Here is a 72,089-nt window from a genome sequence, read left to right as displayed (position 1 = left end):
ATAAAGATCATCGTCACTTCAACTAATAGAGATTTGCCTAGCTTAATCATAGTTCCAAGGCCGGTTTCCACAACCCAAATGCGGCCACCACAAGATCAACTCACAGGGTCAAAATTATTAACTAGAGAATATCATGTTTTCTCTATATCTCTATCTGTTTTTTCCTTTCCACTACAAGATCAACTCACAATGTCAAAATTACTAGCCAGAGAATATCATTAATTTGTTTTCTCTATATCTCTATCTTTTTGTCTTTTTTTATTTCCACCGTCCCTGATTTTATCTCTTTCACATGGTTATTTAATTAATTAGCTTCAGGATAATAGTTCCTTCTGATCATAGGAGACCAATCAGAGTGCATGAAATATAGGACCCAACACACCATTGCTTGATCGAGAATAAAATATTTGTTGTGTCTCTAAAAGAAGGAAGGGAAGCAAAAGGGGACGGCCAATCGAGTTGACAAGTTGCCAATTAAGAAGGCCCACATGGAAATTCCACCAGTTTCCAGCAGTGTCCTCACTGGAAAACCAGGTATCCGCCAGATGGGATACTTTGTTATTGGTCAAAGGTACCAAGATAGGGCCAAAGAGAACCCCCATGAATTAATACATTGAATGAGACCCACTCATCATTGAAAGGCAGCTGGAGGAAAGGAGGGTGTGCAGGGCTCCCTTGTATTCAAATAATGCGCGGTTAATGGCATGACCGTTGTACAACCAAGTGTCCGAGCAAACCGTTGGAAAGGTCACCTTGTCGACAGATCTCGCTCATTGCTAATCAACAGTACTACATGACTAATTACTACTCGAATCAATTAAAACAGGAAATTAAGGTTAAACGGTTAATGAAGCGCAGGTTGCAACTTCAGCTGCTAAAGAGTAAAACGGAAATTAAAAGACAGAAGCGTCTCCTATGTCCATTTGATGACTAATTACGGGAGTACGTGTTCGGTCGAGTGGCACAGGAAGAACCGTACGTTCACAGGTTTTCTTCCCTTCCGTATTTTTTCGTCCGCCTTCGGTCACGCCTCAAAAATGCGAAAACAAAAAACTTGGTAGAAGCACCAGCTTCTTCTAAGTTCTAGCGTATAAACTTTGACGCCTTAATTTCAGAGTGTTTGATTGTCAATTCGTGTACGAAGAGCCCTCGCGTCTCTTCCATCATCCATTTACCTACCTAACTTAACATTTAGGTTGCTTGAATGATTCCTTTATTATTTTATTTTTTTTTTACGTCTAGAAACATGAACGGTTAACTATGTTAACAGATGTTGCCGGCTGACGAAGTCACGGGCTAATCCCATTAAATAAGAACCACTATCCGGTTGCTTTTCCAGTTTCATAAAATTAAAAAGCCACTACTTGAAAAGGCAAGGTGGTGATTAAAAACACAGACATAGATATCGAGATATTCAGCACATGCTGTCTACCTTTGTCGCAGTAGTTGTTGAAGGCAATTGAAGCGACATATCTGCTCCAATGGTGCCACGGAATGCTATTATATTCGCTTAGCACGTGATGTGCGGGCCCACCATGTGGGACTGAACGGACTGAGTGATGTATCATCCAAGTCGCAGTCTAATCGCGGGGTCCATGTCCGCTTTCAGTGGAGCATAAATGATCTCATTATAACACGATGAAGGAGTCCACGCCAATTCGTTGGGTCGCCAAAATGGTATGTATAAACATAAAGATCATATGGTATTAGAACAATGGTATTGATCTTTTCTGTTTTTCTTCCTTTCCTCCTGTTTATAAAGAGTTAGTGTTTCTTAGAAACACTATTATAATTTTATTAGGAGTGATGAATTTACGGCAAATAACTTGTGCCCCTGATTGTATATAAAAACTAGAAAACGATGTACAAATTTTTTGAGAATGGAAATCATAAAATGCTAACATTTTGTTGTCGTTTCATTTAAAAGACCTAGATTTCTTCAGTTGAAGCTGCAACATGATGTTTCCAAGTCCAAGTTTGTATAAATTTGTATGTCGTTATTATCTATGTTAAATTGTAACCTCCATGACCTTTTTATTGTTTTGAATATTTTCTTATTTTTTTTTATTTTAGACATTTAATGATAAAATTTTATTTAAACTATTAAAAATATAATCAAACAAGTTAATTTGAACAAAAAGTATCTTTTTAAGATCACTAAGATGTACACATAAATGGCAGAGGAGAATTTGGCATTGTGTCCAGCGAAGTTCTGATTTTCAGTGTAGTTTCAATGGATCTCCAACAACGGGTTATAGACCCACTGAAAGGTAAGGTGCAGGACTTACTGGAGGAGCGTCTCAGCACGGCGGCAAAAGAATGTGACTCAACCCTTTGTTGGAGCTTCATTGAAACGCTGCTGAAAACCATAACTTCCATGGACAAAGATCCAAATTCTACTCTACCATAGCTGCATGTTGACGAGCACAGGCCTCTCAACCAGCACAGCAGGACGACTCCTCTCTACCTCATGTCTCTAATTAAATTCTCAAGCGTTGTGTTGCTTGATTTTCAAAGATGTCCATTCTCTCATAAAAAAAATGTATACATACATAGAGAATCAAAATGACTATCACGGTCGTGGGTATGTATGTCATAATGAACTGCTTAGAAATAATGTAAGTCTTTCATATCATTAAGGTCATTAAGGTTGGATTTAGCCAATAATTCCAACGTTAACATGGAATGTGGATTTTAATTGATGACACCCAGCTTTTTGTGCCAAAACATTTGCATCCGCACCTGCATGTATATGTGTGTGCATGTGTGTGTGTGTGACAGAGAGAGAGAGAGAGAGATTAATCAAGACTAATGAAGTTTTTCTTTTCTGTAAAAACTTACTAAAACGCTGATGCATTTTCTAAAGATTTTATATGCATGTATGCTATGTGCTCCACATCTTTAATGGCCCAATTGCCTCCATATAGCACTAAACCTATCAAAACTGTAACAGAATTTATGTCATTTTAAAAAAGGACCTAAAATGACAGTAATTTTCTTGTGGGGCTTTTTGCTCACTCATATTTAAATGAATCAAAACGGAAATGCTTTTCTTTTGTGAATATCACTTGATCAGCTTCCGCAAATGTCATAACAAGAATTTGATAGCCTATTTGAAAATATGTGTTGTGTTGGAGCAAGAATGAGCATGTAGCTCAACCAGGCTCCCAAGTCAGAGGCAGACGATAGCCAAGTTGGAGCAGAGCTAGGCCAACTCGAGTTCTAAGCTCTGTTTTAAGTGGGGATTGAACTGAGTGCAGCACCCGTTAGGAGGGGCAGAGCTAGGATTTTTTTGTGAGGAGGATCAAATTATAGTTTCAAAATTTTAAGAGAAGCCAATAATTTTTTAAAATTTTTATATAGGATAAATAAAATTTTGTAAAATTACATGTAAATTTAAAAAAAAAAAAAAAGAGGGGGAGGTGGGGAGGGCCCCTACCGCTCAGCCTTGCTCAAAAAACTAGAGCTCGGCTCCACTAATAAGCTCGAGCAGATGTAAATTTTTTTGTTTTAAATAACTTACTTCAAAGAGAAACAGTAGATTTTGTTCACAAAGGTGTCCCGCTGCATCAGAGGTACGTTTAGATTGATCAGAGCACACTACATATATGGGCAAATTAGCTTAAACAAGATGAGCTCACAGAGCTGGATCCACGTTGTAACTAGTGGGGAACTTTTGACAACTCTCCAGATATGGACCAACCACTAGCAAAGACTCAACAAAGCAGCTAGAGTGGGACTAAAACAAAATAAAAAATGGCGAGTCATGAGATTTAATGGTTGGCTTCATTGGGGGATCATGCTATTGGTCTCTACACTACAATTATTGCAATGGGAGATACTTATGCCAATAAAGACAATGCAATCACTGATGAAGTTTATATCTTTTTCTTGATAAATGACAGACCAGCCTCCACAGTGTCTACGAGTGCTAGTACTACAAAAAATAAAAGGAGGTTAGGTGCAAAATCACTAGTATAGTTAACTTCATGTACTGGTGAAGAAAATCGTCTACAGCGGTCATAGCAATTGCTGCCAAATAGACGATAGCAAATGCCTCCTTTATTGAGTATCTTTAAGAAAAATAAGGCATCATAAATGCATTTACTTTTCATTTCTCGGTTTTTTTTAGAGATGTCAATGGATCATATTTGAATTGGATATACTTTTAACCATATCCACTTTTTTAGATACTTACATACTCGAATTAGAATTCAAAGTCAAATATGAATAAAAAAGTTATAATCCAAATTCGAATCCAAAAATCCAATTTTACAATCTGAATCAATTTTTACATTCATATCTAAATCTGAATGTGAATGTTAAACCATATCCGCCCGATTTTCAAAAAGTAAGAGCATTAGATATCTGATGTTTATTTAAAAGTAAATCTTTTCTAAATCTGAATCTGTACCCAATCAGATACTTATATACATCCGATCTGATGTCATTTTTTAAATCCAAGTCCCATCTGAATTCTTAATCAGATATTATTTTGTTTTTTCATGTCCAATTATTTCAGAATGATTCATTCGGATATCTGATATATGTAGGATATGTTGACATCCTTAGTCTCTCCTTTCAACTTCTTTTTCAGTCCAAGAATCCCGTAGCTGTTTTCAGCTAGTGACTAATGATTCTGGCCATTGGCGCACCACCACAACAGCATGGTGCAAGTGAGTTCTCTCCCTGTTTCTTTTCATTTTGTTTTCATCTTACTCTTCTTGCCTTAATGGTTTGAAACTGAATGGGAAATTGCAGCGGCTGGGTCTGGCAACCACCAACTTGTAGGAGCAACAACAACATTAGTTGACAAGTCTTCAAAATTGTCTAAAAACAAACCCAAAGCAAAAAAAAAAAAAAAGGATAGCTGAGAAATGATCTAATGAATTCCGACGAGGCTTTTGCCAAAAAATGAGGTCATTCTTGATCCCTATCTTCTCTTTCACCAAGTTTATTGTTGTTAATTTTTTATTATTCATGTCTAAATATACATGAGTGCAAATAACACATTTTTATGGCTTCATTTTGGTGTTTTTTGAATATCAACTTGTCATGAACATGTTAGTATGTGGTTTTCCATTTTTACAATCGGTTTTCTTGTTTTGGATTTATGTGTGTTTCTCATCAATGAAAACACTTTCAAAAACATCATTTTGTCACAAAATAGTTTAGAAAACACACCAATAATAAAAATTATTGGGCTCAACCTTTATGGTGAGTACAAATCGATCCAGTAATAAGCAGAGTTTACGAATATAACTTCTACAAATTTAACTTAAATATAGAACAAATAAGTGTCCCAGTGTACATATCCATATCAATGAATAAGAACACTCAATCAATCCACACAAAGACAAACAACATGAAACCAAGCCCTAATCTTTATGAAGCTCCTAAATTAACACTCCACACCTGTGCTCCACGTGATTTGTCTATAGTTGATCACTTAAGACAGGTTAAAGATCACAAACCCTGAAACTACACAAAAATAGAATTAGTTTGTATATTTAAGATAAATGTAAGTAAGAGAACACTTTAAATCAACCAATAAACACAATCAACCACCACATCACTCCTATCCCAATAAAAAGAAAACACACAATATACATTAAATGCAGTGAGAGACACATAATTAATGATATTGAAGGTTATGGAAGGGAAAGCACAAGATAAGATGCTGAATTTTGATGTTAGGAAACTAATACTTAATTACATTGAGTTGATAGAATAGGAAGTTCATGAATATGGTTTTAATGTCTCAAATATTTTGGAGGAACAAAACAGTTTGAGTCCAAATGAGAATCTTGTCTTGAAACATCTTGCAAACTATTTAGAAAATCTATTCAATGGGAGGTTCACATTTGTCTCCAGTATAAACCCGAAGTGATGCATTTCTTGGACACCACATTGACTGATGTTAATTATGAAAAATGGAAGCATAGTTATGATAATTATGCTTTCATTTCCTATGTTAGTGCTGACAAGGACCACGCCAGAATTATTTGTGGTTGGAGTTCAGATGATTTGTCAATTTTAGTGGATTCTATTAACAATTTTGAATTAAAGTAGACTATGAATTGAGACAAATTGATTTTATATTTTTTGTCTTTGACATTTACTTATATCCAAACAAGTTACTCAGAAGAATATCTTCGAAAAAGTTGGCTACGGTAATACTATATAATAATGTTGTAGTTGTTTTGTTATGGGACTTTAGTGTGGTTAGAGAAACACAATATATAATTGGGAAATCCCTTGACTTGGCCTTGCATAGGAACTTTAATAATTTTTCTCACACTTTCTTTCTAATGTGGTAGAAAATCCCAAGTTTCATTCCACACGGTCTACAATAAAGGGGACTCTAAGAACATATGTTGCAGGTTGGATTGTGTGCCATCATGAACCATAAATGGGAGAACATTCATTGCAGCTTATGTACCTTGCCTAGAATGATGTCAAACCACTTTGTGTTGATTCTTAATATGAATAAGAATGACAAGGTAAGCTATGGTAAGGTTTTGCTTCGGGTTTTCATTGCTTGGTTTCTCTATACTGATTGTGAGAAGGAAGTCAAGGATGCATGGAGTATTAAAACTTGGGGTTTTAGTTGATTCGACTATTAAACAAGCTTGAAGCAACTAGAAAGCATCTCTCTAGTTGGAATACTAGTTGTTTTGGCTAGATTGGAGCAAGGGTAAAGTTTTCAACGATGAAATTGGATAAAATTCGAACAGACATTACTCAAGCAGACGGTAACTCAGTAGGTTATGAATGTAATGTGTGATGTGAACTAGAAATAGCTCCAAGGAAAGAGGAATCATTTTATTTCCAAAAAGCCCGAATTAATTGGCTCACTGGAGTGGCAGGAATGCAAGATTTATGAAGTTATGTTAAGATTAGGTGAAACAAAAATAAAATCCATGTGATCAAACTTAATGGCATCATCCTCACAAGATTCATGAAGTATGCAAGTAGTATTTTGAGGGTTTCTTTGCTTTTCCCTCTTTTTCTATAGATATTTTAGACTATATATAGGAAAACTCTTATGTAAGATGAGTTCTTTATGAGTCCAGCTTGTAAAGATGAAGTTGATAAGGCTATTTTTAGCATGAGCAATGGTAAGGTCCGAGGCCTAATGGGTTTGGTGTGGGATTTTACAAATTATATTGGCACCTCATTGAAAACAATGTTGCTAGTTTCATTGTTCATTTCTTGAAATCAGATCAATTGGTTAGGATTGTCAATTGCTCTCATATCACATTGATTTTGAAGTTCAAGGGGACAATAGATATCAAATATTTCTAGCCTATTGCTCTCATTTACTTGCCTATACAAGATCATGTCAAAAATTATGATAGAGAGAATAAGGAAAATACTGGCCGGAGCAATTAGAGATGACCAAGGCACTTTCTTACCTAGAAAATATATTCATGACAAGATTGTCTTAATTCATGAGATGGTCAACACTCTTGGCAAACGGAGAGGAGAGGCCATGATGCTAAAGTTGGATACAACTAAGATTTATGACTGTGTATCTTGTGATTTTCTAAACCTTGTCATCATTGAAATTTTTTCTAGAAGGTTGAGAAGAGAAGTGTTTATGTGGAGAATAAAAATCCCTAAATAACTGAATTTGGTCTCTCCTTAAGGATGCCAATTTTTTGCAGGTGATGTCATCTTAGTATGTAAATCTTATATTTAGGCTGTTTATCACATAAAAGATATCTTAGATGAATTAGAAATCAATGCTAATTTAAAAATTAACTCCTTAAATCATTTGTCATTACTTTAAATGTTAGCGACAATTTGGGCATGATTGTGACAAACTACTTGGGCTAGAATAAAAGTTCCTTACCTGTTCAATATCTAGCGTTGCCTTTTTTAATGGAAAGCTTTATATAGCAAATTGTTAATCACTTATAAAGAAGATCTACATGCAACTAGCTACTTGGAAGGGTCACCTATTATATATATATATATATATATATATATATATATATATATATATATATATATAAGTTATCTTTAATCAAACAAGTTATTAATCAAACCGTAAGTTTCTAGATGATGGCCTTCAAGTTACCTAAATACTGAGAAAGAATCATGTGCTTTTTATAAGAAAACTCTTCTTTTAACCTTCATAGGCTACATTTAGTCAATTGTGATACTTTAAATTTTCCACCATAAAGGAGGTAGTGTAGGTATCTTTGATTTATGGAACTATAAACAAAACTCAAATGAGATTCTTATTGTTTAGAATATTGTTGGGTAGCTCCATCTAGGCTGTTTTTATGAATAAGCATACTTGACCACTGAATGTGTCGTTGTACAAACCAAAACCTAAGGACTCTTTGGGCATGGAAGGACTAATAGAGGGATAAGAGAAGACCAGTCATATGGTGGCATGGAAACTTGAAAATGGTCGCTAAGCAAGGTTTTGGTTATACAATTGGGGTTAGGGTTTCTTAAAATTCTTTCTAAAAAATGAAGACAATATGCTATGTAAGAACGAGTTGCAACAAACAGTCATGTATAAGCTTCAAAACCAGAGGGACAATCTATTGCTTCCCTTCAATCTCCTTGACTCAAACAGGTGTTAACATCTTCTATTTTAATTCAAAGAAATATTTTGTTAACAAGGAAAGACAAGGATATTTCCATGATGCACATATCAAAAATTTATTACATAATTAGACATAAGAAAGCTAGTGATGACTGGAAAGAGAAACTACAGAGAAATATGGCTATCTAGATGACACAATGCTGCCTTTATTTAATGTCTATGGGTAAATTGTTACCTTGGACAAATTGCAATCATTTGGCATAAGTCTTCCTAATATGTGTGAGATTGAGACTTCACAGTATCTTTTTCTTAAATGTAGATATCTGGGAAGATGTGGAATTACATTGGTAAAAATGAAAAATTAACGTGCAGCTGAAGTTGTTTGAATATAGCTGAAGTTGTTTGAATATGTTATAAAAACTTGGATATGGTAGTGGCATAGGAAATTTAAGTCAAAATGGAAGTTCAAAGTGTGGAGGATGGCTTTTCCTATGATCATTTGATATATTCGGAAATATAGAAAATTTTTAACCTATGATGGAAGTTGTATCTCACCTTCAATCATCAACGCCAACATTTGGGAGGATATCAAAAAAATGTGGTTGTGCATGTCCAATGGTCTAACTAGCGTAGAGCTGAAATATCTCCTGAACTCAAGTGGGGAGTTCTCCCAATCCTTAGTTCCCCTTTGGGGATGCTGGAGTCATGATCAAATCAATCATTTGGGAGGATGCCACACTCAAAAGATAGCTTTTGTGCTCAAAGGCAGATCTGAAATCTTTCTAAAAGCTGGATAGCATGCCAAACCATATACACTATAAGCTAGTGACATTGCTTGGGAGCTTTTATATTTAGGTAGACATGCACAGGCTGATGCTAGAGCTATGTTGGGCCCTATGCAGTGACATCTACAATTGAAGAAAGCTTTTTCTCGGTTATATAGATGGGTTGGGTTTCATGTTTTGATAAAAATACCATGTCTATTTTGGTTTTAAATTGTTATCTTGCTGTTGAAACCATAACTTTGTTGAATTTTGTTGATAGGGAGGACAAGGCAGCTGAGTGAGATTACTTTCCCAAACACTTAAGTCTTCTACTTCCTCAGTGTTGTAGTTGTTGAAGTTTTTTATTTCCTGGCTCTTTCATTCACATGAAATCGTATATAATTCTTCATTTTTTTTTGTAATATAAGGTTATGAGAACCCTCTCTCCTTGCAGTTTGCATCACAATAGACACATAAATAATTTAATTTAATTTAATCTTAATTGTAAGTAAAACTAATCACACTCAAATTAGAGAGCTATCTCTCTAGTCTATAAGTTAGAATTATGAAAATTGTAAAAAAAATGACTATGATACCCTTATATTATGCAATAGACAATTTTAAGACAGATTACTATAGTTCAGCTAGGGCAGAGGTGAACAATGTCAAAAGTTCATGAAACATATGTGATTAAAAAACTTACAACCCTTTCTAAGAATGGAAACATCATTTATATGTGGAAGGTATAGTCATTTTAATGCAAAGGAAATGGTCTATTCCTAGTTTGTCTTAAACTTGTGATTTTCTATAAACCAAGAGCAGATGTGGTCACAACAATTTTATCGAATGAAATGTAATTTTCAGGAAAATTGGTTTAAGAACTCAAAACACATTGACCAAGACATGGTTAAAATTTGAATAAAAAATATATTTGTTTGTCTCTTGAAACTCATTCTATTAATGAGCTTAAATTGTGGTCTAGCAGAAAATTAGTGAATCATAATACACTATATAGTGTATGTAATATTAGAGATAAAACTCTAAGTATGACTTCAAGATCTAATGAGCCCTATCCATAAATAAACTAGCCAATTCTAATTCTAATCACGCTAAAACACATAAATTAACAAGACGAACCAAAATCAAATGGCAATAATCTTACCCGACGCAGCCCTAAAAAAATTTGTGTAACCCAATATGATGATATAATGCATGTAGATGCATAAATGAGCAACATGAATGGATGCATACCATGAGATGATAACCAATAAAACATGTATGATGGGTGTGTTTATGCCTAAAATGACATGCATGCATGACACATGACATGAGATGATATTCTATGTATGTCTACGTATGTATGTACATGCATATGAGTGATGGTGATTGATGTATGAATAAAGACATGCATGTCACATGATGTATATGCATGATGTACGTCTGCACATCTTGATGTGACATAATGTTGTGATCATGTATGTATGATCTACGAATTATAGGATGTGTGGGACATATATAGATGTGTCCTATCTCTAACATGGATGCGTGTACCTTTGCACACTATATTATGATATGATGACATGATAAATGGAATGCATGCTGACATGGTGCATGGCTTGACAACATGAGGATGCATAAATAAAGTAATATAACTATTCAAATATGATGTCAATGCGTAACTTGACTATAGTGCATGTGATATATGAGATACTAGAATGCAAACGTTACTCTTTAAATGGTATAGGAGAAACCTAACCAAGATTTTACATAAAAGAATTACATAAATGAAAGCCCACTTCCTTATTCAAGCGCCAGTGGATTGCTTCACCATGTGCCATGTTCACTTCGGTGGGAACCACTAGATGCATCATTTATCTAATCTCAGATGCAAGATAAATGATAAACGGCCATAAATTCATTAAAATACAACCTAGGTAAATATTGCATAAATGTTTGCTAACTATTCACTGACCTATATGTAAAAGGTGACCCAAAAATGATGCATCAAGGAACTCTCTCTAAATTCACATAAAACAAAAGGAATCATTCCCTAAATTATCGTCAAGTAGAAGAAAATAAATGTCTCCTATTTTTTAGGAGAGTTTCCTAAATTCTAGACTTGACCATTTGACTCTCACCCTCTAAACTGATTATCCTACCTAATTTTCAAAATGTCATTATTTGACTTCCTTAAAAACCCTTCCAAAATTTCAAGGGAAGGGCTTTCCTAAATGATGACCATCTTTGACGTGCTCTAGAAAGAAATATAGAACTCATCATCATCATCATCATCTAAGACCTTAGTCAAACACAAAAGAATGCAATTACAAAGACAACTCAAACCAAGATTTTCTCTGTTTTCTCTTTTCACAACGCAAATGCATGACTGCGTATAAAAGAAACAGATATCCATCACCCATGACATATAATCTACCTGATATCAACGTTGTTAAATATGATAAGGCAAAGTGAAGCACTGTGCCTCTCATGAAGTGAGTATTAGGCCTTGAGACATTGAAATGTAAACATGAAGACCAAAATTGTGAAGAATATAATAAAACAATGTTGAATGAAAAACCAGCTAAAATAATAAGTATGTAAGCACTAAAAAACATACTATTGGCAATGGCTCCTGTGGTTGCAAACAAGTCCAAAGTCTTGCTAATAAGCTTTTCACAAGACCAGAAGTTGGTCTTATTAGTGTTGAGAAAAACTTTTTGCAGGGGCACACGCTATTGCCACTAAGATCATTGGCAATAGTCATTTTGTTAGTGGCAATAGAAGTAGTTGTTGCCAAAAGATGTATGGTGGTGAAAAGCTTCAACAGTACAGGTCTATATTGGTGAGCATAGCCTAATGATGTCGCTGTCTGGTGTATCTTTGTAGTAATAACAAAAATCACTGGATGAGAAAGCGAGAGAGTAAGTGACATTGAAAGAAGGCATGGACCGGGTGGTGAAAAGCTTCAACAGTACAGGTCTATATTGGTGAGCATAGCCTAATGATGTCACTCTCTGGTGTATCTTTGTAGTAATGACAAAAATGACTCGATGAGAAAAAGGGAGAGAGTAAGTGACATTGCAAGAAGACATGGACTGGGGTAAAAGAACAGGCGAAGCACCCACAACATGCAATGAATCCTAGAGGTGGGGTAGGCAGCTAAATGATTGCCCTGAAGGACAAGGAAGATGTGTTCTAGCTAGAAGGCAGATCCAAGTGTCCTAGCTAGAACCAATATGAATACCCTTAGAAGAAAGGGATCTGGCTAATGTTGGGAAAAACTAGATAGATCCATCAAATGAGTGTATCATACGAGCAAATTGTTGACTGAGAGAAGAAAGATGAAATGACCTTGGGAGTTGTGCTATTTACTATAATAACATCCAAATGACCTAGTAGTGTGAGGCTAGCACAATGCAGGCACAATCAGTCACCTAAATCTAGATGAATGAGCAATGCCATGAATCAGGATGCCCTATAATCAAGAAATCCAACTAGGCCACTACAAGAAGCTAGGATCAAGAGAGGCCCTATGCAAAGGTCAAAGAAAAGTGCTGGTCTAACTCGGTAGCATGTTGTTCATAGAAAAGACTTCTAGAAAAATGTAGTTGAGAAATAAGTAGATGTCAGGTAGGGATAATGCCTTATCACATTGGCATCTTTTGTGAAATCCGAATAACATCATAAAAAACACCTTAAAAGAGCTTGAATGGAATTTAAACTGCATGGTGTTTGGTTTCAAGATCCAGCTAGAACCCAGGAGTTAAGGTCAACCACCCCATCTATAAACCTTTCACGTTATATGAAGCCGAGTAATGAACATGAAGGTTCCAAAAACCACAATGGTCAAAGGGTACTTCAATGGTAGGAAATTGTGCAAGATGAATGCAAAAATGAGACCTCTGAGGGATGACTATCAAGGACAGTCTTGAACAAGAGTAGAATTGTATTCAAAGATGTAAATGATATATTCGATTGGAGGTGGTGAAGGTACAAATAGATGGCAAGCTGAAAGCGACAACATGAGCAAATAGCCTGTAAGCACTGGCCAACCAAGCACGAACAACTTGGTGGAAAACCACTGAAGCAAGCACAGAATGTTAGGGTGATGGAAATGGACCGACGATAAAGGAAAAGTAATTAGTTGAGGACAAGTTAGCGTAGAATTTTTATCATGAGGCAGCCATCATATTGGTTTCCTTAGTCTCCTTTAACAATCATTTTCACTTCACTTCCAAGTCAACGTTTGACAAAACAGAAGTGTTTTTTAAGAGGGATCAAACTATTGATTTATTCCATTCTGAAAATGATGACTTTATGGTCAAGGGCCTAGGGTTCGTTATAAGTTGGCAACGGCTTGAAAATACCGACCCATCATTGATTCATGAAGGCCCAACCCAAATTGCAAAAAAACAATTTTTCACTGCTACGCGTGTTGGTTTAGGTGAAATTATTTGCCTCATCTTTGACCTCCTACAAACTTACACCTTGCAAAAAAACCCGTTTAAGTCTCTATAGGATTGCACATTAGGTTCTCTACCATTCTTATTGACCATTGTTGTCATTTCAATAAAATCCCCAATAATTGGGCAGGAATATCAAAATTGTTCACTTCTTCCTCAAGCTTTAGTAGGTCTGGTCTTCTTAACATGGAATGGTTGGGAAGATACACCCCAACATTCTAAGACTGATAGTTTAGCCTGGTTTGCTGAACACACTCAACAACCACCATTTATACCACAAGTGTGTGGTTCATATCAATCTCCCCATTAGAAACAACACTTTGGATGCTACATCTCCTGGCCATGTTGTACTCTTTTCGCCTGTGTGAAAATAAAAACACTACAACAGGGCTTCGTGCTATACCATAGATTGATCAGATCCAATTGGTCTGCAGCCCTAACAACCTCCCTCATGTTCCCCTAGAATAATCATAAGGGCCTAGTGGCCTTTCGGCCTCCAGCTTGTTGGTTCATATGTGTGACACTTTCGTGCACCAACTTTTTTTTTTTTTTGTCTTGCTAATGCTCAATATCTTCATTCTTAAACTGTTCTGGTTTTTTCTTCTGTTTTCCACCAAATTTTCCCTACTGTAATTCACCCATATTCTTCCTCTATTTGACAATTCTTGTTAGCAAGGGGGTGCTCAAGTTCCCTTTGGGCTTGTCTAGTCCAGTCGACCCTTCCTCATGCCCCCTTTTCCCCCACCGGCAGCATGATGGCCTGAGGTTGAGGATGACACACCTGTTTTTTTCTTACTGGCTTCCATCCAATTTAGGAGTGCACACCATGAATTCATAGCCCATTGGTGCACTCAAATTTATCAAAATCCACAGCCATTCCATAGATTTGTTGGATTTCCATTAAGCTGGAACCAAATGGTGACAATAGCCTCCTCATTTAGTTTTATTTCAGTGCAGGGAGTCTACCTGCTGGTGATGAGACACATCCTCTTCCTCAAAACAGTCTCAAGTTCAAGTTCAACATCAACTTTGACTGGAAACTTACTATTGTCCATCACAGAAAACAAAGGGTTTCTAATTGAGAACAATTGCTTTTGCAAGCTTTCAAAGACGAATCGGTAATTGGCTCCTGCTCTCGTTGCACCATTATAAAGGCAAGCCACAACAACGAACTGAAATGATGCATTTATTTGTGGTAAGCCTAAAGGTGGATCTCCGTCATCAACATCTATCCTTCAATCGATTACGCAACACCTGGGTACATTGAGAGCTCGGGCTTGTCAACATCTTCATCAACTATGTCTGCCTAGTGTTTAAGTTTCATAATCATGGATTTTTTCATGATTTTGGCCTCCAACATCTGATTCTCCATCTGGAGTCTCTGGACCCCTAGATGGGGACAGCAATGGTGTTTCCATTGTCTCTAGCCCTACGCATGCATAAAACCCTAGCCCACTTTTGAGAGCTCTCCCTACACCTACAAACAAAGTTTTCATATTAACGTTAAAATATGTAATTTACATCTCGTTTTGGTTTTCTTCACAAGTTGGAACAAAAGTAAAGCTATATTTCTCAATTTTATTATTGTTAAAATTACAAAAGTGCCTTTCTTAACTTAGAGAGCACTATCTTGAACGGGACAAATAATGTCCATGTTTTTTTATGATAGTAAGATATATTGCTAAAGATAAAAAATTTGAAAATATAACAAAATTTTAAGAATGAAAAAGTAGATTAGCAATAATTTTTTAAATATATCTTAGGCTTTATAAAAGAAGGTTATTCATGTGTTAGCTAGCCCATAAAAGAGGTGGTTCCATCACAAAAAAGGAGGGGGGGGGGGGGGCGCGGCTTTCACACCCTCCTTTCTTATGGGTTAAAATGTAATCACTGCTAGTGTAAAATTCACAAATTTTGTGTATGAATATACAAATTCAAAATTGTCTATATAATTTGTTGATAATCAAGTTTGATTACAAATTTATGCCCCTCTACAAAATTTATGGCTCATGCACTCCATGATAATACAAGAAACACAAGGCTTCTTAACTATATGATTCTTGTGCCTCAAGAGGAGTAGCACGGCTAGTCAGATTGATGGATGGAGTCCGGCATTAAATCAGGGTTATTATGTTAACCTGATCCACAACCAAAACAAGTTGCAACCTGCATCTATCAAGTGAAAGTTCAACAATACGAAACTCAATAATCAATTGCAATCTTAATTATCAATATTATGCCGCATCATACTGGTCAGTATAGATCATATTATCCTTTCTGGCTAGTACAAAAGAAGGCCAATTCTAGTTTCGATTTTTTTTTGAACCAGTTAAAATATTTGAAATTGTTTTTATATTAATAAAACAAAGCCATACATGTTTATACATAATACAGTGGTCAGTTCCTCATATCCATAAGCAAAACAATCCAGCGGTGTCGCCATTTCAAAGCTTCTTGATTGGAGTAGGATATGGGTTAGTAACTGAAAAAAAAGGCCTTAATTAAGCCATCCAAAGACGAGAGAGTAAGGGATTTCAATCATTGGAAGCCAACTTTTTCTTTTCCAGAGGCATAAGTGGGACTGGTGGATTGAGTCTAGTACGAAATCAGCCTTATTATGTTAATCTGATCCAGACCCGAAATAAGTTGCAAGTGCTATCCATCAAATTGAAAGATAAACAATCTGAAACTGAATCATCAATTGCAATCTTATCAATATCGTGCTGCATCAAAGCCGGTGCAGGAGATGCCACCGCTTTTATGAGAGTAAACCCCCTTTCCAATGGGTTATATCGTTAATGGCGGAACAAAAAAAAATATTAGGTGGAAGCACATTCACTCGTTTAAAAATATTCATATTTGGTGGGACACTTACTTATACTGGTTTAAAAATATATTGATGGGACACTTATATATATATATATATATATATTATAAAGATAGAAATGTTTTAAAGATGCCTATTTAAAAATAAAGAAATTTTAAGAGACTGACTCCGCCACTACATAAGAGGAGATGGAATTGAGCTGCCCCGTCATGTGTCCATAGAGAGGGTGGCATGTATCCATAGGGAGGACAGCTAAGCTACCCAGGGTTAAATTGTGGCAGGTTGGGCTGGTAGGCATGAAAATAGACTTGAGATATGTAGTTATGTGAAGTGAAGCACGATATCAAGGTACTGGGATATTGTGGAGTCCATATAGCTTCACGACAAAAATGCATGTGAGGTATTGGGTAATATAAATAAATAAGAACAATTGTTTATAATTTACAAAATAATTCATAAAGACGCACTTCATAAATAAAAAATTTAATTATACTTAAAGATCGATTATACTCTTAACAACAATATTTTTTAAGTAAAAATTTCTTCGTAATTTTATTTTTTAAGTGTTTTTTAAAACAGATAAAAGTAGTAAAAAAACATGCCATTGATGCGAAATTATTGAGAAAACAAGTTACAAAAAGTGACTAGCAATGTTTTTAAAACATTATCTTTCTTAGTTTTGTTATGAAAGTGAGTTCGGATTTATGTTGTTACCTAACAAATTATTTCTAATTCGCTATACACTAAGCGGGTTATCATAGATACATGAAGACGATAAATTTTCCAAAACTAAAATTCCACAAAGTAGGGCCCAACGGGCAGGAGCGGGAACAGTCACACCATAACGTAGATAGGGTCAAAGAGAGAGAGAGAGCCACATTTAAACCTCACGTGAGCATCCTTCCTCTTCCGTCCCTTCTGTCTCTCCATCCATTTTTTACGAGTTTCTGGCTTATTGACAGCTTTCTTACGGCTGTTGGGTCAACATGCATGTGCACGCGCTTGGTATTGACTTATTTTTCATTTTTCAAAAAAAAAAACTCTCTCCTTCTCCCCTTTTCTTGTACGCGGCAGTTGACACGATATTTTTTTTTTGTTTCACTGTACGGAATCACACTACTAAGAAAAGAGACTATTGGATTGTAGATTTTTTTCCCCGCTGCTGCTGCGGCACTGCAATTTTTGTTGGGCCTTCAAACCCAACTGTTCTGCTTTTCTTTTTAGGGTTTCATGGTTTACTTGCTTTGTTTTATTTTTTTTAAAGCATTATCACTATCATTTTTATCATATTTTCGTTTTGGGGAGTTGAAAGAAAAGAGCTTTGTTTTCTCTTTTGTTTTTTTTTTTAAAATGAAGGTATCTGCATCGGACATGCAGCCAGGGGAGACGTCCAGGCCTGCCCCTGCCTGCTACTTCTGCTGGTGCAGTGGCTTCCTCCGACGACGACGAGCACCAGCAGCAGCCTTTGCATTCGTCGTCCTCCACGCTCATCGTCCCTTCCGTTCCCTCACTTCTTCCTCCTCTTCCTTCCCTTTTCCCTCTTCTTCCCCTTCTATTTCCTGCATCGCCATCTTACCTTCACTCTTTCTCTATTCTTCCGCTTTCTTTTTTTGTTTCTTTGTGTTTCTCTTTTGTGGATGAGAGAGAAAGAGGGAGAGCGGAGAAAATGGTGGTGGTATCGGAAGTCGCCTTGTCCCCACCCTCCACCTCTCCTCCTTCGCTGCGGGGGCCATGCCCCAGGACTCCCCCTTCCTACCCCGACCTGTACGGCAAGTATCGGCTGCAGAAGCAGATTCAGATCCTAAATCGTGAAATAGGTTTCCTGGAGGTTGAACCTCTCTCTCTCTCTCTCTCTCTCTCTCTCTCTCTCTCATGTTGTGCTCATCATTGCATAGTTTTAGGCTTCCCTCAATTTTCTTTTAAGTATTTCCTCTATTTCTTTGTTTTGCAAGCTTCTTTTGGGTCGATTTGTTGAACTGCTACCTCCACCACCACCTCTCCCCCCACTCTTTCTCACCCTCGACACAAACACGCTCACGCAAATGCGTTTTCAGTTTATAAACTTTTATTCCTTGTTTGTTGCCTTGTTTCGAACGCTCACCGTGTCATTCGTGGTAACATCAGTTGTTCACTCAGTTGATTGAGATCTGTATGATGTTTTTTGGTTCGTATGCTTGTTGTTGCACCTGTTGTCAAATCTGTGCTCTTGTTTTCTACAACTTCAGGTTTTATGGTGTGATAAAAGGTTTTGTTTGTTTAGGAGGAGCTGACGTCTCTGGATGGCCTTCCACCTGCTTCTCGTTTCTGCAAAGAGTACCATTCATCTTGACTTATCATTTCATTTTGGTTCTGCTTTTAGCGGGGTAGAGCTTTCCTGGTTTATGGCTGACAGGTTGCTTTTTGCAGGGTCGAAGATTTTGTACGAGAACACCCCGATCCACTAGTACCAATGTATGGATCTGTTCTATCCTTTAGCGACCATCTTCTGCTTAGCTATTATATTTCTGTTTTGGCATATTGATGGATTTATTTATTTGTTAAGCAGAAAAAGGACGATCAGGAGATCACATCGAATTTGGAGGATTTTGCGGTACCTTCTGCAACCTTTATTACTGCATTCTCTAGAAATTTTATTTTCATTTGATGATGGAGAGCTTTGGATTCAATTCGTATCATACCATCGATACTCATCACTTAGTTATGAAAGACAAGAGTCGATACTTACCCTAGTTGTCATTTTCTCTTTTGGAATGAAGTGAGGTTCAACCTTTTTCTTTTGCTTGACAAATGATGGTCTAGACAAATAAGGTTAAATAAAATATTTTTAATTTTTTATCACTCTAATGACTAATCATCATAAGCTAAAACAAAACTTGAAATTAGTTCTTCCATTTCACTCATAAACATTTGGTCCATTTAACCTCTGCAGCTTTAATGGTTGTTGATTGATAGTTAGTTCCATACTTGATTTTAAGTACAATTTTTTTCCTTTCTACTATTCTAGGCCACCAAGTTTTCTCCTGTGAGATTACAATAGCCCAAAATAGGCATCCTTTTGTCATGATATTCTGTCTGGTCTGCACCACTATAGCCATCTTCCTGATTTTTCTTATATGGAAGCCCATCTCCAGTTCTACCCTTTAGATATCTTAGCATTCTTTTTATAGCATCCACGTGCCCAATTTATGGTTTATGCACGAGCTCATTGAGCTGTAATACCTGATTGACTGAATAGATGATGCAAAATGAGTAAAAGTAAGATGTTGAAGCATTCCACCTATACTCTGGTCAATTTTGAAGGGACATTATGCATATCTCCATTTTGAGAACAAGCTTTTAATGTAAAACAGTCAATATATTCAACGGTTTGCAGTCCTCCTCCCTTCCAGCCTTACCCAACAAATCCAATGTTTACAATTTACATACGCTGAGTTAAGGTCAATCAATTATCAAACATTCCTTCTATGATTCTATCCACTTGAACTCTAACAAAGGATCACTAATTTCCAAGGACTTTCATCTTGAATCTTTGACTCAAGAGCTTCTTCTCCAATATAATCCCTTAAATTTTGTGTGATAGTCATGCCATCCATGTGTATATCAACAACAATGTAACTGTACTCTTACATTTGAAACTGAACAATAAATGACCTGACAGGGATCGGCTAAAGCCATGTCCTTGTATTTCCAATGGAAAACTTTCAAACTAAGAGTGTGAGGCTTATTCTAAACCGTAAATTACTCTTCTTAGTTTGCACATATGAATTCTCAGATCTCCTTCCACATGCTGAGTGGGCTACTTTATGTAGGTCTTTTCCTCTAAATCTCCATGTAAGAGTATATCTTTGGACATTTAGTAGGTTTAATGACCAGCCACAATCCATGGTAAAGTTATAATCATTGTTGTTCTCATCTTAAGTAGATGACTAGAAGTTTGATTATAGCCTTGATCAAGAACTCCTTCATAACAAGTCTAGCCTGGTTTGGTTTCAAACATGATTTAATATATCATGTCTATTGTCTGATATACTTTTGTCAGTAGGTTTATGACACGTTTTATCTTGTTTGGGATGCTTTTGCAATGCTTCCATTCCTCATTTATTGCTTCAATCAATGTTTTTGCTTCACAACTTGATAAAAGAACCATGAGTTCGTCTTGTTTTTTAACTTGGCAAGAACAAGTAAAAATCCATAGGAAAATTTTCATAGCAAATGTACCTTTCAACAAGATTTACAATTCTGTGTTCCTTCCAATGCTAGTTTAGCTGTATGAATATCTCCACGAGTTAGTCTTCTTTTTTAACTTGGGATAAGAACACGTAGAAATCCATAGGAAATTTTTGATAACAAACACACCTTTTAACAAGATTTTCCAATTCTACGTTCCTTTCGATGCTAGTTTGGCTGTATGAATATCTCTCTCTACACACTTAGTGATGATGCTTTTCCCATCTTGTATAAACATACCCTTTAAATTTGCAAGTAAGAGAAGGTTGTGGAGCTGCAGCTTCTTCATGAAGGCAATGCTGCTGAATCTGAATTGGCATCATATGTTTTAACAAATTGTAGTTCTTGGGCACATTAAGGATCACAGTTACCACTAATGCTTGCAAAGGAATTTGTCCTTAATCATGATTCATGGGCTACGTCACATGGGTGCAGTTATGGTACGGGTTCGGGTACAACGGTATGGGTTCGGACACGGCAATTTTGAAAATTTTGGGTACACGGGTACGACAACTTTTATATTCTCAAAAATGATAAAATGAAAAGAAAACCATTAATAGTATTATAATCCACAAAAATTCTCAAAATTAAAGAAAAATGGGAGGAAAATATAGAATCTTAGTGGAAGGGAACTATAAAAGAAGGAAAAAATCAAAATTAGAGAAAAAATTAAGTTTGAAAATATAATTTTAAATGTTTTAACATGCAGCCGTACCCACGTACCCGTGTTGCCATACCCACGTACCAACACGGCTACCTGCGCAAATTACACATACCCGTGTCACGTAGTTCATGGGTGATAAATTTCTTTTACGAGAATTGTTGGTAGGAAAATGTAGATCATTGTCACAGATGCCATTTCAGGTTTTTGTTAGCTAGGTTTTTCTTGGGTATTAAACATGAAGCCTGTACTTCTAAGAAAAATGTCAAAAATTTAAATTAAAACAAATTTAAAAAAAATGAAAATTTGAGTTTTCAGCTAATTTTCTTACAAAACATTGATCGAAATCAGCAATAGCTATTAAAGGATTGAAAGAGAGAAAAAAAAATTAAATATATTATAAATATTTTCTATGTAACATAGTAAATGTGGTATGTTTTGACGTTGTTTTAAACTAACATTGTTTTTTATTTTTATTTATTTTCCCAGTTTTTTTCTTTTTTTTGTAAAAATGACATTATTTATGATAATTGCTTTGTGACATAGATATTCTTGGAAATGCATTGTACTCCATTAGATGCGGCTAGACACAGTGGGGTACAAGACACCTTTTGGACTTGATTGACTCATTCTTGTATTTTCTTAGTATATGTTGGTATTTTTGTATAGTAATCTATATTTTATGAATATTAACAATGAATATATGTATTTATGATTTAAAATTATATATATATATATATATATACACACACACACACACACACACACACACACACACACACACACACATCCTTGTCCCTACTATCCAAGTTTTGGCACTGATTTTCGCGTGCATATGCCTGCATTCATGTGATATAGGAAAATTATGCAGATCTATGGTCAAAATCATTCTCATCACAAACCACATTCATTGAAATTTTAACACGTCCGGCAGGTCATGGCATTAATATCTACATAAAATTGATGCACCAAAGTAGACATAACATCCCTGTCAACACAACAAGGGACAAGAACTCACTCGGTAAATGCAAGTTAGTTGCTGTTGACTGCACCTGTGCTTCTTTGGCTCAGTTGAAAAAACACCCTACCTGACCTGTTCATCACCCATCAATGACCTTATCTCTCTTTACTAATGGTGACTGATGAGTAGTGATGGTGAAGATGTGACCAACAACCAAAGATTGGCGACAGCCTATGTCACATAGGTATCCGTATGGGTACCGGTACAGACCATTTTCAAAAAGCTTGGGTATGGAGGTACCACCAACATATTTATAATTACATGTATGTACGTATATAATTATATATAACAAAAAATAAGAGTTCAGGCAGACAAAACAACACATTCATGATTCAAAATTTATAGATTATGAGGAAAAAACTAATGAACAAAATATGAAAGTCACAAACATACTAAACGTCCAAAACATATTAGCTTATTGATCCTTATTCTCATCATCAAGATTAGAAGGAATGACAAGTTCCATAAGGTCGGTATTAAGACCATAAATCATGTTTTCCTTCAAGATTCATGTCAATGTCCTTTGAATTAACATCCCAATACTTGGATGATCTTGAATTGCAAGTTGCAACGCATATGTAAGACACTCTTCCACTAAGTATTGGTGGCTTTAACTGACACCATAGTCACAAAAAATTTTCACGCGTTTTAAACGATGAGGTTTTTCTTCGGTATAACATGACAAGCCTTAAAAAAAGGGAAAAATACGTTAACTTTTTAAAAAATTAAAAAAAAACTAAAAACGAGGGAAAAATAAAATAAGTGAGTAATACGAACATAAAAAAATAAGTAGATTTGCAACAAATAAAAATTAGAAAATGAAAAAAAAGCATTCCAAAAACATGAAAAAATAAAAAAATGAAAATGGAATGGGAAAAAAGGGAAAAAAATTTCACTTTTTTTTTCATTTTAATGTTTTTGTCAAAAAAATGATGTTTCTTAAAAGTTTTAAACAGCTAATTTATTTATTGCATTTTTTTTTGTTTTTTTTTCTCTTTTTAGTGTGTGTAAAAACATGTTTTTTGACTATGACTGACACTCTATGTGCTAACTTCATGAAAAGTCACATTTCAAGGCGGATGTTCCAGCAACTTCCTTCATCAAATAGTCATAGCTTGCCTATAATTGATTTATTAAATTTAGATTATACATGTGATATACTTTTGATTCAAGTTTAGAACCAACTAATATGCATTTTTCGCTTTTCCTTGAACATTCAGAGTAATCGACTAAGGCATACAGAATACAACAAAAAGTACATAAGTGACTTCACCTTGCCATTTGATTCACCAGGCATGGTACATTATCTCAAGCTATCTATGTTGGAGCTAGATTAAGTAAATGCACTAATGTGGCTATAGCCTCTTCCTAAAATTCATGTGACAAATTCTTCTCAACAAACTTGCTATGTGCTATTTCCACCACCATTCTATTTTTCTTCTCCATGGCACCATGTTGTGAGGTGCCCTTTTTACTGTGTATCATAGGCAAATTTCAATTTTCTTGCAAGAAGTTCAATATAATTAAAAATAAACACCTCCTCTATCAGAAAGAGTCTTTTATTTATCAACCACTTTCTTTTTCACCATACACCTTAAATTCCTTGAACTTTTCAAATGCCCCAACTTGTGCGTGAGAAAACATACACAACTCGTATGTGTATAGTCATCAGTAAAAATTACTTTTATCCAATGAATCGTTCTCATGGGGATGCAAAAGTTCTCATAGGGCTACAAAGGTTAGCATCAGCAAGTTCAAGTGGTATTCTACTCTAGCTCTTCATTCTTTGTTGATTGGAAATGAAATCTGATGTTTTTCCAATAAGGCAATAACACAACTCATGTACCATATGTTTTTTTCAATTTAATTACTTCCAAGTTCAAACTATTGTAATGTAGATCGTGATGTGCCATAGAATTGGTTTGAAAATTTGTGTATTTTATGGTAAATGCGTGGATTGTTTCCGTCCTATCTGTTTATCACTACCTAAATAATTCGAACTTTTTATCTATGATAAATTACAAATTATAAATTATCATCAAATTGCATTGAGTCGATTAGTAATTTTTGTAATTGGTGACTACATAGTTCAAGGTTCAAATAGTTATGAATTCAGCTGAAATAAAAATATCTGCAACTAAACCTGTTGATTCAAGAATCCTTACAAATTAAAAGTAAAAATTAAATTTTGATCAAATGTAAGTAGCCTTTTTTTCATGTCCGACAAATAATAACTAGAGTTGTACTCGAGATTTAATACTTAATAGTTGATTCATTATAGCTTAGGTACAGCTTGTCTTGTTTATATAGAAGAGAACTAGAAATAAGCTATAGCTAATACAGTAAGCAGTCAAATCGTTGCCCAAAACCCACTAATTTTATTTGTTTTGAAAAGTCTAGTTGTTGATATATATCAAATAGGAAGAACCATGCCTGAAGTAAAGTCTGTTACAAACATTGAAGAAACTAGCCAATTTAAGCAGGAAGCAACACAGAACAAACCAAATCTGATGCCTAAATATTCAGTTGGTAACCTATGACTAGTTCCTCACACTTTCAATGAAAGGGCAATATCTCACATTCTGCTAATGAAGAATTTATAGAAACTATCGGCCCTATAGGTTGACACAAAAGATTCTAGCTCCCAATCCATATTTTGGTTGCATCTCCACTATATCAACTGTATTTGAACTTTTAGATAATGATAGTCAATGATAGCATCAATGCTCTAGTATCTATTTGAGAATCTTACATGATACCTCAACTTTTTATGGCTAATTCAATGATTATTAATAGATGCTTTGATATTACATTGGCATACATAGGAAAAGAGAATGATGATTTAAAATATTGAGATAGACCAGTGGGATTCTATCTGCAATCTGATAAAGACAAATAGAAAATTATATTTCTGAATCCATCTCAGCCTTTGTCCTTAGTTTTTCTTTTCTTGCAAAAATGCTCACTATTATGATAAAAACTGTGCCATCTAGATGTAGAGCCAGCACAAATAACTGGGTTTTTTTTGCCTCCTTTGACATCCATTGTTTAATTCTCCATCAAGTCATATAAATCTTGAGAAATAAAAAAGGTTTTCATGTGAATGCCTAAGTCACATGAGTGCATCAAAAGTGGCGACGCACCTGAGTCGACTCAGGTGTGGGTGCGCCCGACATGGCACCCAACTCAGTCCAACCGACTGAGTCGGGTGTTGCTGACCACACCTGCTCCTTTTTTTTTTTCTTTTTTTTTCCTTCCATCTTTTTCCTCTCTCTCTCTCTCTCTCTCTCCTCCCCTCTTTTTCCCTCTTATTTCTTCTCTTTTCCCCTTTTCTTTTTTTTTCTCTCTTTCTTAAAAAAGAGAGAGAGTGAGAAAGAGTCCTTTCCAAAGGATCAGAAACTTGAAGTTACTTAGGTAACAGATATATATATATATATATATATATATATATATATATATGTATGTATATCCACATCCTGTGGTCGCACCAGAACCTACACCTTGCACCCATGTGACATAGACATAGACTAACTCTTTGTTAGGATGGAGGGAGAGAGAGAGAAATGAATTGAAAGAAATGTCTTTCTTGTGTTTGGAATCTTTGGATGACTCACTAACAAGGAAAAGAAAAGAGTGCTAAGAACTGTGTTTGGGTGCAAAGGAAAGGAAAGAAAAGGAAGGGGCGGGAAAGGAAAGGATCTTTTAATGTAATTTCAATCCCTCCAAAAATGGAGAGATTGGGATGGAAAGGAATGGACGTTCCTTCCCCATTCCCTTTCCTTCCCTTCCTTATTTTCTTTTCCCTTCCATCCATTCATCTCTTATCTTTCCCTCCATCTAAACAGGGCGCAAGTCACACGAATGCACAAAAAGTGGTGATTCACCTAAGTCGACTTTGTTGCAAGTGCGGGTGCATCTCCACACGGCACCCCACTCGGTCAAACTGATCGGGTACTGCTGATTGCACCCGCTTTTTTTTTTCTTGTTTTTTTCCTTTTTTGCTTCTGCCATCTTTTCTTTCTCTTGCCCTGTTTTCCCTCTTGTTGTTCTCTCTCTCTCTCTCTTAAAAGAGAGGCATGATTAGAAATTTGAAGTCTTTTTTAAAGGACATCAAGTTTTATTGCTCTACATTTCTAATTTTTTTAATGAAAGTTACAAGCATGGTCATCCTTTTTAAAGGACGACTAAGACTATTGACTATACTCCTTTAAGAAGAACGACCAGACCTCTCATCCTTTTATTATGTATGTATGTAGCGCACCTGCACTTAATTTTTTTTTTTTTGGAACTTGCTGCATCCGACACCTGCCTCTACTTCCAGACTAGCACCCACACCCTGCACCCATGTGACATAACCTAAGTCATGCGGGTGCACCAAAAGTGGCGATGCACCTGAGGCGACTCAAGTGCGGGTGTGGGTGAGCCCTGACATAACACTCAACTAGGTCAAAACGAGTCGGGTACTGCTGATTGTACCTACTCCCTTTCTTTCTTTTTTGTACTTCCGTCTTTTCTCTCTTCCTTTTTCCCTCTCTCTCTCTCTTTTAAGAGAGAGACTCCTTCTCAAAGGATGAGAAATTTGAAGCCTTTTTTAAGGGACATCAAGTTTTATTGGTCTATATTTTAAAATTTTTAATGAAGTTACAAGTCTCGTCATCTTTTGTAAAAGGACGAATAAGATTGTTGACTATCCTCCTTTAAGGGGAATGACTAGGCCTCTCATCCTTTTATTATTTTTATTTAATAACACTTTGAATTATGTATGAGATTAACATAACTTTGATAAAAAAAATTAAAAATATAGACAAAAAATTTACTTATATATATATATAGCAGCACTCGCACCCAATTTTTTTTTAAAATCGTCGTATCCCGCATCTGCACCTATGTGACATAGCTTAATACTCTGGAATTCATAATTTTTCCCATTGAGGATAGGGATCAACATTTGAAATAAGTTTAGACAAGTCGCATAAGTAGCGATGAATAAATACCAACCAATTTCATCTTCAGATATTTAGTGCAGTGTCTATGTGTTCCAACTACTCTGCTTCAGCAATTCAAGTATCCAATGCCTAGCAAGATAGAAACCTGTTCTCTGATACCACAATGTTGACTCGAGATGAGTAAGGTTGGGCACCGGGCCGGGCTGCCGTCGGGTACCCGGCGACAGGCCCGACTCGGGCCCGGGCTGGCCTGATAGATTATCGGGCTGGCCCGGGTGGGCCTGATAAGCTGGATTTGGGCCCAATAACTGATTTTTTAATTTTTTATTAATTTTTATCTATATTTATAATATTTTATTGTAATTAATTATATTTATACATTATTTTAGATTAAAAAATTATTTTTAAATTTAATCAGGCTTGAGTCGGGCCGGCCCAATGCCCAGGCTTAGAGCTGAGAACCATATGTCAATGTTATCTAAAAACTGAGAACTGAATACCACATGAGAGAATTCCATCTATTTCACTCATTGATGTGTTCATGCATTTCACATACAACATTGATCATACATAACACAATACATATTTATAAAGAAAAAAATTGCAGATACGGGGCACCTTTCCACTAACTACTAGTGGCTATTACTAACATTCCATGTGCTTCCTAAGTTTCAAACCTATTCATCTGGTGGCTAAGCCCATCTCCAAAATGGCAACAACAATGTGTTCATGCATTTCTCATACATCATTGATCATACATAACACAATACATATTTATAAAGAAAAAAAATTGTAGGTACAGGCCCTACAGGGCACCTTTCCCCTAACTATTAGTGGCTATTACTAACATTCTTTGTGCTTCTTAAGTTTCAAACCTATTCATATGGTAGCTAAGCCTATCTCCAAAATGGCAACAACAATGTCATGGCACAAGTCTGACTTGATTTTTTTTTTTTGGCACCATGGAAGTAAACAATAAGGCTGAATGACCAAACTACAAATTGAGCAGTGACAAATTCCAAACAAACAAAAAACTAGCAAATACTTGTTTAAATGAATGCTTTTACAATCCCATATAAAAATGTTTGGATTCAGCCCAATGTGCTTCTCAAAGCACAAGACTTGACTGAGTGCCTTGAGAAAGTCATTTCAAAACCCATTAAGCCATTAACAATTACTTACAAAAACAAAAGAGGAGGGAGAGTGAAAAATATCTACATAGATCGTACATGTTTTGACAAGATAGCTATACAAATAGATTATTTGAAATCAATAGTAAAACATGGCTATCACATATAAGCCAAATGATTCATGCCATGCATTCTACTTTAGTCACATAGAAGATAAATGAAAAATCCTTATGGTTTACATAAACTACTAGACTGTTGAATATAATCATGCTTGAAGTGATGAGCAACAGTAGAAAACCCCATGGGGTACAATATGTAGGTAAAATGGGACATCTTCACAAAGTGATCCAATATAAAATGAGGGTAACTTGTAGTGAAGCCTCTTGAGATATCTTAGATTGTTGCTGTAGCAGCAGGATAACACCACCTGCATCACTCGAAAAGGTAGAGCAGCCCTTCTAGGCACTCAAGGCTGTGGGAACAATGATGTCTCATTCTCCTATCAAAAACATTTTCATAATCTCAAACCCTTGTGCCTCCCAATACTATGGCTAGTATAGCGTAGATGAAAAAGTGTGTGACTAGAGTGAACTTATGTCACATGACCACCTCTTAGGAGAAAACCAACCATTGAATTTGGCTGTCACTCACAATATATTTGGCAAACCCGTGACTCAGGCTTGGATTGGCAGATGACTAGGTCATTGGGTCAGCGAGTTGACTCGTCGACTTGGTCGACAACTGAATCAGGCAAGTTAGGGACGAGTCAAGGGCTGGTCGAGCCGAGTCAGGGGCGAGTCGGGCCAATCTTGACTCGTGGCCAGGTTTTTTTGGCGATTTGAGCTGACTCGAACGATTCCCGAGCCAAACCCGGTGAGTTTGCCAACTATGACTCACATATGCCAATCCTTCAAGCAAGGCGGGTGCTTCTTTTATGCATCTACCTCTAGAAATTTTCATATTTCTCAGTTTACTTTTGGCATAGTAAAACTTGGGCATGATTCTCGACAATGCAGGGTTTGCAGAACTACTAGAACCGAAAGAAAGTAGTGTTAGAAATTCATAGAGCACAAAAATAAATGTAGAATGGTCATCCACTATTTTGTCTTGGATGTATGTATCAATTTCCAGCAAGATATTTTATGCCTTGAACAAACATAATTCATGCATGTAATGCTTCAAGCAAGACTGGTGCTTCATTTACACATCTACCTGCAGAATTTGTCAAATTCTTCTGTTTACCTTTGGTGCAAAACTTGGATCCAAATCTCATGACAAGGCAGGGTTTGCTGAACTATTAGTCCCCAAAGAAACTAGTGTTATACATTCATAGAGCACAAAAATAAATATGGATTTGTCCATATATAGTCATCCGCTATTTCCTCTTGCATATGTATATATCAATTTCCGGTAAGATATTTTATGCCTTAAGCAAACATAATTTATGCATGTGGGCATAGTCTTTCACTTGAACTTTTTGCATGGTTCAAACTTCAAACTAACCAACCATCAGATTTATTTGCAAAATTATGTATATTTAATGTTTCTAATGTTGAATCCATATACAATCTTAACATACAGACTTAGTCAACATTTAGAACCATGAGGATGTTTATCAGCAGCACTTACTAACCTCGTAGGTTCATCCATATGCTTGCTAATTTCATATTATGTGGTTGAGTATACAAACTTAAGAAAGCAATTAAAAACTCGTGCCTATGTCACATGGATCTGCTCAAAGCCATATCAGGCATGGTCAACATATCCAGGACCATACCTGTCCATTTTCAGACTCGGTCAAAGTTGATCAAGTACTTTTATGTCTTAAAATTAGGTCAAAGTTTAATATGCTTTGAATTTTTAGTATGTTTGTTACTTTCATATTACATTAGTTTCTTCTTCAGAATCTATAAATTTTGAATCTTGAATGTGTTGTTTTGTTTGTTTAAAATCTTATTTTTTGTTGATACACATATAGAATAATAAATATGTACGGTGGTACCCCTGTACCTAAGTCTTTTGAAAATGCTTCATACCCGTAGCTATACCGGCATCTGTACCCATACCTATGTAAGATAGACTCATATACATCATGATGTAATCAAAAACATCATCATGCAAATTCATTCTTGGTTTTGTTTCCGTATGAACAGATTGCTATTAATTTCACTCATAAAATCTACCACCATCAAACTAATGGCTTAAAAACTAGATTCTTGAAAGAAAATTGTTGTTAAATAATTGTTCTATTGCTTTCAGCCTTATAAACTGTTCAAGTCAAACTAACTGGAAATACATATTTCCATTGACAAAAAATAAATTGCTGTCAAATTAGGAGATTCCTTAGGTAAATTACTATTGAGATCAGGAAACTATTGCAAATAGCTGTCAAGATCAGGACTGCTTAGATAAATAGTTGTCAAAATCAGAAGACTTTTGAGGTAAACTGCTAAGATAATGAGTTAACTAACTATTTTCTGACATGATAACTTCATGTAGATGTCAAAACTAGACACTAAATCATCCTCAACATTTTCCCTTCATCTATTCAGATATGTACTGAGTTGATGAATCCCATACTTACCGTTAAGTATTAATTAGTACCAGTCTAGTAACTCTGATAGAGTGTTAAACTGTCACATATTATAATTTGTTTGTTAACGCGGTATTGTTAGTTGTATAGGCTCTGTCATATGTTACGGCCTTACGGGTTGTTAAACCGTAAAGATATTCTGCACCTGAAAAAGTATAAAAAGGATATTCATAATGAAACGAGAAGCTTCTTTTCCTTCTCAAGTCTGTTTGTTCTGTTTGCATTAATGTCTTTTTTGCAAATTCTCTGTTCAAGCAAATCTGGTTGCAAAGAATTCTCATGAACCCTCTTCTTTAGCAATTGTGAACTTAAGCATTCTCATACATAGCACACATTGGTGCAAATCATCAATCATAAGGCACACATACACCTTCATGAATTCTGAGAAATTTTTATGATCTAACCAAACCATGGTTTCTAAAAAGTCTCACAAACATGGCTACTTCATTATGGATGCGTTGTTCTAATGCATCATATGACATATGTAATAAACACACTAGGATCTACATTAATTACATGCTTCTCCTTTGTTTGAATATGTCCATACCTGGTCAATCAGAAATAAGTCCAATTCAAACTGCTTTCAGGTCCTTCAGTTCCAATATGGTGCACTAGAATCCGTTTGGCTTACTAAGACTGATTTAAATCATTCTGATTATAACCACAGTCACATGGGTACTTCAGTAAGGTCCACATATATATATATATATATATATATATATATATATATACCCGTGTCGTCGTACCCGTACCCAAAATGGGTACTTTGACACTTGGGTACATATAGATCCAAACTGCTTAATTTTATTTTGATTTAATTTTTTTCACCTTACTTTTTATTCTATTCTTTGGATGTAAAAATTCGATTGATGTTCATATTTGACTATGGGGCTGTTTGTTGTCCATATGTTTAAAGTTTTAAATAGGTTTCGTAAGCACACTGCTGCAAGAGCCATTGATATATATTTTCTATGTTATTTATTTGTTTATGTTAATGTATATTCTTTATTTTGATACATATTTTCTAAGTATTTCTTATTGTTTATATATATATATATACGGCCGTACCCCCGCACCCAAGTTTTTTGAAAATGGTTAGTACCTGTACTGGCACCCGTACCCGTACCTATGTGACATAGATTATAACTTGTCCATCTACACAGAATCTACATACTTTATAATAGTTTTTAACTTTATATATATAATGTTAATTAAAAGTATACATTATATATATATATATATATGTATGTGTATGTATTTGTTACTAAGTTGAGTACCAGAGTCAACTTTGAACAGAAATAACCTTGGTTTCTATCAGCACCTGACCTCATGTCTTAGTTTCTCAGTGTAGTTTAAGGCTGAGATAATGGAGGAACCAAATCCAATTGCTACGAGCTTTTAGTTTTGACAAGGAATGCAGCAACATGGGGATGTCTGTCTCCCTTTTTCCTCAAATCTCTTTGCTGGAATTTCCTCTCCTATGACTGCAGCAAAGGTATTGATCAAATGTTGCAGAACATGATTAAATAGGCCCCATACAAGGGCATTATTACCTAGTTTTTGAAATTGGTTCTCATTAATAAAAGAGTGTGGCTCTTTGGTTTCCCTCCATGCCTTTGACATTTCGTTTATTTATTTTGTTAATTCCTCTATCCTGTGAAAATCTTAATTTTCTCATTTTCTTTTTCACCATATCTACCCTTCTTTAAGCTCTCTGTCACATCATGGTACCCGCACGGTACCAGTACGACACCGGTACCGGTGCGGGTACGGCCCTGGGTGGGCAAGGGTGCTGCTTTGACCGCACCAGGTGCGGTCAATGCACCCAAGGTCATTTTCGACCTTTTTCAGACTCTGTCAAAGTTGACCAAGTCCAAATTTGTCTGATTTTAATGTTAACGATTTTTACATTTTAACGTTTTAAACCATTTTAACGTTGAAGTTTTCAAAGTCCTTAAAACACGCTTTCGTTTCATTTGGTTTCGTTTCTTCGTCTTCACTCACCGACGACCACGCACGGCGAGCGGCGAAGGCAGGGGCGGCGACCGGCGATGGTAGACGATCTCCAGCGATGGCAGGCGGCGAACGGCGACGGTATTTGCTTGTTTTCATCATTTTCTCAATTTTTGTCCATGCGCTGAGCCTTCCATCGTCTCCGGTGCCGGCAGACGGTGCTTTTCACCGACGAGGAACAATGCTCTCTCTTGTTTCCCTTGATACGATACTGATATGGCTTTGGTTCTTAGTGTTTCTTTTTTTTTTGTTCCCTCTTTTTTGTTCGTCTCTTTTTTTTGTTCCCTCTTTCTTCTTCATTCTTGCCTCGTAGTGTTGGGATTCGTTTTCTGCTTCGCTAGCTCCTTTATCTTGTTATGTAAAAGTCTATGTTGTTCTTTTTTTTGTGCTTATGCTTCTCCACACGCGTGATTTTCTTCGGTCTCAGTTGAGCAGTAAATTTGCACTTAGTTTTTGGATGCAAATCGTGTCTTGTTTTCTGAAATGTGTTGATTTCACTTTGTTTTTCGAGTGGGTTCTTATTTGTGTTGGAGGGAAAGGGGATCCTTCTATCGTGTCTTGTTTTCGAGTGGGGATCCTTCTATCTCCATATTCAAGATTCTTATGCATTATCTTATCCTCATTGTAATTTTTTGATATATATATATGTGCGCATATATTATTATGTTTGAATTTTTTGACATATATATGTATATGTGCATGTGTGTGTACGGCCGTACCCCCCCACCCAAGTTTTTTAAAAATGGTCTGTACCCGTACCCGTACCTATGTGACATGAAATGAATAATTTTTGACTAGATTCAAAGTTTATTTGAATATCTCCTCTAGCATATATTTCATTATATGTCTATAATTGCCTCTTAATTGTTGTACGTATCGTACGATACGGGGCCGTATTGTACGATACGTATCGTCGTGTTTTAAAAATGCGATACGATACACCACCTGTATCGTACAGTTACGATACAGGCACCATATCGTACGATACGGTTACGATACGGCTACGAGACGGTTACGATACACTTTTTACAACATTGCTTAATGCACATTTGTTTTATGTATTTAGGTACACACATCTATCCATGTAATCTTGTAAACACACTTATATTTACTTGCACATGGAATAAAAATATAGGACTTCATGGAGAAACTACCCACTTTTTTAAAATGAACTCATTAAGAGTGCATTTAAACATGGAGCATCACATACAAGAAGTCAAGAAAAATACTGTGGCCTATTTTTGGCTTCAGTGCTTTGGATCTTAAAAAAGCTTTAGATGCATCGCTTGAATAACTCTCTCTCACCTACATCTTCTCTTCCCTTCATTTTTTTTCTTATTTCTTCTCTACGACCATTCTCGTTACCCTAGGATTGATGGATCCTAGAAAGAGACTCTTTTTTTGTATAGTCTTGGCACAGGGGTTTGCATTGGCTTCTTTATCTCTTTCCTGGATAGAAGTCAACCACTTAGTAATGGATGTATCAGAGGTAGTGGTACAGGTGGGTATGGCATGGAGCAGTTGCCTTTTAGAAGTGCCCATGTGACATGGAAAGAGCATGATATTTCATGGATTTTCTTAAGAACTACTTGTTGAGTCAACCTTTGCATATCCATTCCTCTGAAGTCGAGAGTGAATGCAGCTACTAACCATGGCCTGTAGTTTGACAATTTTCTTTTGAAGTCAACATGTACTGGCCCCTGCCGTTGTTGTCCTCTAAAGTCAATGCAAATACTAATATGTAACCAACACAATTAGTGTTCGTAATTAATAGGTTGGAAGCACTATGCATTTTAAAGAATGTTTAGACTGCAATGCTATTCATGAGCAAAAGGCCTTAGGTGGATGTTGATTTGTGAATCAATGCTTCAACAAATTTTTGAGCCTTCGTTCTGCTTGAGTTATCTTCAGTAGTTGATGGGGTTGAGAATTGTCAAAGATGTTGCATACATCAAGGTGCTACCAACAGTGCCGTAACTTTGAGATCGTTACTCCTCAAACTGGATAGTTTCTTAACTTGTCCTTGCTGAAGGGAATAGTTTCTTAACTTGTCTGTTTCTCAAGGGAATGGTACACACCATCATGGAACCATGATCTTCTGTAAGATGATTGAGGCTTCCCCCATGATACCAATCCCTTGGGCTAATCTGAAAGTAGATGGGTTGTTTGTATTATTTCTTACGCATATGGACTTTTCTGGGGCTTTAAGAAGTTACATAGTGATCTACCAAAATGCACAAGTTCTTTTCTTGTTTGGTTGACTTTATGTATCATGATTTCTCTGCTGCAGGTAAAATGTAGCCAAGAACGGAAATTAATTACATTGTCTTGTTTTGCAGTGTGGTTTTTTGCTGCAACCTCTCATGCTTTCGCTACGGCAGTGGCTGCTCTATTGGTGTGCCAAAAAGTTTTGATTGCAATGTAACAAAGTGCTGGAGGTGGTGTTGTGCTGCATATTGCTGCACCTGCAAACCATGCTATGTGCTGCCAAATTGTCCGGATTGCAGATGCTGTAAACCTGATTGCACTTGCACGTTGCCTGATTGCTCTTGTTGTGCCCCTGAATGCGGTTGCCTACCAGACTGCTCCACTTGCTGTTACTGTAAGCTGCCAAGAGCCTCTTGCCCTAGTTGCAGGCGCAATGTACCAGACTGTTCTTGCTGTATTCCTGACTGCAGATGCAGTTTACCTGACTGCTCTTGCTGCATCCCCAACTACAGTTGCTGTATATGTTCTTGTCCAAAATGCCCTAGGATTTCTTGTAGTTGGACGAATTCTTCCAATATCTGCTGTATCCCTTCCTGGTTGTGCTAGAAATAAAGCGGCCTTTTTCCTTTCTCCAGCGTGGCTATAGCTGTGAATTGTGATATACTTGCGTTCCCGAGAATATGGTGTTAGGCTGAATCTGTGAATTGGTAGCTGCTATTAATTAATTGATGGTTTTTATTGGCCCCTTGGCACAGCTGACTGATATTGTGTATTGGATCGACATGTTCGAGTATTGAAGAACAACTTATTCACTTATAGTTTTCTTCTTTTTAGGTTTTCACCTTTTTAACCTTCAAAATTATTAAATAAAGTTGCGGTTACGCTGACCATCATTAGATTATGGCAGCAGAGATGCATTTGACTGTTGAACTTTTGTTATTCTTCGAGTTCGTAAACCCAACATCCTCCCCAGCTACCAGTCTCTTGTAAAAGTTGAGCTTGATGAGATGTGATCATGTGAAAGTCATCCATTTGTTTGAAGGTCAAAGTTGTATTTGCTAGTGAACCTGTGAGCGGGTGCTCTTCTGCAGGGATTTGTCTTGCAACTGGATAATGCAAGTTTAAACTCTTCTTTTATAGGTGAGTTAATAGCTGCATCTTTGTTTAGCGATGCCTTACGTACCACACATCAATAGGCCTGGTTTTGTCATCATAGCTAGTCAAACTCGTTTCAATGCTAAAACTAGGTGTGACATGGTCTTGCAGTCATCCAAGTGGGATGCTAGTTGTGTTGGGAAGTCAAGAGTCCAAAATGAGGATTCATGCAGCCAGTGTAGATTGTGTGTATAAGAGCTAACTACTCAGCTTCTTTTAATTTGCCAAGCAGGAATCGCTGCTTATTTGACCAGTGATGCAGCCTGCCCCTGGCCAATCCAAGCTAGCTAATTCAATTTGATGACTGCACCGTCTTCATGTAAAAATTCTGACCTGATTCTAGGACCCCAAGTCCTTACCAAAAAACTGGCGACTTGGGAGATAGAGTACCACACTTGAAAGGGGTAAAGATTTCCAACCTCTCTCTACAGTCCAATCAGAAAGGAGACACGACACCAAAATCTATGCTTTAATTGCCTACGAATGTGCCATCTAACCATTCTAAGTTGTCTAAGTTGTTGGGACCATCAAGGTAGAAAAAAAGTCAATTAATCTAGTTATTTCTGAATGATCCTAAAGATGGTGGAGAGTAACGTAGGTGCCCACCGCTGCTCGATGCTATCTGATATTAGAGGAACTCTATATGTCATCCTTAGGACCACATTTGCATGCATTAATATTAATTGACCATTTAAAATTGCACATGAGTACTACAATATATGAGTGGGTTTATAAAAGCATTTAAATTAACAACTTGTAAGTGAATATTTTAAATTGGGGACATCTGAACTCAATAAATGTGCACAGTACCGAAAATAAGGAGCTTAGACCATTAGAACATAACTTCCAAAACTATGACCTACAATGGCAATGACAAAATAATAAATTCATGCATATATACAAGAGCTTCCGGTTCGAACTTGCTGAGGACGGTCCCCTTTATTAAAATGAATGGATATTTACGTAGATACAAACACGAGGTAAGAAGACTAGCTATCTAACAGAAAGATAGTCCCAGAATTTCCTTTGTTCCTACAGGACTGGGTTCCACCAAACGGGAAACAATTGAACCAACAGGATTGCTGTCAACTAGCTGAATCATATTCCTGCAGCAGAAAACCACCAATGTTTCTAGTCCGACTATCCTTCAGATGGAGCAAACATCTTTTCACGCTATTCCTCCACGCCCCTGGGCCAACCACAAGGGTACTACTTTCTGTCATCTGAGTGACGGTCTCCAAAATATCTTCATGAACACAGATGGCAACCATGAAGTTGGATAATTGATAACGTAGCAGTCAGATTCAAACTTAAACCTGGGAAAGGCAAACTTATGAGTAATCTCCTAATAGCCTTGAGTTGTGTCAACAATCCAGCGGTTCGGGGCTGACGCTAGTGGAGAACCACAACATCGCATCCATTTGTTGGGTGGAATTGCTCAGCGAGCTGTCCCACCTAGCACAGATATCCCTCCAAATTAATGATCTCGTTGACCGTCAGGGGGAGGAATGGTCTTGTCATCCTGCTTTCTAGATTTAACTCCTCCATGGATCTGTATAATGATGATAGAACCCAACTTTGCACCACCACCACTATCACCTTTAGGGGTCGTGAAATATGAATCCATAACATGCATCATACAATCAAATCCAGGTGATAAGTTTTCCATGATTCCTATTCTGTCCAAAGAGAACTGGGTCAGCAGATAAGTTGTCAAAGTGTCAATACCAGGTATCTGCTCGGTGATTAATCGATATCAGTGAAAAATTTCACTGGTTTAGATAATATCACCGCTATACATTATAGGTTTCTTGCTGCCATGGTTATCCTTTTAAGTCACCCTTTCTGACCCATTTCCATAGCCATTTCTGACCCATTTCCATAGACATTTTTAACGCGGGGGCCATTCTCCAGCTCGGGGGGGATTCTCCCCTTTTCTCTGAAAGTGTTTGAGAACAATTTTCAGCCAGAGCCATTGTCTGTCATCGCCAATGCCTTCTCATCATGGGCCTACAGATGTTGGTATTCGACTTGTTTGTCTTTTTCTCTTTTTGAGTTTCTGCTTATTTTTCTTCTCGATTCGTGTACTTGTTTGTCATGTTCTGCATTTACTTTCAGCACCTCTATATTGGAATCTCATTCTTTTCCGTATTCTGAATTATGGATTTGAAACCAAATACCTTGTTTAGAGATGATATCAATGTTTATTTTTTATTACTCGAAGCATTGGTTATTTATTTGTTTCTAATTTATTTTCTCTTTCGGAGATACTCTGTCATGTGCATTCCATGAAGGATGGTTCTCATTTTGAGAGTACAAAATTAGTTCCTAAGCTTAAATTTGTAATGCATATGACGTGCGTTAACATCTACAAGGCAATCTCATGGGGATCTTGAACATGTTGGGCCTGGCAAAGAGAAATAGTGCAATTTCTTTCAACTGGTGCCAGAAGTGTTTGTGGTGACCTACTCGAGCTACAGAAGGAAACTTAATAGGGTCTTGTCAACCCTGTAGATGACTGATCGATTCTGCAATAGCTGTTTGAAATTGGTATTAAACTGGCTATGACTTCTTATTTTAGTAAGTGTCTGAGAATATGACTTCTTATTTTAGTAAGTGTCTGAGAAAAAGTATCACAATGTTTGGCAACTATTACTTTTATGTTCTTGGTTTTTTATCATCACGATGTTTGTATTTTTTTTAAATTTTAAATATTGAATACAATTTTGAAGCTTCAAGGATTTTGGTTGTTTAGATGTAAGAAGTCGTTATGATGAAGGAAAAAGACAACAAAGACTTCAGCAATAAATATATCTATGATCTATCATGGGAACAAGGTTGAGATGATAAACTACTATAACATCTTTTATACCCAAATTTTAAAGTGAAACCAAAATCGTACTACCCAAATTTTCCTTATAAAATGATTTCTGAACAAAGACTTCTTATGCTCAGGTATGCAAAGCTCAAATTTTAAACACATCTCTTTATGTTACCGCACAACTATAAGTCAAGGCATGTATGGTGCATCTGCTTATAAATCTACTTAAATTCATTGCGTTTATTTTACAATGAGTTGATTTTGGAGTTGGAATTCATGGAAATAGTCGAGCAACACCTAACTGATCCTTGTTATGATGTACGTTATACCAAACTCATTGTTGTAGAGCATGGAGCAATAACTTCATAGATTTTTAGAGGCTTGTTTGAGCTTCACAGGTTGCCATTTAGGGGCTTGTTTCAACTTCTTTTCAAGAAATCCACCAGTGATAAATTTCTGAAAACTATAAGAACATATAATCCATATGTTGACACTGTTACATATAAATCAGATATTTAGATGCAGCAGTTTTTGCCTATACGAGATAATTGCAAAATCGCTTTTTTGTTGTAACATGATCACTTATTACAAATTAAGGTGCATTCATTTAGAGAGGCTCAATGTGTAGATTAATGGTAGACCAAAGTATGTGTAAAGGAGATACGGGAAAGGTTGTTATGTGGTTAACTCTAGTTAATCTATAGTTTATTATCATTCAGGTGCAGCTAGCCTGTTTACAGCAGGCCTCAGACTTGTAAAATATTAGTTCATTTTACAACATTTTTTTCTCCTCTTGTTCTTTTGTTATTCATCAAAGTCTCACTTATCAGTTCACTTATAGGTGATTAATGTGATATGGTAGATAATTTAAGCTACCATATCACAAAGTGAAATCTAACGAACAATTGAGCATGATGTTATAATTGAATCTCAAACAAGCATTGCAATGTGAAATCTTATATATATATATATATATATAATGCCTTGTTTGGGTCTTCATTTCTATTTTATTTTTTCATAAAGGTACCTTTATTTTGACTACAATATAAATCATACATAAATAGCCTTGAAGGACAAGAGATGGATAAACCAGAAAGACAGGTAGCCATTATAACAAGTAATTTTTCCTTATTATCTACAAAATTTATATGAGTATATATTAATAGTGTTAGATGCATTCAATTTTTTAGGCTTACTGTCGAATGTCTGATTGGAGTAAAATATTTTATTCAATTTGCTAGACAAATCAATGTAGTGGTCAATGAAAGGCTCATGTGCATTGTCTAAAATGCTGCAATTATGTACGTCAAACAATGAAAGTTGCCATGGAGCACATGGTATGTGATGGCTTTTGTGAGAGTTATAATGAAGAAGATGGCATGCACAAAATGTTAGATGGTGCTTTCAGGAATTTGAACTCCAATACAAGAGGATGTGATGATGTCCATGATCATATGCAAAAAAAAAAAAAAAAATCCAATAGTTGATAAATATAATAGGCTGCTAAGTGATGATGTTGATGAGATATACATGGGGTGCAATAATTTTACAAAGTTGCCATTCTTTTTACTTTTATTTCACATCAAATGCTACAATGGATTGAGCAGCAAGTCATTTATGATGTTAATCAAATTGTTACGAAAAGCCTTTCCTAAGGGTGTAAAATTGCCAAGTTCTTTTCATGAAGTGAAAAACATTGTCACAGATTTAGGTCTCACATGTATGAAAATTGGTATTTGCCTGAAGAACTGCAATTTATATTGGAAGGATGCTATCAACAAAGATTCATTTGATATTTGTGGACTATCAAAATGAAAAGTAAACAAGAATTGCCATAGATGACACAGGAAGCTCATCAGCTAGAAAGAAAATAAAGCCCCTTTAAAGGTATTGCAACATTTCCTTTAATACTACAACTTAAGTAGTTATTCATGTCTTCTTAGACAACCTCATACATGAGATGAAATGATGAATGTTACACAAACTATGAATCTTTAAGGCACCATGCAGATTCACTAGCTTGGAAGTCCTTTGGTAAGTAACATCTATCATTTGCTTTTGATTGTTGGAATGCTAGATTGGGATTGGCAAGTGATGGTATTACTTCATATAGGACATTGTGTAACTCTTATAGTGTATAGCTAGTCATACTAGTCCCATACAATTTGCCACCATAGATGTGCATGAAACAATCTTCCATTATGTTGTCATTACTTATATCTGGACCAACTTCATCCAAAACAAAAATTGATGTATACCTACAACCACTTATAGATGAACTAAAGATATTGTGGGACATTTATGTATCAATATAAGATGCTTCAAAGAAACAAAACTTTCAAATAAGAGCAACTTTACATTGGACAATCAATGATTTTTCAGTTTATGCAAATATGTTAGGGTGGAATACAAAAGGGAAGTTAGCTTATCCTATTCATCACAAAGAGACATGTTCATATAGAATGAAACACAAGAATAAAGAATGCTACATGGGCCATTGTCATCTTCTACCCTATGACCATGAATTTTAAATGGATGCACATGCATTTGATGGTAGCATTGAGTTAAGATCTGCTCATGTCCCTTTTACTGGTGCATATGTCTGACATGATAGAGACTAACACATCTCTCGTATCAATGGAAGAAAAGAAGCATTTTCCTTGATTTGCCATGCTGGAAGCATAAGTTGTTTCAACGTAATGTAGATGTCATGCATATGAAAATAATGTGTAACAATATTACTTTTGAACATTGAAGAAAAAAAAGGATCATGGCAATGCTTGCTTGAATTTGAAAGAGATGAGAATATGACATGTGCTTCATCCATTGCCATGTGAGGGGTCAAGTATAATGTTGTTGCCACTTGCATGTTTTACTATGGACAAACATGAGAACAATTTTTTTGTAAGGTATTGACGTGTATTAAGGTTCCAAACGGTTACTCATCAACTATTTTGAGGTGCATTTATGTTAAGGAGCACAAGGTTTCAATACTTAAAAGCCATGATTGTCATATGTTAATGAATCAACTTTTGCCATTAGCATTAAGAAAATTTTTGACAAAGAGGGTTAGTTTAGTGCTTATTGAGTTCTATAGATTTTTCAAAGAATTGTATTCAAAGGCCAAAAATGATGTCAGCTTCAAAAACTTAGAACAACACATAGCATTCTTATTATTCCATTTGGAGATATATTTTCACCTTCACTTTTTGATATTATGGTGCATCTGCCCATTCATTTGGCATGTGAAGCAAGGTTAGGTGGATCAATACAATATTGGTGGATGTATCCTATTGAAATGTATGCGAAATTTATGCAAGTATATAACTTCAAATCTTAAAATCATAAAAAAGGAAACTAAACTATATTACAATGCGTAAAAAAGGATACAAATTGGTTATATAACATCATGGTAAGCATGCTTAAAGCAAAAAGGAAACTAAACATGCATAAAAAAAGAAAAAAAACAATAAATTGCAAATAAGAAAACATAAAGGAAAGAAAAGAGAATTAGTTTAAGCTGGCACCCTGGCTAATGCCTCCTACCAAGACCTCTACATTGAGCCTGGTTGGGTCTAGGTTGAATACTAATGCAGCCCAAATCAAGATTTAAACCAAGACTCTCAAATTTTACTTGCTAAGCTTAAACCTTTTTGTTGAGCAATCAACTGAAATTTTTCCCGCATTATAGGGCTCTCAAGGTAGCTCTTAAATTGTGTGAAATGGCAAAAGGGGGGAGAGCCTTAATTATATGAGAAAGAAGGGGCAAACCCCTTTATCCCCATCAATATAGGACTAAACTTTTCACTCTCTCTCTCCTATCTCAACTCAAAACCATAGGTTAAAATTATATTTTCAATCGAATTTTGCTTGTTGTGATCTCATCCGAACTCCGAATTCATGCAAAAAGCCAATCATGCATAGAGAAGTGTTGATAGATTCTTGATAAAGGATTTGGACTGAGATTGAGCATGGAGAACTAATAACACGAGAATATGAAGAGGAAAAAACACACTTTTAGAAACATCCTAAAATTTGGTATAAATCAAAATAATGTTTATTTGGGCCACATATGCATACCGGTTTTGATTCGGCCTGTGTTAGAATGCTCAACAAAGAATTTTGCATGTTTCAAGTACTTGTGTGCAAATTGACATTAAGTGTGTAGTGAGAAAATCACGACACGTTTTTGAGCTATAATGTGCATTAAACTTACATGTGGATATTGGATTTGGGTTTGATATTGAGACCTAGATCTAGGTATCCAAGGAAAATTTTAGACGATGGATTTAGATAAGGCATTGGGATTTGGATTATGATTTCATATCCGAGATTTGAAATGGGAATAATGGATCTAGGTCTATACAATTAGATCAGATTTGAGACATTGATGTGACATCCATATATAGAAATATGATATGGAGAGGTGATTTGGATCAAGAATATGATATGTAGATCTAAAAATAACATGGACCTAGCTCGAGCTGGCCTAGGTGGCTTCAAGCTGCATGACATGGACTGGACCTAGGCTAGGTTCAGTTTTGAAGAATTGGATGTAGACCTAGGTTGGGCATAGGTTCACTAGGTTCAGCCTATATGTTGTCTTTTGAAAAAAATAGTGTTAATGAAAAATTGAAGTAGACTGAGCATGGGTTGACACAAGTTGAAATAAAGAAGCTAGTTTCAACCAATGTTATAGAAAACAAAGAAAATCATAAACCAAGGTATAGCTCTATGTTTATGTAGAGGAATATGGCCTGAAAAGAAAATGACCATTTTGCCCCTTAGTATTTGTAGACTTATAAATGAATTTTCTCAATCTGACTGAACCAACCTCTCAGTAGACTCTAAAATAGGCTTTGGTTAAAATCTTGATGAAAATTCCTCTCATATTGCTCTACCAAGCTGTATGCAACATGTTTATAAAGGAAAATCAAAGAAGGCCATAAAAATCTGATTTTTATTGGAACTTTCAAATTCTTATGAAACATGGTGGGACTTATTAGACACATAAAAGAAACCAATGTCTTTTTATGGTTTGTCAAAATTACTGGCAGATTGGGAGAAATAGACTCCAAAAAATAGGTGAAAATCTGGATTCTCCTGAAAACAGGTTTTCACTTTAACTCAAGAACCTAAGTCCCCAAAACATGGATAGTTAATGAAAATCAAAACTAGACACATCAAATAGTACACGTCTAAATCTATTATAAATGAAAGAAACAAAAACGATGCAATAACGTTAGCACAATGTATAGAAGATTAAGGAAGTGAACATAAATGCATGAGTCAATTTTTGCATGATCAAATTAATCGTATAGTGTTCATAACTTGAAAATCCATTGAAAACTATAGTGTTCATAACTTGAAGATCCATTGAAAACCATGTTTATGACATAATGCAATGGGTGTACAAAATATTACATGTTGGCCAAGAGGAAGGTACATCCATAAATGTGGTCTCGACTTCTTAATTGCCTGAACATCACGACCATGCAACACAAAAAAAATCATAAAATGAATAAAACCATGCATCACGGACCTCAAGAGGAAGCTAACACCCATGAAGGCAGTCTCAACCTCTCTATTATAACCACTAGCAAGAGAAAAAAAGGTGGAAATAACTCAAACCACAATTAACAGTCAGTCGTAGAGAATAATACAAACAAACAAAGTAGTCTTTATGTTGCTCTTCATGCAAAACGTAGTGAGAAGAGTAGAAACAGAGGGCAGGGGGAGGAGAGTACGGCCTACCTTGTGAACAGCTACTACTACTTCTTCTTCTAGACAACCAAAGAGGGAGGCTCTTAGGGGGCAGTGACTTGTCCTGGCTTCTTCAAAACCTTTGGAAAAACTAAGTCAAAGGATCATCTAAGAAAAAAAAGAAACTAAGAAAGGAGAAAGACTAAGTCAAAGGATCATCTAAGAAAAAAAAGAAACTAAGAAAGGAGAAAGACTAAGTCAAAGAATGAGGAGTCTCTTCACTTTTGTCCTCTATTTATAGGCTTGCTCGATGGCATAACTGAAAGGATTCTAGGGGGTGGCACCCTTATCCCTTAATTATAATCTAAACAGGTTTACAGATGATAAAACCCTTGTTTTAAGGGCTAGGATCAATCCTATGACACATGGCGCAATCTTATTGATTTAGATTTTGGACTTGGATTCAGACGTGTACTTCCAAAGCTAGAAAGAGACTTTGATTTGGAACAAATAAAATATTGAATTGGAGATTCATATTAAGATTTGGAATGAAGTCATTGATCTATTACAGATCCAAAATTGATATTGCGTTATAGATTATGGATCTAAACTACAAATCTAGATATGGAATCTGGAATGGGGGCTGGGTCCCACTAAGACAGGTGGGCCTAATTTGGATTCAGTTGACTGAGCTTAGACACATCAAGTCAAACTGGGACTTATTTGAGAAAATTGGATTCAATTGACGATGCCCAAGTGAGGTTCCAGTTCAAACATCAACTGGTTTTAGGAAATTGAGTTAGTGACCCTAGTTAAATTGAGGATGGTTTTAATGTAGGGTTTAGTAGGTTTGAGCTTACTAGGCTGGAAATCGAGCTGAATATGAGTCAGGTTGAGACCTGAGTTGACTAGTCTTGGACCAAGGTTAGGTTATTTAAGGCAGGTCTACATGACCTAGGCTGATTTGGGTGAATTTGAGCTAGCAAACTAGGTTCAATTTTCTGAATTGGGTTTAGTTTTGGTGACATGAATGAGTCTGATTTAGGAGATGTAAATCAGGTAGGTTTTAGAAAACTGGGCTTGGTGGGTCCTACTGAATCGTTTCAGTAAAGTATCGTTCAACTATGATCTGAGGTCCCTGCTAGGTGAAATGTGATTGGTTTGGTGGAAGTAGGATATATTGGTTCCACTAGAGCTATTTCTGGTAGGTCTGATTAAATTAAGATCTATGGGTCCCGACAAGACATACATAAAATAGCGACCATAAGACTTGTGGTGCTCAATTTTGGTAGGGTGAAGCATCAAGTCCTAGATCCTAACTTGGTTCAAACAGAATTCAAAAATATTGTCCGATATACTCAAAAAGTCAGTTTTCCTAAAATCATTGGCTGGTTAAGTTAAATGAACCTATATCAGTGACTTTTGGACTATAATCAATCAAGATGTTACGAAATTCTGATGAAAATTGAGCTGAAACCAGCTCCAGATATAAAAAAGAGTGAAGTGACTAAGTGGGTTAAACAGATAAGGCTAATGAATTTGTAAAATATAAATTGTCCTTTAAAACTATGAGCACCCAAAATTTTCATACGTCTAAGTGACCATTTTACCCTCCACCTTGAAATTTCAAAATCCAAGAACAAACGGTATTTTTGAACCAAACATGCACATTTCATTTCAGCATTGAGCACCTAGACCCAAATCACCTAGATCACCAAGCTAAAAATAACCATTTTGCCCCTATAGCATGTTATTTTGACCTAAAAAGTAGGAATCTTCACCAAGAATTGCCTAAGAGCAATCAGGCTATTTCTCACCTTCACATTACCTTTAAGAGTCATTAGAGTCAACTCATTAAGGCTATCTCATCTCCAATTTAGCTCATTCTAGCTCAACCAGCTCACTAAAACCAAACACATGCCAATTCTCGAGCACTAAGAACATGCCAATCCAAAACAAGCTGAAATGAAGCTCTCCTCCATGCATACAGAGTACTTCCTCAACTATTTTTAATTTTTGAGGCCTTGGAGCTTTTTCTCTCTCTTGTTTTTAGGGGTTTGAACCGAACTTAAGCTCAAAAGATAAAGTAAGCTGAAAACGAGCTAGGATCATGCTTATCATATGTATATCGATCTTTTTGTATTTTGGTTTGAGTTCATTCCGCCTGGTCTAAGTTGAGTTTTGTTTCAAGCTCTTTCTCCTTCTCTTGTTTTTAGGGGTTTGAGGTGAATTTAACTTTAACCTGATAGAGTAAGTTTAAATTGAGTTAGGATCATGTTTATTATATATAAATCAATCTTCCCTTAGTTTAGCATGAGTTCATTCATTCCCATTTGAGTTCAATTCAGTTCTTAGCTCTTTCTCTCTCTTGCTTTTAGGGGTTTGAGCTCAACTTGATAGGGTGAGCTGAAACGCTAGCATCATGTTTATCATATATAAATCAATCTTCCTTTAGTTTGGTTTAAATTCATTCATCCCAGTTTGAGTTCAATTCGGTTTCATAGGCCACAGAGTTCATTCCTAGTACATGTTACACACTGGAAACTGCCATCAAGTTCAATTTAGCATAATTGGATAAACATTTTCTAATTTTTAGCATATCCTAACATGTAAGTGGTTTATCCATCTTCTAGAATTTTCTTTAGATCTGAACCCAGATCTAGGTGCCAAGAATGCAGATCCAAGATCCACATGTGAGCTTAATGCACATTATATTTCAAAAATGCATCGCAAATTTCTCGTTCCATGCTTAATGTCAATTCACACAAAAGGACTTGAAACGTGCGAAATTCTTTGTTGTGCACTCTGGCATAAACAAAATTAAAATCGACATCCACATGTGGTCGGAATGAACATTTTTTTGTTTCATGTCCAGCTTTAAACTATGGTTTTAATGTGAATTTCTCATCTTCATATTCTCAAATCCTTCACCCTCCATGCTCAATGTCAATATGAATCTTTTATCAAAAATCAATCAGCACTTCTCTCCTTGCACACACTGCTTTTCACGAAATCAAAATTTGGATAAAATGGGAGATCACAGTGAACAAATTTCTATCGAAAATACAATTTTAACCTATGTTTGTGAGTTGTTGAAAGGAGAGAAAGGGACAAAAGTTTAGTCTCATATCAATTTTTTCAAGGAGCGTTCCCCCTCTCTCCTACAAATAAGGCTCACCCCCACCCCTTCTCACTCCACACACTAAAAGTTGTTTAAAGAGTAAAAAAACTTTGGTAAAATTCTCAAGTGGTACGCATCAAGCTTGGCTCAAACAAGTTAATATTTTAGTCTTTGGTCTAAGTCTTGGTTTGGACTGCAATAGCACTAAACCTAGATCCAACTAGGCTCAATGTAGGGGCTGTGGAAGTAGGCTCGGTCAGGTCTCCAACTTCAGGTAATTCCTTTTTCCGTGTTCTTTCTTTTTTTATTTGCAATTTGATGCTTTCTTTCTTTCTTTTGTGCACATTTTAGTTTTTTTTTTTGCTTTTATCATGCTTAGTTTAGTTTATTTTCTTGCTTAGTTCTCAGGTTTTATTTATTTTCACATTAGTTTAGCTTATTTACTTTGCTAGGATATATTTAATTTAATATCTTTAGGGTAGGCATAGAGTTTAGGTATGCCTGTCTCTTTCCTTTAATGTTTTTGCTTATATACTTTGTGCTTAAAACATGCATATAGATAGCATTTCTTTTATGCTTTACTAGTCATGCATTGCACATTTATTCTAGCATGCACCTAGATCACCTTCCACCCACATGCACCCCTTGTTTGAAAGCAAAGCGGCTCATCCTAATAGCATATCCTGTGGCGTTAGCCATGATATCTAAAATCCTGAATTCGATTTGGTCCTCACACAAGAACCATTTCAAAATCATAGTTTTCTAAAATATTTTCAAAATTCAACTTCTTTAAATGATTTTAAAAAACTTAGGTCATGTAGGCAGGAGTCTAAACCTAGCTCAGCTCTCTAAGACCTAGCGTAGACCGGTCTTAGAGCCCACAACTTGTGAATCTAGTCTCGTAGCCTAGATCTTGGCAAAGTTCTTTAATACCCATCCATATGAAATGAATGAAGCGTATATCATATACCATATCGTTTGACTAAGACTAAACACATTTACTAGAATCAAACCCTTCCTCAGATAGGTTTAAACCCAGTTTAGGCAAGACCAAATATTGTCTTCTTGACCGACCTACCCTTAGCCTATTTGAATCTTGGCTTTCAATTCAAAGGCATGGCGGTCAGATCGTGAACCTTTATGCTGATTTAAGTCATGATATTAAACCTAATACTAACACATTTGAATTTGGATCTCAAGTATGGATTTTGGGTTTTGGATTATGGATCTTAGATTTTAGATCTCAAACCTTAGATTTTGAATCTTGGATCTCAAGCTTTGGATCCTAGATCAAACTTCATAGCAAATGAGTATTTGATCATAAACTCTAGCCAACTCCCAAAAAATTAAACTCAAATACAGGACCTTAAACCATGACTATCATCAGATTTGGATTGATTCTCTTAGAATTTTGATTGTAGAAGATCAAATTATATGAATACAAGATCAAATTTACTGAATCTTTGACCTTGGTTTTGGATCATAAATCTCAATGCCATGACATGATATTTTGGATCTCTAAAATGTCTTTCATTTCAATGTATTACAAGAATTACATAAATCATTCAAATCGTTATTTCACTTCTTAGATTTAGATCTTGTTTTTGCCTAATAGGTCCACTTCCAACACCCAAGTCCTAGTAGAAACTGGACTCTAGGTCTATATAGCATAGTTATGCATGCCTCCTAGTAGGTTTAAAATATTGATTTGCATTGGTATATGATGATTTAGACATGAACAAATATCAAGATTTAATTCTTCTTGTTCAAAAGTCCACTTCTGATATCAACTGAGATTTAAAACATGCATAATTTCAAAACTAGGGAATGCTTGTTTTTCAGAGGTTTTGGACAACATTTAGACTTAAGAAATAGATCATTTTACTCTAGTCCTTTGTCAAAATACCCTAGTAAAGGCACCGGGAATGTCAGATCGTGTACGTGAATGGTCTGACCATGTACTGATTGGTGCACTCCCTTCTCTCGAAATCCCACACAAGTGACGAGACGAGTACAGATAAATTATATCCCATTTATATAGTCTAAATGTAAGATTAAAAAATTTTACATGTAAGCAGAAGTGGTGACCGTGATGGGACCTACCATTGTTTGACTAGATAAAATGTTCCAATTCCTATGTTCCAAATGTCATCCTACTTTTAGAGCCATTTAGGTACCTTCATTTAATGGATGTGTATATTTCTTACGTGCATTAGGACTTAGAATTGATAGAGAATTTACATTTTTACATAGATATTGAATTACATACCACCTTCCTCAATTTAGGAGTTGTTTCAAAACAATATTTGTTCTCTCTTTGTTTTTAACCCCCATTTTATGCTACATTGTAATAGAGCAAATTATTTGTGCATGTGATTGCATATTTCAAAATTTCCTCACTTATATATCCCGGTCATCACGTCATGGAATACCCCTTGTATGCAATGGCTCGGGTTGGTTTAATGACTAGACCAACCTATTGGAGGTGGGCATTGGTCTTCGTCTTACCTATACTAGGGCATTAGTCCCAATATATTAGTGAGTGTTCAAGGAGAACGAAGACCCTTAACCCTTAGAATCATGTCTGGAAGAGTCTATGCCACATACTCTAAACTTCTTGTATAAGTATATAGGCATATCTAATATATGGAACAACTAATGATCTGAATTCTTAGATATCCAGTTTAGGTGTGCAAGCCATTTTCAAATAATTGCAGGATAGAGCCGTGTTTTTGGGAAGTACTATTTGAAACAATCTATATGTGTCTTGTTTGATTACATGTTTGTCTCCTTCCATCACATCTCATGCTATGCATCAATTTTTTTATCAAAAGATGGAGGGATTTTCTAAAAGAAACCTTATTTTTGTTGTGTCAAAATCACCCAAAATTTTCCCTTCCTATGTCATCCTGTAGGGTCTCTTCAGTTTGTCAAGGTTCACATTGTCATTCTATTGGAACCACCTATTAGGTTGATCCTAACAGGTGTAGTCTCACCACCTAGTTTGACCCTCCTCTATTTGTGTGTTCATTACTTGTCTATCCTGATACCATGTCGCATTTGTTAGTCACTATGACCAGGACCTTTCCCCCTGGCCATGTTGTACATTTTATTCTTAGATGTGACCTAAACACTAGAATCCATTCCCCAATCATGAGTAGAATTTTGGAATTTCAAATCAAGCTTGCTATTATTTCATTTCATGTTCTATCGCATGCAATGTAGCGACGATGAGGGTCCCCTCCTCAAGCTTATGTTCAACAGTAAAAGTCGATTTCCCTCTCTCATGTTCAAGCATCTTTCTATTCTTTCATGTGATGTATCTTCAGATTGCCAGACTAGTCTCTTGTCTTTATTCATGCATTCTTCTCATTGCCATTCATTATGGGGCATCTTTTTAAAACACAAACACTACAAGTTGCATTCCAATACCAAGAAATGACTATAAAAGGTTTTTTTTTTTGTAATAAGGAAAATTTTGAAACTTTCAAAATCCAAGAGCAATTGATCCACAAGTCTTCACATCGAAGTACATATCAATTTTCCAAGATTTGTGAGCTTCCTAGAGCTTCAAGTTTACAAGCATTTGATACATGGTATTTTCAAAATTTTCACCTAGGTTTATATAAGTTTTGGAAATTTCGAACCTTGGTGCACACAAGTCTTTTAATTTCACACTTCAGTGCACACATGATATTCACAATTCGGATCTCAGTGCATACAAGTCCACAAATTTTTACACTTTGGTGCACACAAGTTTTTCCATTCACATGCAACTTTTTGATTTTGAATGTCAGTGCTCACAAGTTTTCTAAATACATGGAATAGTACACTCAAATTTCTCAATTTCACAAGTAGTCAAAATGATTTTGTGCTTGGCACACTATTTCCCTGCTCTGGCACACCATTTCTATCTTCGGCACATACAAGTTTACCTAGGTGCATCCAAGTTTTCAAATTTTGCATCTCAGTGCACTTTAGTGCATATAAGTTTTTCAAATTCAAGTTTCAATACCCACAAGTTTTCCAGCCACATACAAGTTTTTCAAATTTTCACATCAATGCACACAAGTTTCTCAATCCTATACAAGTTTTTTAGTTTCACATTTTCATGCATACAAGTTTTCAGCATGGGCGGCTTGGTGCGCTCAAGTTTTTTTAATTTCACACAAGTTTCCAAAATCTCGCACTTTCACATATAGTTTTCCATTCCAGTGCAACCAAATTTCACAAGTAATTCCGTGCTTTGGTACACCATTTCCACATTTCGATGCATACAAGTTTTACAAGAACCTGCATTGATGTAAGATTTCACACTTCAATGCCATAAGTAAATGTGCCGTAGCATAAGAGTTTATGCTTCGGTGCCTCCATGTAAACGTACCAGTTTACACAAGTTTTTGAACTCCTATGTTTTGGCATAAGATTTGGAACTTCAATACTCCCAAGTAAATGTGCTTTGGCATAAGATTTTGAGCTTCGGCCCCTCAAGTAAATGTATCAGTGCATAAGTTTCACATTTTGACACACAAGTCCCACGTTTTGGTATAAGATTTTGCGCTTTGATGCTTGCAAGCAAATGTGCTTTGACATAAGATTTCATGCTTCAGTGCCAACAAGTAAATGTGCCTTGATATAAGATTTTGTACTTCGGTACACACAAGTAAATGTACTAATTTACATAAATTTCTAAACTTCTATATTCTGGTATAAGATTTGTGCTTGGGTGCACCCAAGCAAATGTGTCTTGGCATAAGATTTTGCGCTTTGGTGCACATAAGTGAACATACCATTGTGTAAGATTTCACGCTTCAATGCACACAAGTACACACACTTCAACATACATTTTCACACTTTGGTGCACATAAGCATCACAAGTATTTTGAGTTTGATAAGCACTCCTACAAGTTATCATATTATATCTTGCAAGCACTTAATAATTTCAGTTTTATAAAAGGACAAGAAAAACTCAGTCAATTTGATGATTGTCAGAAGATGAAATTTTTGACAAGACCTTATCATAAGCCATGGAGAAAGATCAACGAAATACACATATTCAAAGTCTAAGAGATGCCACTAGCTTTGACACTCTAGTAAAACAAGGACTTACCAAGAATCAATCAGAGAGCTAGAGACTAAGTTGATCCAAGCAAAATAGGAAAAATATGACAAAATAAGCACCAAAAGATGGGCCTGGGATAATTATCGTCGTTCTGCTGGATCTTCACTCAAGACTATCAGGTAGATGTAAAGTTGATTTGCATCTATTTAACGTTTGTCTAGTTATTTCTTCTAAAGCCTTATGAGCTCGAGCAAATAAGTCTGAGGGGTGTTCTACACTTGATACCCTAAAGCCAATTGGCTTGGGAGCTACCGATCCAAAACTCGTTACAAGGATTCAAGAGAAAGCCCGATAAACATGACATTGCACATAACGAAGGTACATGACCACCAAAGCAATGGAACCACATAGTAGACTGTGGGGTGGTGAGGTTTTTCTCCCTATAAGTGATGGTCAGCTTGAAAAAAGAAAACAAAAACAAAAATGAAAAAAGCAAAAAACGGCCAAATTCAAGAAAAAATTCAAACCAAGCAAAATGTCTGCTAGAAAGCCAAAGGTCGCTCAAGTCAAATATTCCTTGATAAGAAAACTACTAATACAAAAGGAGGCAGGATAGTGACAAATCTTGCACTATGAAACCCTATGACATAGAGAGGAACTCTTCTTGGCTTGTCATTTTGAAATGGAAGAACAATTGTCTTAAATGAATCTCATAACATTGGCTGAAAAGTTTTTATTTTACAAGAAAGAAATCATGCATGCCTTTAAAACATACAAGGAATTTTATCAAATTTGACATGCATCTCATCAACATTCTACAAGCTCACGTTCATTTCACAAGCACTCACAGTTATGTGAGATTTGTGATCTTCGGTGCACACAAGCATACAAGAACATGCATTATATCACATGAATTTCATAGGCATTTCACAAACGCTCACATTTATATGAGATTTGCACACTTGGCGTATACAAGCACATGCATTCAAGTGCATGAATTTCACAAGTATTTCACAAGCACCTACATTTATGTGAGATTTGTGCATTCCAATGCACACAAGCATACAAACACATGTACTCTAATGCATGGATTTCACAAGAATTTTCAAGCATTTTCACAAGCACTACACTAACATTCACATAAGGGTGTGTGTATATATGTGTGTGTGTGTGTGTGTGTGTGTGTGTACCAAAATGGATTTTCTTTTCGAAAGTTCGATTTCAAAAAATTTCATCATTTCTAGGGTTGGTATTCTGTCTTTGCTATGAACCATGGTTCCTGACTCAGCAATAAAGAGGGGCATTAGTGACGACCCAAATTTTTCATAGTCCAAATATCCTTCACCCTGAAATTTCAAATTCCAAGCACAAGTGTTATTTCTGAACCAAACAAATACATTTTATTTTAGCATTAAGCACCTAAACCCAAATTACAAAGGTCACTCAAGTTTAAAATTATCATTTTACCCTCATATCTTGGCATTCTGAACTAAAAAGTATAAATCTTCTTCAAATTTTCGAGAATTGCATAACATTTGAGCAATTAGACCATTTCTCACATTTACATCACATTTACAAGACCTTAGGGGTCCTTAAAGCCAGCTCATGTTCAACTCAAGCTTAACCAACTCACTGAAACCAAGCACATGCCAATTCTCGAGTACCAAAACCATGTCAATCCAAAACAAGCTGAACATAAACTCTCCTCAATGCACACAGAATATTTCCACAATTATTTCTAGTTCCAAAGGCCTTGGAACTCTTTTTGCCTCCTGTTTTTAGGGGTTTGAGTTGAATTTAATCTCAGCCTGATAAAATGAGTTAAAACTGACCTAGGATCATGTTTATCACGTTCAATCTTCCCTTAATTTGGTTTTGAGTTCATCCCTCTCAATTTAAGTTCAATTCCGTTCTAAGCTCTTTCCCTCTCCTATTTTGAGGGTTTTGAGTTGAATGTAAGCCTAACGCGATAGACTAAGTTGAAACCAAGCTAGGATCATATTTATCATGTATAAAATCATTCTTTGCTAGTTTGGTTTGAGTTCATTCATCCCATTTTGAGTTCAATTCCATTTTGAGCTCTTTATCTCTCTTGTTTTCTGGGGTTTGAGTTGAATATGAGCTCAACTCGATAGAGTGAGCTGAAAGTGAGCTAATGTCATACTTATCATGTATAAATCAATCTACCTTTATTTTGTTTGAATTCATTGGCGTCGGTTTGAATTTGATTCAGTTTTGAAAGCCTATAGCTCATTCCTAGTACTTGCTCCATTAAACTGCTGTCAAGTTCAATTTAGTAGAATTAGATAAACGTTTTTTTATCTTTCAGCATATCCACACAGTTACGTGGCTTATCCAAGCACACTCATTTCTGTCAATGAAAATTCCAATAAAAGTTAGATTTTTATGGCCCTCCTTGATTTGCCTTTATAAACATGATGTTTATGGCTTGGTAACTTTTTAATTTTTAGAGCAATCTAGGTGGAATTTTTTAGCAAGATTTTAACCAATGCAGATCTAGAACTAGGCCCATAGGCTGGTTTACTTAGATTAAGAAAGCTCCTCTAGAACTCCAAAATTACACATAGATATAAAATGGTTGTTTCCTTTTTGAGCGATGTTCTTTTACATAAGCATAGGGTATAGAACACATATACCTTGGTTTATAATTTTCTTTGATTTCTAGAATCTTGGTTCACACTAGCCTCCTTATTTGAACCTTCACCTCAAATCAGATAGGGGTATTTTGGTCATTTCCTACCATGCACATATTTTCCACAAAAGCTAACTTAGGGGCCACATGAACCTAAGTTTGCTTTTTGTATACATTCACATTAATCTAGTAGGTTCGAGCCCAGGCTTAACCCACTTCAATTTCTCACTAAATCAGGGTTTTCCACAAACAACACTAAGTTTGAACCCAGTGAACCTGCGCCCAACCATGGTCTGAACCCAATTTCAATGTTGAACTCCCAGACCCAATCCATGTCATACAGCCTGAACCCACCTAGTGCAATTCGAGTGATTTCATATTCAATTTCTTGATTCAGATTTCCCATCCAAGTATAATTTTCATATCTGGATCATATCATTTCTAAGTTTCAAATCTGAGATCTATTTTCATAGACCCAGATCCATTATTCCAAATTTTAAATCTCGGATATCGTGTCATGATCCAAATTTTCATATCATATCTAGATCTATCTTCTAGAATTTTCTCTAGATCTGGACCCGAATATATTAGGTCCCAGTACAAACTCAAATCCAGTATCCACATGTGAGCTTAATGCAAATTATATTTCCAAAATGCATCATGATTTTCTCTCTCCATGCTTAATGACAATTCACATGAAATAACTTGAAACATGCGGAATTCTTTATTGAGCACTTGCACAGATGGAATCGAATTTGGTATCCATATGTGGCCAGAATGAACATTTTTCTATTTCATATCAAGCTTTAAACTATAGTTTTAATGTGTGTTTTCCCTTCATGTTCTCGCATCATTTACTCTCCATACTCAATGTCAATCTTAATCCTTTGTTGTTAATTGATCAGCACTTCTCCATGCACACATTGCTTTTCGTAAAATCGAATTCAGAACAAATTTGATATCACAACTTACAAATTTATATCGAAAACAGAATTTAAACTATGGTTTTGAGTTAATGAAAGAAGAGAGGGGGACAAAAATTTAGTCTCATATCGGTTTTCTCAAGGGGGTTCCCATTCTCTCCCCTATAAATAGGGCTTATCACCCCCTCACTCCCACAAACTAATAGTTGCTTAAAGAGTCCAAAAACTTTGGTAAAACTGAAAAGTGGTCCTCCAACAAGAACCATTTCAAAATCATAGTTTTCTAAAATATTCTCAAAAAGCAACTTCTTTAAATGATTTCAAAAACCCGAGGTCATGTAGCCATGGAGCTCTAAACCTAGCTCAGCTCTCTAAGACCTAGTCTAGACCGGTCTTAAAGCCCACTAAGTGTGAACCTAGTCTCATAGTCTATAGATAGTCAAATTTCTTTAATATCCATCCATATGAAATGAATTAAGTCTATATCATGTACCATATGGTTTGATTAAGACCAAACACATTTACTACAGTAAAACCCTTCCTCAGATAGGCTCAAACCCAGTTTAGGAAAGTCCAATGTAGTATGCTTGGCATACCTACCTTTTGCCTATTTGGTTCTTGGATTTCAATTCAAAGGCACTACAATCAATCATGAACCATTGGTTTCATTGTTTGATACATATGTATGGGTCAGTTAATTTCTACATAACATTAACTATATAACATGATGCAGTTAAGTAATGGAGAGATTATGAAAAATTTCTCGAGGTACATGGCGATTCACATGCCACAGACAATGTTAATAATGCATGATGCTACATGTTTATCGATGAAGATAATGAACCCAATGTCGGCATGCCTGGGATGAACTCCACACTCTTTGGTTTATAATTTGATGAACATCAGAGTTTCACCCAATTGCTAAATGATGATAGTCACATGCAGTCTCCTAGAAGCTGCTACACCTACACCTCAACACCATTCTGGGTTAATAACTGGAAACATAAGTAACAATAAGAAAGGGCAACCAATCCTTGACACCAAGTACTACTAGTTGTTCATTAACATTGCCACCAACGTGCAAACTATATCACACAATTTTAGAGTTGGTCAAGTCAGTACATGTGCACAAATATTGCATAACATGTGATATGAAAGGGTAATTGATGAGGATTTATACACTAAAGTTACATACAGTTTTGAGAATGATAACAAGCCCGCTGCATTCCTGAATATTGAACCCAAGTGGGTCCTAGTTGATCCATAAATGCATAGGGAACTAAGTGTGATTTAAAGTATTAGTTTTTTTAACATCTTTCATAGTTTTTTTTTAACATCTTTCAAGCAATTTGTTTGATAATATGTTTGTGTGTTGGTATCTAATGTACATCATTGTTTCAGAAATTTTTTTTTCATACAAATATACATGAAATATGAATACTTGTTTGTTCATGAAACCTCATATCTATTTTGGCTGATGTAGGTTATATAATGTTGTAGATATATTGCATCATCATGAGGAAGAGACAATCATGGTGTTGTTTTTCTTTTCTTTTGGTGTAGACAATTACAAGGACCTTGACTCCTTGTTCACCATATAGAGATGACACATCTCTCTTTGCACAAAACATTAACCTTAGGCATCCAAGAAATTGCTTGCACTTGTTGCACATGGATAAGATCAATGTTATCCGTATCGTACGATACGGACGCGTATCGTACGATACGTATCGTCCGTATCAGCGTTTTCGGTACGTTACACCTAATAAATACGATACGCGTACGTATCGTATGCGTATCGCACGTATCGTGCGATACAGTGGGCTTATCGCACGATACGTGCGATACACCCCCGTATCGCACGATACGGGAGTAAAATTAAAAAAGGGGTCGTCGGGCCCCTTTTTGCTTCTTATTTTGAAACCGACGCTCCTCTCTCTCTCTCTTCTTGTTTCTCAACGCTGCCAGAGACGTGGGAGGGAGAGATTTTCTCCATTGCATCAAGATTTGCCGGTGAAGAAGCTTTATTTCTCGTTGTGGGGAGTCTTGGGAAGGTGGGAAGCTTGGAGAAAGAGGGTTTTTTGGTTTTTAACACCAAGAAGGTAAGAAATAACTCATTTTTGCCGTTGAATCGTTCATTTCTCTTATTTCCTATATTTATTTGTATGTTTTTACTTGTTTTGTGAAGATATAATGTCGGATCCTGCATGACAGTGGTGTACAAGGGTGAATCCCAAAGATAGATTAAGAGTTAAGTACAATTATTGTAAGCAAATCATATCAGGAGGGATTTCTCGCTTTAAACACCATATAGCTGGTACACACAGCGATGTGGCTGCTTGCAATGGCTCCCAAGAGATCCCATTGCCAGTGTATGTAAAGCACCAGTGTCAACAGCTTCTTGATGCAGTGAAAGCAAGTAGGATTGAAAAGGACATGGAAGATGTGGAGGAAGGATATGGGGACCCACATGAAGGGGAAGAAAGTGAAGGTGAAGATGTTCAACTTGAACAAGAAGATGTTGGTGTCAGTTTGGGAACAACTAAAGGGAAAGGTATCATGCATGGAGGTGGTTCTTCTGCAACTGCAACCAGAAAAAGAAGAGGTGCAAGTATAAGTTCAGTTTCACGAGGACGTGGCAGAAGTCAGGGTCGTATTGGTGGTGGAAGAGTACCTACTATGAAGTCGAGCAATATGTCTGGTTCGATCAAGAATTTTTTTCCCAATTATACTGCTGCTGGTGCTCAGCCTGAGATTCGTATAGCCATGCAATCAAAGGATATTATTGAAGCAGCAGATGAAACCATAGGAAGGTGGTTCTATGATGCATCCATTCCCTTCAATGCAGCAAACTCTTATCATTATCAGCCTATAGCAGATGCAATTGCTAGTGTAGGGCGAGGGTATAAAATGCCCTCTTTTCATAAATTGCGAGGTAAAATTCTCAACAATATAGTTAGAGATGTGAAGACATATTGTGATGAACTAAAATTGAGCTGGAAAGCTACAGGATGCAGTGTAATGGCAGATGGGTGGATAGACATCAAGAACAGAACATTGGTAAACTTCCTTGTATATTGCCCTCTTGGTACTATGTTCTTAAAATCTGTTGATTTGTCTGATACTTCTAAGACTGCTGATGTGTTGTTTGGGATTTTTGATAAAGTTATAGAAGAAATTGGGCCTGAAAATGTCGTATAATTTATCACTGATAATGCAGCAAATTATAAAGCTGCAGGTGAAATGTTAGCAGCACGATATGGGACATTTTATTGGAGTCCATGTGCTGCTCACTATGTAAATCTTATGCTTTAGGATCTTGGTGAAAGAGATTATATGAAGTTGACAGTTCATAGATGCCAAGAAATCACAAAGTTTATTTACAATCATGCTTATGTCTTGAATTTGATGAGGAAATTCACAAATGGAGCTGAATTAATTCGACCTGCACAAACACGGTTTGCTACAAATGTTTTGACTGTGCAGGGTATAGTCAAGCAAAGTTCTTCTCTCAGGCAGATGTTTTCAAGTGATGATTGGGCTGCATATCCACATGCCTATAAAAGAAAGGCTATGACAGTTGTGGATACCATCTTCGATGCTGACTTTTGGGAATCATGTGTGCACTTATTGAAGATTTGTGTACCTTTAGTGAAAGTCCTCAGATTAGTTGATAGTGAAGATAGACCTTCTATTGGATATTTATACGAGTCTATGGATAGAGCCAAGGAGGCCATTAGAGATAATATGAAGGGAAAAAAGAAGTTGTACATGCCTATATGGAAGATTATAGATGAAAGGTGGTCTGGACAACTTCATCGCCCACTTCATGCAGCAGCCTACTACCTAAATCCTGCTATTAGATTTCTTCCCACTTTTAAGAAGGACAGAGAGGTCGAGTATGGCATGTTGGATTGCATTGATGTATTAGTAAGTGATAGTAAAGAACAAGACGCTATCCATATGTCGATCAACAAATATGATACGGCTTCTGGTACCATGGCGAGAGACACAGCAGTTCGATGCAGGACAACTATGCGTCCAGGTATTAGAAAAAGAGACTTTATACTTTTTGTTGTTTAGCTTTTATTCTACCTTCTCATATATTTATTTCTGACAACATTTTTACTTTCCATCTGTTATTAGATTTGTGGTGGGAAAGGTTTGGGCCTGATTGCCCATAACTAAGGAAGCTTGCAATTAGAATCCTCAGTCAAACATGTAGTGCAACTGGATGTGAAAGAAATTGGAGTGTATTTCAGCACATCCATAGTAAGAAGAGGAATAGGCTGGAACATAAAAGGTTGAATGACCTTGTTTACGTTCGTTATAATATGAAGTTGAGACAAAGGTAAACATTTGTTTTGTTATACAAGAATATCAAATTCTAATATATATTTTAATCTCTAACAATTTGTTAATTTTTTCTCTTGTTAGGCAACTAGAAACAACATCTACAAGGAAGCATCACAATCAATATGATCATATCTTCATTAACCATTTTGATATATTAGATTCTTGGGTTGAAGAAGAACCAGCTGCAATACTTGATGAGGACGATCTTGATGTTTTGAATGTTGAAGGAGCAGCAGAGATTGTTGAAGAAGGAGAGGCTGGGGAGGAGCAATGGAATGTTGGTGACATTCCATTTACAACAGAGGGGATAGAAGAAGAAGTTAATGAAGAAAATGAAGATGATGATGAAGAAAATGAAGATGATGATGCAGATGACGATATGTTTTGAGTTTTGACTTCTGAACTTATGAATTGACGATAGGTTGCTTAATATGTAATTTTGATTTTTGAATGTTTGATACTTTGTTTTCTTATTTTGGAATGTCTTGTTCATATTTAGTAAGTGCATACTTCATAGTTCATACTTCATAGTTCATAGTTCATAACTTCGCATACATGAATGATGAATGTTCCTTTAAATACATTTTTATTGAATTTTTCTGATTTTTACTAATTTTTTTCAGATTTTTTTAGATTTTTTCCTGATTTTTTTAGATTTTTTAATATTTTTTACAAATTACAAAAAAAAAATTACGATACGTTACGATACATTTACGATACGTTACGATACGGCGTATAGGTCGGCCCGACCGATACACGATACGATACGGCAGTGATAACATTGGATAAGATCACATATATGAGGTTATCTAATACTTTGAAATGTAAAAATTTATTAGTAGATGCTTGTGAAATTAATGATGAGGAACAAGTAGCAATTTTTAGTTAATTATTGCACATAATGAGCCCCATTGTGCAGTTCAAAATATATTTCAACAATTTTTGACAAACAATCAGCAAGTACATAAATCTAATACTACTAAAACACGACATGATCAAAAGTTTTATCCATACTTTGAGGTAAACTCTTGACTTTCATCTTATAACAGTGGCATGTTATAAGTACTTAACTTATGGTGAAACATATAAGATTGTTTAAGAGTTGTTGATGGCAATCATATACCAGTCTGGGTGCCTACATCAAAACGAGCAAGATTTTGCAATGAATATATGTTCTTTCCCAAAATGTGATGGCTATAGTTGGATTTGATATGAGATTCCACTATGCACTTGCAGGCTAGGATACTTGGTCATCCAAACGATTCATTTGTTAAAAAAGATGAATACGTTAAAAGTATGTAACCAATCTTTCCATGAAAGTACATTTTTATGTTGGACATCTTTTGTAGGAAAATGCTATCTCACTGATGGTGGTTATCAAAATATTGTGGAATTGTTAACACCATATCAGGGACACTGATATCATACGTCCGAATTTAACACGAGTGGAGTAAGAGCACCTCAAACTGTTAAGGAATTATTTAATCATAGAATTCATCACTCTATGGTTAAAAGGACATTTGGCATCTTCAAAGGGTGGTTTCCCATGCTGAAAGCACAAATTGAGTACTAATTTCATAAACATGTTCAATTTATGGTAGCAGCATGTATACTTCATAATTCTATCATCAAACATAATACCAATGCTAAGCAATTTGATTAAGACGATCCACAATCTAATGACAATGTTCCCCCATTATAAGTGAATCTGATGTTGTGTTACAAGCAACTCAACATAACATGGAAACAATAGTTCCTTATGCACAGGTAGAACAACTTAAATGTTTACCAATAATCAAAACTGTAAGTATTTTATCATTGAGTTGTATAGGCATGCATTTGGTTCTTCTATTTCTTGTGGTTTTTTTGGCAAACAAGTTACATATTGCTTATGCATATAGTTGTGTAATTATGTTTAACATCATTTTGTCATTAACAAGGCATCGATTATGAAGCCCCGGAGGAAATACTGTGTCATCTTTGGGGGCACAAAGCGGGGTATCTATGATACTTGGAAGAAATGTCAGCCTCTCGTGTATCAATATAGGGGTGCATGTTATAAGTCTTTTGGTACTTATGAAGCATAATACTACCATTTCAATTACTTGAAGATGAAGGAAGAGAAAAAATTTAAGATCAAAGAAAATAAGGAAGCTGATCCAAACATCCAAGAAGATGAGGAGGCTGCTCAGAAAGGTTCTTGTCATTATGTTGTTTTGTGCACGAGTTTCATTATCTTCTTATATTGGGTCTATACCTAAAACCTAAACTTTGGTTTGTGGATTGTACACGACTTTGTGTTTTGGAGGGGAAGAGATTTTGTCTCTTTGGACTTGAAGACAAGAAACGTTGAAGTCTTGTGCTATGGTTGTTTCTGTTTTAAATATGGTTTTGTTTGTTTTAGATCACTCTATTAACTTGCTTTGCAATGTGGTGTTGGTTTAGTAATTATGGATTTTATATCAATCTCTATTTTGGAATTGGTTCATATATCAGTCATTAAAACGTTGTGATGGTATGAGTTTACTTTATTCAACAGCTTTGTCGTTTATATTATAAGCATTTTATATGGCTGGTTTATTGTAAGCAGTTTATAAGAATATGGAATGGCGCATCCATAATGGGTATTCTGGTGTTGGCTGGTCATCAGCACCCAAATGGTTTTGGTGGGAAATAACGACTGTTGTCCTGCTGACACTGCCTTAGCAGTTAATGTGATGATGACCTATCGGAAATGGTAGGTGTGAATTTTGCTGTCAAAACGGTATTACTTCTATTTAATTTTTTCTAAGCTAACTGTTCAAGCTGAGGCAAGCTTCCTCGGGGTTTTTGTCACATGGACATTCTCAACCATGTAGGTACTTTTGCTTGTGAAGCTGATGACTATTTTGATATTCATTTATTTGTTACCTGCACTTAGTTACTCTATAGAGTTTGTGGAAGAGTATGTTGGGCAGTCTCATTCAATATTGGCATTTGGGAAGTATTGCACTATATATGCATATAATCACTTTTTGTTGTTACTGATCTGAGATATTGCTTAAATGGCAGGTGTTGCAGTACTTTTTTGCACGATGGCAATGCATTGCTTGGTAATGATAATGACTACCATGCTTCCGTTCTGATACATGGTTGCTAACTTTGTTGGAATCCAAAAGAATTGAGGTACCCTCCTCCTCCATGTCTCCTCCTATGCAATCTGGCGTTCATTCAAGCTATTAGGGTGTCTATCGTGAAAACATTGTCCACTTTAGCTGCTAGAACATGTCGGTATTGCAAGACAACCAACGATGAGTTTCTTTGCTTTGAGCCGACAGGGGCTTTTTTTTTTGGTGAAATGGTGGGTCTGCTAAATCTGTGATACATTGGAATTTTGTGCATATAGATTGCGTATGAATTTTCTGTATAATTGATAATGAAATCTGAATATGAAACAATCTTTTTCTCTATCATATATAAAACATCTTTCCTCAACATGAGGTTTTGTCACTTTTGTTAGGCAGGGTATAATAGTTGTTGTATTTGGTGCTCATATGACCATTGTTATTGGTGAGATACGACGGTCAATATTTTTGTCACTACAATTTGTATCCATGCTCTATCAAAGAGAGTGAATCATTATCACAGATAGATATCCGTGCAACTCACACACGGATGAACTGTTCTAGTCCATGGATTTCTGTCATCCATGTTCCATGGATGTTTGTGTATGGCATATCAAACATCCCAAACGGTAAAATTTTTTACTCAAACAAAAAAAATCCTTTTTTGTAGTGCCCAAAGCACTATTTGAAACTTGTCCTTCAATAAAATATAAATAAGGTCAACCTCAATGCATCTCCCTAGGCTTACACGTGGCACCTTGAATTAACCACTGATTAGATTTGTCATGACCAATGCTTCTCCATCATGATCAATCTTATAGTTTGAGTAGCCAACAAAATCTTCATTTAGTGCTTGATACTCGGCAATGAATCGCCTGGCATAATCTGGTAGACGCTAGTTGAAGTAGTGTCCAAGTTGTTTGGTACTTAATGAGCATAGGTTGGAATAAATTGACCCCATATCCTAAACAAAGGAAAAACCTCGTCCATTTAAGGATCAACCAGGCATCAAGACGTACCGATGGCCTGGATATGCCTTCCTCAATGTTGTTGGTTTCACACTCGCATGTTTTCTTAAACTTGAGAAAACTTTAACATGCCAGCGGGTAGTCTACCTTAATCAGGTTTTTATCGAATCCCCATGAATTAGGAAAGCAATCGCAAAGACACGCTTTAATTATAACGTTGTTGATTATACTGCACGTCGGATAATCAGTAGTACTACGACATGTTTAAATTATTATTTCCTTTTATTTGTTGACAATTTTCAGCCTCTTATTTTTTTCCCCAGAGCGAGCGGCTTTTATCTTGGCGATAAATGAACCTGCAAGTACAGTAAATAAAGCGTGATAAAAATTTGTGGAATTAGATCTCCTTCAGGTTCACCTTTCCCTCTTCTCCAAGGAAATAGTCAAAACACCAATAAGAAACTGGATAATATAAATAAACATACACGTTATCAAATACGTAATACAGTTAGCAAGTTCGCACATGTACGCACAACAGCAGCTGGCATTCATTTCTCAACTTCTAGCATTTTAAATGATAAGCAATCTAATGGGCGTCACATACCTAAAACTATCACTAGGACACTCCCTTATGACACCATAAACATATTTTTCTACTGTGAAATCTTCTATATTTACAGATCGATTCAAACATCAAACTCTCCAATACTGTCAGTGATTCATCAAACTCTCCAATGCTGTCAGTGATGTGGGCCATTAGCTGTATAAAGAAAGCCCTCCGCTTCAGTCCCCAGATTCTAGATCAACGCTAGGTCTGCCTTGTGCTGTAAGAGAATCAAGTGAGCAACCCAGAGGAACAACCTGCAAAACACAATGCATAAAATCAACCTTAGAGCAGAGGCTTTAAAACAGGAGATGTACATAACTCCTACGTAGTCCTTTCCAATTGACAATCCACTACATACATATTTTTTATAAAACGTAGCATATCCTAACCCAGAACGACTAGGCCACAGACCAAGTCATGCATTTTTGAGCCAGCTATGAAGTTGAAATAACTGAATGGACTTTCTCAAACTGATGCAGCTTGGAGACACAAACTTGTTGATGTTGATGCAATGCCGATCAAAAACACGACATGAAAATGTTTGTGAACATGGCGCGTCTATGTAGTCATTACTTTGTCAACACCCGAAGCTTGGGGATTCCACTTCCGCAGCTTTTTCATCTGGCTTCCTTTAACTAAACTTGTATCTTCTTCATCAGAGAAATTTTGATCTGAAACCTCTGGCCAATGAATCACAATAATATAACACATCAGATACGTAATGAGGCAAGGAAAGATTTGGCCCTTGCAGCAATCACCACAGATATTCCATTGAAACTATACATGAATGCATGGCCTGTCTATGGAACAAAATTTAAATGAAAAATAACTACGATTGTACATACCATGCAATTTAAGTTTCAGAAAGTTCATATGCAAATACGAGCTCATTGAAATCCACCAAGCAATAAAAAGCAACATCATGGTAGGCAATTTTGGTGGAAAATTTCATTCAAAATGAACAGCAAAATCATGTAAAGTTGCCAAAAGCAAGATCAACTGCATCTGCAGAACCCATCAGAAACTCTTTTTTATGCTCGGACTCAGTGCAATGAACGTAGAAATTGGCATTTGAAGTTTGAATATGCTAGGTTCTAGCATCATTCATTTAGAGCACACTGTCAGAAGACCCCATTGATCTCAGTTAGGGAAATAGGCCACTAGCTCATTTTGTATAATCTTCTGAAAAGAAAAATGACTGGTTGATAATAATAACAATAATAATCACCAATCGTACCAGACCATTCATGATCCAACAGCCTAACAAAATGCCACAATCAGAGAAGCAAAAACATGGAAAGTACGACCAATGCATTGTTGGCAAGGAGAGTATTGGTACAGCAGGTTAAATCAGCACGCCCCCATAGTCTCATTGGAATCATCCAGTCAACTAATGAACAGAAAAGACATTTCTTTGCAGCACATCCTAAAAAAGATGCGAGTTAGTTAACAATGAGCAATCAATGGCCTGTAGATATCCAAAAGTAACCACTGAACTACAGATACAATTACCCGCTAAAGGGCAATCTATGTTGGTGGTTATTTCTAAAATAGTTGGATATGGCCATGCCTCCTCCTGCCATACTTAGAACCTTGTTCAATGGTACGTAAGAACAACTCCTGGAATTCTTTCTGATTTATTGAGATCCATTAAGTTCCAGTTGTTTCAGTATCTGTCAGTCTTTTCTCTTTATCAATCAAGGAAAGTAATGGATCATGGTTCAAACTGTCAGGATCAGTGTCAACAACATCTTGACAATGGTTGTGTTTGATTCTTCTGGATTATTCCAATGAGACAGAGTTCATCATTCATACTTATGCTAGATAGTCCCTCTTGAAGACCTTGCTAAAAAGTTGGGCTTTCTTTAAGTGATCAACGTAGAATTAAATTCAGTCGTTTGAAGAACTGCAAAGAAAGTGAAAAAAATGCAAGGATACAAAGACTCAAGGGACTGACATTCCTTGCATAACAAGCAAATAGTGGTTCCCACACAGACATATTTACTTATGTTGATTAAACAAACAGTCTTGTGATTCTAACAAGATTTTATAGTACCACTGAAAAGTAATCGAGTAGGAGCCCCATCGCAAGTCAGAAACAAATGACAACTGCTACTAGAAAACTGATGGCATCCTCCAGACTAATGTCACATGGATATTCCATTTTGACTACATTTGCATCCCCTTTCACATATAGGCACATTGGAAGCTTAATAAAATTTTCCAGATTTTCATATCCATAGTCACAAAAAACACATCTTTTTCAAAAGAAGATGCAATAAGAATGTTAAAAATGATGAAAACAAAAAAGACACATCCTTTTCGCATTTTTGCAAAAACTCCAAAATGGATTTTTCATGTTTTTTTCTTTGATGTGTTTTTTTCTTTACTTGTACGTTATTTTTGCTTTTAAGTTTATAACATGAATTAAATCATTTATCTTGATGGATATCATTACTAAAACATTATTTTTATCATTTTATTTAGTTATTTTTCATGTTTTTTTTTTAATTTTTCATTTATTTTAATTTTCCTTACTTTTTAGGATTTTTTCTTTTCAAAAAAATGCTGAACTTTTCATGATATTTTCAGCTTTGTCAAAAAAAACCTGATGAAAAAACTCGCCATTTTAAATTGCATTAACGATGCTTGTCTCTTTATGGTCATATCTATAATCTATATGACGTGACCTAGAATCAAACGAAGATTTTCACACCTTTGAGCATTCCATGGCACAAGAAAAGAAGAAAAAGAAGGGAAGGGGAAAAAAGAAAGCCAAAGGAGAAACAAGAGAGAAAAGAGAAATAAGAACAGGACTGTCAGGGGGAGGGGACTTAAAAAGAGGCAAAGCCTTTACATAAAAGAATAAGAAAAAGGAAGGCCAAAGAAAAACGAAAAGAAAACAAGGGGAAGGCATGTAGCAGGCTGAAAGAAGAGAAGAAAAGAAACACAAAGGGGCAGAAGAAAAAAAAGGGATTTTCAATCTCCATTTTATAATTTTATTGTTTCGCTAGAGAGAATTACATTATGTTGGCAAGTGTAAGCATCACTGCCAATAAGTGTGACTAGCTAATATCACTGAACAAAACATGCTAAAATAGATCAAAAACATATAAAAATTACAAAAATGTACCAAAAAAATTACAAAAATTAAGTCTGCTGTCTCCATGTAGTGTCTGGCACCAGCACCAGTGTCGCATCGCATCCACACAGGTACTTCTATATTTTGGAAGTGTCTGTGTTACATAGCAGGCCACCACCTTAAACACGGGCTTCTCATCTAGTCATCAATTTCAGCAATTTACAAAAATAAATGCAACTTTATGGAATGTATTACTTAGCAGACAGTTAATGTTTCAATTGCCATAATTTTGTCAGAACACACTATTTGGTGTACTAAACTGTGCAAGTCTTACTCTTTGGACACAGAGAGAGAGAGTCCTTTTAATAATAAATGTCATTGCAATACATCAGAAGAGAGAGATCTGCATGAATTCAAGTAATCTTATTAATCACTCTTCTGACAAAAATATTTTTTATGGAAGTTGATGTCAAACAGAGAGAAAGAGAGAGGGAGTTTCTGTATTGGAAACTTAAATTTCTTTGGCATGCTCATTTACCTCGAAATCTTCGGGCACAACCAAAATTTGCATGACATTAAATCTTCTTTTTTGTCTTCCCCATTTAGCTGCTAAGTCACCTGAGTGTGTGTGTTAGGCACCCACACACACATCGCGTGCGTGTGTGGTTGTCGATTCGCCTCCGACACGGCTCCAGCCGAGTCCAGTGCGGTCAGCCAAACACGTCTAAGTTTGTCCATTTTTCGACACGCACCCGACTCATGTCAACGACAAGTTGGTGCGGTCAGCATAAGTCGAGGACAAGCTTGTCCTCTTTTTTCACTTCAGTTTGAAGTTTTACAAGGCTTACGTGTTTAGGGTTTAACCCTTTCACGTGTCAGCAGTGAGCACCTCCCTCCTCCGTCTTCGACTTCGAGTGTCCTACCTCCGGCGAGCAGCAGATTTTTCCAGCAGTGAGCCCTCCTACATTCAATGCGACCTCAGTCATTTGATGAAGACCGGTGGCGGTGAGCATTAATCAGTGACGGCAACCTAAATCAGTGATTTCGACTTTGGGTGACTGGGTTTGTGTTTTACAAATCTTTCATGTTCCTTTTATTGTTTCTTATGAATGTTTTCATGCTTAATATCGTGTTTATTTCGTTTTTTTTTATGTGTTGGCCTATTTCCTACTGATTTGCCCCAATTTGCGCATGTTGATCTGAGTTTTCACTTTTTCATTGTTGGTATTTGTTTTTCTTTAAGTTATTTTATCTTCTTTTGATTCTTTATTTCGTTAAGTTGTTATAATATAATTTGTTAAACTATTTCAGTATTTCTGTTCTGTCCGAACCATGCTTTTTCTGTTGAGAAATGCTGTTCTTAGTTATATGTCAGTTATCAGTTAATTCCATATAACTTTTTTGTTTTACAGTTTTACTTTTTAATTTTACTGAATACTGGTTTTAGTTTTTGCTTTACTTTCTGCAAGAATTATCTAGCAGCCGCGCAATACACTGTCTGCACATGTAGGAAACTAGGTAGATTGGAAAAGGATAAGATGATGCATGGCTGCATTTTTTAGTACTTGACATATTTTCATGATTACATTTATTGATTAGATCTTAAAAAGTATTATATATATATATATATATATATATCCACACCCGCACTGAAATTTTTTTTGGATTTGCCGCATCCCGCACCCATACCCACAACTAGCACCTCGCACTCATGTGACATAGTCTAGCTGTGGGTAGGTGCAGATTCGCCTCGGACTGGGCACTAGGTGAGTCCCATGCAGTCAGCAGCATGGGTTTAGATTTGAGTTGTTTTTTTTTTTTTTTTTTGCACGGACCGACTCAAGTGAGTTTTGTCCACGCGTGTGACAAGGACAATTTTGTCCTTTGTCCCTTTTTTTAGCTTAAACTTTTAAGTTTGACTTTTTAAAGCTCACGTGTTTAGGGTTTAACCCTTTCACGCATGAGCTTGGAGGGCCGCCCACCTCCCTCGTGACTTCCGACCACTCCTCCAGAAAGAATCTGATTTTTTCGATGGCCCTCCCTCCTTCATCCCCTGGTGACCTCAGCATTCGACGACGGTGATTAAATCGGCAACAGTGACAGTGAGCATCGAATCAGCAACAACAGAGGTGATTTTCGATAGTGAGCTTGTAAATCGGCGACAACGATGTGATTTTACAAATCTTTCATTTTTTTTTTGTTTCTTCCGAATGTTTTCATGCTTAATATCTTGTTTATTTCCTTTTCTTCACGTGTTGGCCTATTTCCTACTGATTTGCCCCAATTTGTGCATGTTGTCATGCTGTTTTCACTTTTTCATTGTTGTTATTTTTTTTCGTTAAGATATTTTATCTTCTTTTGCTTCTTTATGTCGTTAAGTTGTTACAATGTTATTTGTTAGTTTATTTTAGTACTTCTGTTCTGTCCGAGCCATGCTTTTTCTGTTGAGGAATTCTGTTCTTAGTTATATATTAGTTATTAGTCATATCTTAGTTATATATTAGTTACTAACTTTTTTGTTTGTGCATGTATGAGTTTTATCTGGCAGCCGTGCAACAAAGAAAGTCATCTGAGATGCTGTTTTTGAGTTATATCTTAGTTTCCTACATGTGCAGCTAATAGATATCATATATATTAATTATTACAGAATGCTGTTTTTGAGTATTATCTATAGAGTATTATATATATATATATATATATATATATATATATATCCGCACCGCACTAAAATTTTTTGGGGATTTGCCGCATCCTGCACCTGCATCCGCACCTTGCAATAAGGTGACATGTGTTATCATTATTATATAGATTACATAGTTGTGTCCTTGCACCCAAGTTTTCTGCAATTGGTCTGCTGCACCTATGCCTGCACCAGTCACAAAAAAACTGTGTTTTCTCAAAAAAAAAAAACACGTTTTTTTCAGAAAATTGAGAAAAAACGCAATGATATAGCTGTTTAAAACTTTTAAAAAATGTTAAAAATGAGAAAAACATGTTTTTTTCCTTTTCTTTCATTTTATTCATTTTTCATGTTTTTTAAAGCCAAATTGTTTTTTCCATTTTCTAATTTTATTTGTTACAAATCTACTTATTTTCTAATGCTTGTATTATTAGT

At 35.9% G+C, this 72,089-nt stretch overlaps 3 protein-coding genes across 8 annotated transcripts in view; 2 read left to right on the top strand and 1 right to left on the bottom strand.

Annotated features, from left to right (window-relative positions):
* Window positions 1-17,587: 17,587 nt before the first annotated feature.
* Window positions 17,588-36,162, top strand: LOC116263302 (guanine nucleotide-binding protein subunit gamma 3-like). Its single transcript, XM_031642989.2, has 5 exons — window positions 17,588-18,448; window positions 18,881-18,933; window positions 19,027-19,071; window positions 19,166-19,210; window positions 35,551-36,162. The coding sequence occupies exons 1-5, from the start codon at window positions 18,287-18,289 to the stop codon at window positions 36,023-36,025; spliced, it is 780 nt and encodes a 259-aa protein (XP_031498849.1). The 5' UTR covers window positions 17,588-18,286; the 3' UTR covers window positions 36,026-36,162.
* A 24,199-nt stretch (window positions 36,163-60,361) lies between these two features.
* LOC126410474 (uncharacterized) lies at window positions 60,362-61,316 on the top strand. The gene is made up of 2 exons (XM_050080274.1): window positions 60,362-60,902; window positions 61,004-61,316. Exons 1-2 carry the CDS (start codon window positions 60,377-60,379, stop codon window positions 61,039-61,041), a joined length of 564 nt encoding a protein of 187 aa, XP_049936231.1. The 5' UTR covers window positions 60,362-60,376; the 3' UTR covers window positions 61,042-61,316.
* A 4,424-nt stretch (window positions 61,317-65,740) lies between these two features.
* LOC116262448 (cold-regulated protein 27-like) overlaps window positions 65,741-72,089 on the bottom strand; it is a 9,837-nt gene continuing 3,488 nt past the window's right edge. Inside the window, exons 4-5 of one of the 6 annotated variants that reach the window (XR_004174474.2) lie at window positions 66,387-66,572; window positions 65,741-66,146 (exon numbers count right to left, since the gene is read on the bottom strand). Coding sequence is in view for 5 of the 6 variants with exons in the window: in XM_031641845.2 (XP_031497705.1) it covers window positions 66,069-66,146; window positions 66,466-66,572 (185 nt within the window). In the remaining variant the exon portion in view is untranslated. The other 5 variants (XM_031641845.2, XM_031641849.2, XM_031641847.2 and 2 more) reach the window with 5 other exon arrangements.

Source organism: Nymphaea colorata, chromosome 10, assembly GCF_008831285.2.
Source record: "Nymphaea colorata isolate Beijing-Zhang1983 chromosome 10, ASM883128v2, whole genome shotgun sequence".
Lineage (NCBI taxonomy): Eukaryota > Viridiplantae > Streptophyta > Magnoliopsida > Nymphaeales > Nymphaeaceae > Nymphaea > Nymphaea colorata.
The sequence above is the reverse complement of the archived record's forward strand: the minus strand, read 5'-3'. Positions and strand labels throughout refer to the sequence as shown.

Coding starts and splice junctions, on each gene's coding strand:
- LOC116263302 (XM_031642989.2), top strand. CDS start 18,287: ATGGTGGTGGTATCGGAAGTCGCCTTGTCCCCACCCTCCACCTCTCCT. Junction 18,934..19,026: donor GCTTCTCGTTTCTGCAAAGA/GTACCATTCATC, acceptor TGCTTTTTGCAG/GGTCGAAGATTTTGTACGAG. Junction 19,211..35,550: donor CGAATTTGGAGGATTTTGCG/GTACCTTCTGCA, acceptor CTTGTTTTGCAG/TGTGGTTTTTTGCTGCAACC.
- LOC126410474 (XM_050080274.1), top strand. CDS start 60,377: ATGTTTTCAAGTGATGATTGGGCTGCATATCCACATGCCTATAAAAGA. Junction 60,903..61,003: donor CAGGACAACTATGCGTCCAG/GTATTAGAAAAA, acceptor ATCTGTTATTAG/ATTTGTGGTGGGAAAGGTTT.